Raw genomic sequence first — 72,089 nt, 5'->3', positions numbered from 1 at the left:
ACCGATCACCTGACCAGTTCCCAGTTTTTCCAGTCAGACCACCTGGTCCAGTCCAGTTTTGAAAACCATGATGGAAAGCCATGAAGTCATGTTTGCTGAAAATCCTAAAAATCCAGAAATAGGCTTACATGAACTGCAAAATCAACTTTCTGATGAAGCATTTTTGGTAGCTTCTCGGAAACAGATCAGTCAGCATAGCTCAATCAATGAAGCCCTCCCAAATGGGCTCCAAGGCATCTTCTTCAAAGCAGCTGACCCAAAGCTTTTATTTAGCTCATCCCTCCCAAACGAGCCCTAGGTTAACCTTCAATTTCTTAAAACGTGGTCATACATTACAGGCCCAACCAGACATGGGTTGGACTGCATGAGGATTCAAGCCCATCCTCCACTTGCTTGCCTGTTTTGATACATAGAAAACTACCAACTATCGAGGTCAAGTTATCTCTCAAGAGAACCCATTTTGGCTGGTCCATATAGGTCCATTTGGTCTACTACATCATTTTATGTGGCAAGTTTCTATTCATGGGCGGTACACCAGAGAGCAAAAAGACCCCTTTTTTTGTTATATTTTGATTATTTTAAAATGTGAAGTGTATTTAGGCAAAAAGGGTTCACAGTGAGATAAAGGGATAGAATATTATCCACATAGGTCATTCAAACTTCAATGGTTCCTTCATCAGATGGATCATGGATGAGTTTAGTTTACCACATCAGCGGCCATATGTGGCGGAAACTGGAAAGTCATTTTCCTGCGCCTCTAGAAAGAGAACAAGATTATTCTTGGCTAACTTCATGCATAATAATAATATATCTATTATTTTTTTATCTACGTATAGCGTGTAATCGTGCAGGAATAAACGCTATAGAGGTCGTCTAGGGGAAGTACCTAGGAATCTTTCACGTTGATTTGGCATTCCTTAAACAAACTCCCAGAACTCAACAATGGTTTATGAGTATATAGGCCGTTGATGGGTTCCTGTACCTTTAAACAAACTCCCACAACTCAACAATGTCGTACCCCATGCAGATCCAGTGACAAGATCAAACATCATGGAAGGGTAAAGGTGTGCTTTAGTTTTCACCGATCTGATGATATCTATACAACAACAGTACAACTTATACACACGCCATTCCTTGAATCTACCCGACCTGACCAACCCATTAACCATCTTCTATTCCTCGTTAGATGTTAGCTTTGGAAAACGACTCCAGATCTCCTACCCACAAAATAACATACAATCAGAGGAGGTGCTCTCCATGTGTGCCTGCCATGTCATGTGGGCAAGCGTGGGTAGGAAACCCGAGCTGTTGGAAAACAGATTTGCCTTTCATAGTTGATAGTAAATCCCAAGATTCTGCATCTGCAAGGCGCCAGCGTAAAATGTTCAGTCAAAGGAAGAGTGAAAGAATAGAAAAATCAAGGTTTCCTCGTTTGAAATGAAGAAAACACAATTCAACCTATGAGGTGTCACACCCATGGGGAATTGTGGAGTCAAATAGATTTTCCAGATGTCAGATCGGCCTGATCAAATATGTACCATCAAATGCCTTAGATTAATTGACAAATAATCAACTGGTCAAACTAAAATATGTACCATCAAATTCCACATCCACAGCATATTCTCCACAAAAAGTCATCTACTCATCTTCACATCCATACACCAATTGAATAAAACAAGGTGCTGCACACATCAGAGACTAGGCATCTTTTTCTTTTGTTAACAGTACTTTACAGTATGCATGATTATGCTGAGACTGACAATGTCTCGATTGCCCCTTTGTCTTAGACCAGAGCTATCGATACCGGTCTGGCCTGACGGACAGACTAGTATATCTAGCACCTGTAACCCACTTGTAGCAATAAGTGAATCAATGGTTACAGTTTGGATGGTCAAACCACAGCCACAGGACTACAGACCATGAAACCTATTTACCCGAGAGATTTATGAGACGTCCAATCTATAGGCCTCCAAACTCCTTGAAATTTGAAACTATCTTTCTGTTTATGTGTCCCCAACTCTGTGATACCAAAAATGCAAACCAGGATTCATTAATGTCCAGTAAAAAGGGAGCTCTATATATATATAAGGTAATAACTTACAAATGATTTACACTATACCACACAGACTGCTGCAACAAGTCCTTGCAAATGCGGGAAGATTACATTTCTTTTTCTCAGAACGAAAAGAAAAGAAACTGGTTCTTCTTTGCTTTTTTAAATTAGCTAAGTTATCAAGAAACTCACGATTGGACTGCTATGTCTACATTCCTCTGCTCAGCAATATTGGGAGGAGCAGACTTGGTCGCTTCTCTCACCTGTTTGGGCCCATCTTTAACTTTAGAAGTGTTAGCATTTTTACAGCTGATCTGGTATTTGTTGTTAGTAGTTGTAGTGGTGGTATCCTCTTTGCGACTACCCAGACTATGACGGGTAACCCGGCCACAAGCACTTTCTCCCTGAGATGAGTTGATAGCATCACTGCAACTCTTCCGTCTACCCAGCTTTGGTGATCTTGCTCGAGTTGGAGGTGGCTGGCATCCAAACATGAAAACAAAGGTAGATTAAGCTTTTGGCTTAAGAAACATCTCTAAAACTGGGCTCCTGAAATACACAGAATGCAGAAGGGCAACTTGCGACATACCTTTTTAAGTTCAACCTTGGGTGGAGGTCCCTCATGATAAAAGCTTGGCATAGGGTTTGCTTTGAACATTAAACTCTTCCTCAGTTGCTTTATAGCTGCCTCTCGTTCCTCCTGTAAAGTTTACACATAATAGATAAAATAGCAGAACCTCCTCGGGAAGAAACCAATAAATGATTCTAAACCACGTGACACGTGTAACCACGTCAATATTGTGTTAAATGGAGAGTGTCAATTCCATGTGTAACCACGTGACACATGCAACATAAACATTTCAAGGCTTCCATTTTGCACATAAGGACATAGCGCCCTAAACCTAAAGACCTTCAACAAATACATGCCAATTCCATGTTTCTGAATAACATGTTTTTTCTATCTTTTGGATGGGTTAAGACCTGCATCAGCTAACGCCTTTGCCAACTCTATGGCCAGAGAAAGGGTTGGCCACCAGAGCAGGTTTGGAGGGCCCCAGATCCAGGGAGTCGATAATTAGTTTTACTTCATCACCAACATGCTTCTTTCTCTCTCTTCTGATCAACTTCTTGCTGTTTTGTCTCATGGGGGGTCCTTTGCGTAATCTCATAAATAAAATCAGCTTCTGGTTAGAGATAAAAGTAAATGCTATCTAGAAATTTCCCCAGAAACAATGGATATTAACACATCTCCTCTGTTAAATAAATCCATGTCTTCTATCTACATGTTAACTAGCGCTTTAAGGAAAACTAAAGAAAGTAATGTACCTTAGTCCTAGCTTCAACTTGGGTTCTTTCTGCCTCCAGGGCCTGGTGTTTCTCCTCCAACTTTGAGTAAAACTGGAAGAGAAAAGAAATGAGAATGGAGGGAGTGAGCATATAATTTAAATATGGGTTGCAACTAAGAACCGTTAATCATGAATGTCACTGAAGCAGGGCAATCCATATTCAGAAGTCTAAAAACTGAAGTACCTCCTTCCGTTTCTCAGCACGCTCAGTGCATCGGAATTTAGGAGCTGATGCAATGGTTGCCCTGGATTTTAATGCCCGAACAGATGCTGCAGTACTAAGTATAGCTAAGGATAAACCAGATCCAGAAAAAAAGAAAAAAGAAAAAACAGATAACTAAAAAAGGAATTATTTAGACTTTGGACTGTGAAGGGTCAAAGGATACGAGGAAGCAACAGAACAAGCATCTTCTTCATCGATATGCTTTTTATTATCAGGTTGCAGTGGCTTCCTTGATATCAAAGATGTACTAGGCTGCACAAGATACAAAACTCTCAGCTACAGAAATGGAAAAAAAAATCCCCCATTTAGTCAGTAGTAACTATTAAATAATTTCTAACTAATCCAATACTTTTACATCCAATGACCTATGAATCAGGGCAGACATGCCACTGAATGAACTACCATGAGTTCCTTTTGAATTTCAAAACCCCAAGTAATTCATTGCCCCTCCTCCACAAACCGAAGTAGATTCAGTACATTAATATATCAAGCCAAGCTTAGAAAATGCTCAAATGTTTTATGGAGAAAAATATGTTACTTCCAACAGCAAAGAACAATCAAACGCTATAACACAATACAGGTTCCTCTACCTTAAAATAGAAGATGCATGCTACCGTGGTTCAAACAAATGCATATTATGCTATGTAATTGTAGCAAACCAGAATTTCTCGACAGAAAAAACAAACACAACAAGCAATGCAAAGTCATTGTATTAAAGATTGAAGAACCCATTCAGAAACCATTAAATGTCCATCACTTTTATGGTTCTTCATGTTACATTAGATGCATTGAAAATAGCATGAAATTAACAAAAAAAATAGATTTCAAAATAAACATCATCACCTGAGGCTTCTTTGAAGTACTGGAAGAATGTATACTGTTAGCATTTAATGGTTTATTTATACCAACAGAGGCAGCAGCAGTTTCAGCCCCAACAGGACGAGTTCCACTTGAAGCACGTTTATCAGTTGCCAGAGAAAATGGCTGAGGAACAGTACAGTTTATTCGAGTATTCCCAGCAGCAGCAGATTTTGATCCTGGCTTCACAGGAGAAGACAACTTTTTGGCATCGGTTGCCTTCTGGGATTCAGATTCAACTGTTCCCTCATCAGACAAGCCAGCCTCAACGTTTGTGCTTTTATCGCAAAGTACATCTTGCTCCTCCTTGTGACCATTTTCAACTTGATAAAGCTCAGTGATTTCAATTGGGCTTTCTGTTGTGCACTCCTTAACTTCATAGTCTTTCAATTCAATCTTCTCTGGAATTGAAGGTTTGGCATCCCCATTAATATGCTCATCAGGCTCTGTAAAACCATTGTGCTTAGGAGTAGTTGCATCATATGTATTATGTGCATCACCATTTGAATAAACTATGGCACAATCAGACTCCTTATCCATACAAAGTTCTTCAACTTCTCTCCCCATTAAACTGCCAAAAAATAAAATAACACAATAAAATTCAGTTTATGTTAACCTAATCATTCAGTGGTTCAAGTAGTAGCATATCCAAAAAGCATACAACAGAATTCAGCTAGAACTCCTAAATTGAGCTAAGGCATAAATAAGCATCATACAAAGCAAAATAGAAACCAATTCACTTTGGCCAGAGAAGCCATTAGCATGACGTAATGCAAGATCATTTAATAAAAAAAAAAGAAAGTATGGTGATTCGCGTTGAAATGTAGAGATGAAATGAAACAGCAGATAGTACCAATCATATACATAAAATAAGCAAATAAATTCAATACTGAAATTCAAAGCATAAAAACATACGACCATACTAGATTCAAATTCCACTTTTTAAGTCAAAAACTGACTTAACCAGCATAAGCCATACTGCAAAAAAAATAAAATAAAATAAAATAAAGACTGAACAAGAAGAGGATAAATCATTAAAACAGACAAAATTGTAGCTTACCTGGAGAGAGAGAGAGAGAGAGAGAGATGAGATGCAACGGAAAGATCAATTGACTTGAATCAACTGCCTAATGAGTACGAGTATATTTTTATTGTGCGTGTGTGTTGGGTGGTGGGAAGTGGGTTGGTTGAGACTTGATGGTTTCGGAAATAACTTCTGATGAATTAACATGAACAACCACTTGGAATTGAAACGGATTCAGTGTTGCCTCCCAATAGATTTGAGAGCACAATCAACCATCTATATTGGAACCATCTTGGTTGGTAAGTCGAAAGATGGAAACAGGATCATTTCAGGACTTACATAAATAAATTGATTGCAGTTTTTCTTAACAACTAGTAACAGTTGATGTTGTATTATATTTTGAGTTCCAACGCAGTACCAACTAAACTAAAACGCTTGGCATTCAGAAACACCATGAAACTTTATAACCTGCTTCAAATAAGTAGTTTCTGAGAGATCACGATATAAAACAGGAAAAGATCTAACAAATCAAAGAGCAGTTAAAAAAACCACTCCTTCCAGTTTTGTTTCATGAAACAACGAGAGACAGGCATAAAATGCTTAGAAGGATTAAGACAAATAATAAAGTAAAAAAACAGTAACAAAACCACCCGCTTTCAAACTGATTAACAGGAACGAGTAAAAGAGAAGCGAACATGAGAAAAATAATGGATTTTCCACTGATTTTATGCGATAGAAAAAAGATAAAGAAAAGGAAGCCAAGATGGGAGAACAGAAAGCAAAAAACCATCAGTCTTAATTCCATTTTCAGCATTAACAAAAGAAATCCAAAGAAGCAGAAAATGCCCTGCCATTTCCGGCCGATTCATTGGAAACTACCCAAAAAAAAGCAAAACAACCAAATAACAAAAATCACGCATTGAATGAAGCAGATGAAATGTACACAAGAACCCTAAAAAAAGTAAAATACAAGCAAAGATCACTCGGCGTACAGAAAGAGAGGGAACAAAACAATAGGGGGAAAAACAAAAAGCACTCCTTTCCCCTCAATATTCACACAAAAACAAGTAAAGACATCAAAAGAAGCTACAACAGCAACTACTTCACAGATCAATCATGAAAAAACCTCTGAAACCAACCAAATCGATTCCCACCCCCTCCACTGATCACTTCACATTCCTCGCATCTACGAAAGTAAAAACAGTCAGCAAAAGAAAGACATCAAGAGAAAAATATAAAAAATGTGGGAGATTTCTTACAGTGGTTCTCCGATCTGAGAAGATCTCTCGTCTCTCTGGAGCTTCTCTGAGCGATAAAGCGACGTAAAAACAGACCCCCTTTCAACGTTCTGGTTTTCCTTCGTCTCTCTTGGGTGCGTGCAGTGGGCTTGTCTGGTATTTAAATACCTACCAGTGTCAGGTATTAACGGCGTCAGTAACGGCGTAATTCGAAAACCCTAAAACCCCGATTTCTCCGTTAAAATTTCAAGTTTCTTTCCGCCATGTCGTCGGTTCGAATCTGGTCTGAATCGCCTTTTCCGCCAAATTAAGACCTCACGTCCTCGAAGCAATTTGTCGGAGCCCGAATAAGCGACAAACTTATGTGAAATGTCAATAGTACCCTTTCAGGGCAGAAATTCCTTTTTTTCTTTTTCTTTTTTTCAACCATATGTTCAAATACCATTCCAAGGACATTCCTTTGAGATTTTACATGGAATGTCTCGTCCTCATGTGCACTCAAGCTTTTAGATTTCACCTCCAATCCTGTAATGCATGGGAACTGCGAGAGGATATCCGGACCAATCATAATACGCCACATCAACCTTACAGTGGGATCCACATACACGGAGATGACGGCCAATCTTACGAGTAACATGGTAGACGATTCGGACATGCAGCCAGTTTGATTCGAATCAGTTCAACCGGTTGTTCCGTTGTTTGTGGATAATGATCATGTAAACGTGGCGTGGGGCCTTCACATGAGAGGACAATCCTCTATCGTCGGATTTAATTATACTAAACACTCATGCACAACCTTTACTGGAATGATTCCAATCAACTTGTTAAAACTAAAATGGGACCCTTTGGATAGTACGTAACATTATCGAGGTTTGAATGCAAAGAGGAGCTCTTGCTCTTACCCAAGGGTGACTACAATATTGCACCAACGCAGATGCATGACTGGTCATTGAGTTGAGAGGGGTGAAATGTTCGATTTATTCCCTTAAAAACTGAACAGAATAAATTCAAATCTAATTAGACGAAATTGTAAGAGAGAAGATTGAACTGAAATTGAATTAAAAATATTAAAATAATCAAATTAAATTTTCGTATTCAGTTATTTTGGATGAAAATGGAATTTTAATATATAATCCCACAATAACATTTCATTGATTCAGGCCCCGGTTGGTTTACAGGAATAGGAATCTTAAATTGGAATTGGAATTGGAATTGGCTATTCTGATTCCAACTGTTTGGTTGGATGAATCAGAATCCCAATTACATTCTTCTAGAATGGCATTCTCCCATTTGAGGGAATGGCTATTCTCTGCCTTTCCTTTGGAAATGAAATCTCATTTCTGTTGATTTTAATTTTTATTCTCATTCATATCTAACTAAACATGTAATGGGAATGGACCATTCCCATTCCGATTCTGATTAATACAAACCAAACGAAGCCTCATTATTTTTCAATTAACTGAATTCCAAATTTGAGAACCAAAATACTCATAATCAGTTTTTTATTTGATCGATGATTTAGGTTCCACTATGATACGGGAAAAACATTATATCCAAAAAGTTTCTGACGAATCAGCTGTTATCATAAATGTGTCTATCAATTAGCTGGTATTTATCAAAATTCAAGGGTGGGTTTTAATTGATCAAAGCTGTTCCCATACCTTATCTATAAGGAAAATGAGTTAAATGGTCCATACTAGCATTTTGTGCTATTTAAGTGATCCATCCACATAGAAATAAATGTTGATGTTTTATAGTATGGCTTCATTCGTTTTTCGGCAAATCATTTATTCAAATAAGTGTTTCCTAGTGAATATTTATTCAAAGAAGGGCACCAATTAGTGTTTTTTATTTATACAATGACCATTTTATACTAGAAACAATCATATTAAAAGGATAATGTTGTCTCGTCACCCTTTAGCAATTAGAAGAAAAGTTATTTACCCATGTTTCAAGATAGTATTTGATGAGGGCGGATTTGGCCCTCCAATGACATTGTGACTTCTGGCACCTCATGCCAAATAAGTGCAGCCCCTTGACAACTAGACAACTCGATTTCGCCACAGACAGCTCGCCACTAGGCAGTTTGCCATCGTGCAGTTTGGAACCGAGCAGTTTGCCAGTAGGTAGTTTGCCACCAGGCAACTCGGCACTAGGCAATTCACCACTAGGTAGTTCGCCACCAGGCAGCTCTCCACTAGGGAGCTCCACTTCAGCCTCTGAGTCACATGCCACTTGGGAGTAGACGAGATAACAAGGTACTCAGCCAAAAAAATGGCACATCATGAAAAAATGATATGTGATCGGAAACGGTTACATCATTTGGCGCCATCTGTGGGAAAATGCTACAAAAGCCAAGTTCTCATCCTACAAAAGTTAAGTTCTTATCTTACAAAAAGCTAAATCATCTTCTACCAGAAAGCTAAGTCCTAACCTTTTTAGAAACTGAAGTTCTCGCTTTATAGTTTCCATTTTTTATGAACTCAAAGACTAAGACGCCCATTTGACGGCCTGGTGTGGCCTGCGGCCTGGCACATAAGCCGACCTAGCGCTACCTAGCACGGGCGCCGACCTGGCGGCCTGGCCCAGGCGCGAACTGACGAACTAATAAAAGACTCCCTCACCCCCAGAAGACCAAAGGACAAGCTAACAATTGACCTAGGCAACTGCTTAAGACCCATTCGCCTCTTCGGCATGGGCAAAGTTCAGGAGTGGACTACGAGTCGCTCCCCGAAGCCTAAGGGCCACACTACTGCTTAAGACCCATTCGCCTCTTCGGCATGGGCAAAGTTCAAGAGTGGACTATGATTCGCTCCCCGAAGCCTAAGGGCGACACTACTGCTTAAGACTCATTCGCCTCTTCAGCATGGGCAAAGTTCAGGAGTGGACTACGAGTCGCTCCCCAAAGCCTAAGGGCCACATTGCTGCTTAAGACCCAATCGCCTCTACAGCATGGGCAACACTACTACTTAAGACCCAGTCGCCTCTACAACATGGGCAACGTTACTGCTTAAGACTCAGCCGCTTCGTCGGCATGGGCGAAGTCCAGGAGTGGACCATAAGTCGCTCCCAAAGCCTAAGGGCCAATATTGCACAAGACCCAGCCACCTCGTCGGCATGGGAAAAATCAACAAAAGTGGACTATAAATTGCCCCTAGAGCCTAAGGGCTACAGTACTAAACAGGCAACCTGACACCTCACAGGCAGCTCGGCACCTGGTCAGCCTATTACCTCACAGGCAGCCCAGCACCTGGTCAGCCCAGCACCTCACAGGCAGCTCGGCACCAGTCAGCCTAGCATCTCACAGGTAGCTTGGAACCTCACAGGCAGCTCGGCACCTGATCAATACTACTCAAGACCCAGTTGCCTCTTCGGCATGGGCAAAGTTCAGGAGTGGACTATAAGTCGTTCCCAAAGCCTAAGGGCCACAATATAGCATAAGACCCAATCGCCTCTTCGACATGGGCAAAGTCCAGGAGTGAACCACAAGTCACTCCTAGAGCCTAAGGTCTACAATACCGAACTGGAAGAGACCTCAGCACCTTACGGGCAACTCACTTCCAAGCAGCTCCCAGAGCCTAAGAAACTGAATCAGCGCTTACGAGCTCATCGAATTATGGGCCAAAAGGAGAAATCTACTCCCTTCACCGAATTACTTTCAGCTCGGGAGTGGGGAGCAAATGATGAGGGAGGATTTGGCCCTCTAATGACATTGTGACACCTAGCACCTTATGACAATTAAGTGCAGTCTCTTGACAACTAGACAGCTCGAGCTCGCCACTTACAAGCAGCTCACCCTCATGTAGCCCGGCACCGCAGAACAACTAGGTGACACCCGGGACCACTTTGGCAACAACTTGCCTTTGCTAAGTTGATGGTGTCCCACTAGGTGTAGCTTGGCACAGGCACAACCTGGTGGTCTGGCCCTGGCACGACTTGGCCCTGACACGAGTTGGCAGTCTAGCCCTGGCACGAGCTGGCATCTTGGCCCTGGCACGACATGGCCCCGGCACGAGCTGGTGGCCTGGCCCAGGCACCGACCTGACAACCCCGAGGAGCTCACCACCGTACCCCGCATTTTACGGGATTGTGACTTGTAATGGCTATATTAGCTCACCCACTCCCCGAGTCAGGCAGAAATGGGCAACCTTACCAGTTGGTGGCTTTATCCCCACCTAACACAAAAGCAAATCCCATCACAGTGGGAATCTAGGAACTGCTCCACCTAACCCATGAGGACTCCAATATATAAAGACCTCACCCCCCATGGGCGAAGGTATGATTGTGATGATGATGATGATGCAAAACAAGAGGATGGGTAACCTCTGCTCTCTAGCTCTCTCATTCTCTAATATCATTCTCAGCTCTCCACTAAGTGTTAACTTAGGCATCGGAGTGACCTCGCCAGGTTAGCCACCCTGGGTCCTCTAACATTTGGTTCATTTCAGGCCTCTAAGAGAGCAACAAAGCTCATCAAGGTAGCTCACCTCCAAGCAACTCATCAAGGTAGTTCACCACCATGCAGCGCTCACCAAGTAACTCATCACCAAGCAGCTCATCAAGGTAGCTCACCTCCAAGCAGTTCATCAAGGTAGTTCACCACCAGGCAGTTTGCCACCAGGTAGCTCACAACCAAGTAACTCACCACCAGGCAGCTAATCAAGGTAGCTCACCTCCAAGCAGCTCATCAAGGTAGTTCACCACCAGGCTGTTCGCCACCAGGTAGCTCACCACCAGGTAGCTCACCACCAGGCAGCTCATTAAGGTAGTTCACCTCCAAGCAGCTCATCAAGGTAGTTCACCACCAGGTAGTTCACCACCAAGCAACTCGACACCAGGCAGCTCGCCACCAGGCAGCTCCACTTCAGCCTCTAAGTCACATGCCACTTGGGAGCAGACAAGATAACGAGGTACTCAGCCAAAAAATTGACACCACAAAAAAATGATACGTGACCAGAAACGGTTACATCAGTATTAATTACCCATGTAAATGATTTGCCCAAGAATCATTATTTTCCATGAAACCCATTAATACCGAGATACGAACATGTGTTTCTTTCTTTTTCATGAGACCCACCAACTTACTTGCCCTCACTTACTAGAAAACAAACGGCCCCCTGAGTACAACGGATTCCTTTCCCAAATTTAAGACGAGTATTTCAACAATTATTTTCACCACTTTTGTAGTAAAAATTTTATTTTCCAATTCCCCCATTTCTAACTTGTTTTTTAATGTAACTAATCACTATGCATTGTTTAAAATACAAAGGAGGGTGTATCTATATGGACATTTGCATAAGCATGTTAAGGATCAATCATTTTCAAAGCTTTTGATTTCCCCATTAAGTAGAGTTGCAGCCTGTAGGTTGGGTTGCTCTATTAGAAGAATTTCAACTACATCAAGATCGAGTTAGGATTTGAGCCCATTGAAAATTTAATAAACCCCTGGCTTAACCCGATCCAAGTAGTTCCCTACCATTAAGGGTTTGTTCATTTTTTAGATTTTGAGAGGGAAAATCATTGTTCTTTTTTTTTTAATTTATGTGGAATTCATGGAAATTTTATTTTCCTTGGGTATCACTTCCCCAGTAAGTGACCCATCTCCCAGGTGGATAAGTAACCTTTCTAGGGGGAAAGTTATCAACACTTGAATAAGACAAAATTACCCTTTCTAATATTAGCTTTTTATGAGAAAAATGGTCATCTTATTTACCTGAAAAGTAAAAGAACATGAATACCTAACATACCGAAAAACAAATAGGGCCTAAGAGATCTAAATATAAGGGGGCAAATTAGACCAATACGTTATATTTGGGTCAAAGTCCCTAACCCAACTCAAGTTGTTGAGCCCACGTAATCCTAACCTAGACTAATGACTTTTGGGTTGAGCATTTCTTCAGTTCTTGTTAAAAATGTTCCTTTTTCTTGTACTTAAGATTGGTATATTGAGGTTAACAATGGATTAACATTATTATATTTATATATCTGAAAGATATATTAGGTTAGGTTATTGAAAAGCCAAAACATTAGCCCTCTTTAAGGTTAAGCCAGGTTCGTATTTTTTGAACCCTAACCCGGTTCATGTTGCACCCCTACCTAGATGGTTGCGTATATGGATGGTTCCCATAAATGTTGTAGAAAAGAAAAGAAAAACAAGCTTGTATCGAATGCCACATGAAATGAAATAATTTTCATGCCATAAAATGTAATGTATCAAAATGAATCCAGGATGATTATTGAAGAGAGAGATGGCAAATTTATCAAAAAAAAAAAATGCAATGGAAAATCATAATGAAATCATTTCACTTTTTGTAGGTTTCTAGAAACCTAAAGTATGTACTTGTTTATTGGTGAAATGGATGTAAAACTTTTTCAGACTGGAAATTTTCAGCTATTATTTCCCCCTTTTACTGCACAAAAAAAAAAAAAAACAGTGTTTTCTACCCCTTTTAATTTGGTTTCTGCAAACCGTAAGGACAAAAGTTCTCATCATGGAAGAGGCAATAATATAGCTTAAAATAATTGTTTCAGCCTCTAAAATTTCCACTTGTTTCATGCTGAAACAAACACAACCCCAGTGGAAAAAGAAACAAATAATCAAAATATACAAATATTTGATCATAGAAATCTTATAGATGATAAAAGGGCAAATTACAGATACACACTACATTTTGCTCTTTATCATATTTATCAAAAAGAGATATGGACAATTCTCTCTACTTTGGTATCCAAAGAATAAAAAAGAGATGGACCAAAAAGTCTACAGTATGCTGCACTACATGGATATAGTTGTTAAATTGTTGTTGTACTACTCTCTACCTATACTTTTCACACATGATCTCTAAAAGTGGCAAAGCAAAACAATGCATGTATGTGCAACTTGGCTTCTTTGCCTGCTAATTTCAAAATAAACCCTCTTCCAGTGTCAAACTTTGTATTCCCTTCATTATTGCAAGGGGGTGTTTGCTAGTATATATGATTTTGTTTTGAAAACAAAAATAATTGTACCATCAATGAAGTTATATTATTTTCATTAATGGGACAGTTGTTTTTGTTTTTAAAAACAAAACCATATACATTGACAAACACCCCCTAAATTGTCCTACGAAATGGGATAGATTATTAGAGATTCAATCTTATATTCATCTTATTCTTCTGTACAAGAGGCTACATCATTTATTAGTACAGACTTTAAGGGAAATGCCCAATAAATGGCAAAAGTTGGAATTAACATAGATTGGGAAGTAGTTATCTGGCAATGAAACAGTTTTCATTGGCAAAATTAGTTTCATGGCTTCTTGCTGCAGCATGGGCCCCAATAATTCATCAATGTGTTGCATATTGGAACCAAATGCATTACACTACACTTTAAGAAATGTTTTGTTTAAATACCCAAAGGAAGTGATTCCATCAAGGATGCAACTTTATTAGACAATTTTATTTGCTTTGTTTTGTTTTTTATTAGAATATCCAAAATGCAGTAGGAAAAGCATTATTATGACCATTTTTCATGTTGGTTTAATCAAATTAATCCCATGTCAAAGCCCATCAAATAGGAAACCCTATTCAATCTAACAAGGAAGATTTAGAAAAGCTCCAAATCCAGGAGAACATATTTTGAATTTTATACCCAAAATCCCTAAATCTTTAAACCCTAACCTTAAACCTTAAATTTTGAATGAAAAATGCATTTGGCCAGACCCAAATCTAGAGTTATTGTGTTGCTACATTTAAAATTAAAATAAATAAATAAATAATGCATTCACTTACATTTAGAATATTTGTTCATGATCAATATCAATATCCATGGAACTAAACCTATTCACGGGATGGGCTAGGCTTTGTCTCTATATTAACATAAAACATTCAGGCCCAACCTCGAGCCTGACCTAAAACCTGGTTAGAAAATTAGAAAAATAAAAGATTTTTTTACTCAATAAAAACTGATTTATTTATATTGAAAGGCCTCAAAATCCAAACATAATGAAATATTTCACTACAACTTGAAAAAAGAGAAGAATAACAAAGAACATGACATATTATATATATTTTTATTATAAATTATAAAAAATATAAATTTTTGCTATATAATATATTATCAAGTTGGGCTTGGGCTTAGGCCTGGCTTTTGTTGAAAAAGACCGAGCTTTGCTTGAAAAATTGTCGGGCCTTGAGTTTTGGGCCTAAGCCCAAGCCCACAGGCCTAAATTCATGTCCAAGTTCGATTTAGAACAAGGTCGGACTGAGCCAACCCGTTGGGCTATCCAACCCATGAACAAGGTGTAAATGGAACCAAGGTATGATAATGTCTTCATGAAAATTTACCAAAATTTTGTGATTTTAATTCAAATATACCAGTTAAGGATATTGAGGGAAATTGTCTAAATTAATATCCTTGTATCAACACAAAAATTGCAAATTCAGCATTTTCAATGTTTGATACTCCTTTTTCTTGGAGTTTACTATATTTACAAATAAACCTAATGCCTTGAATATTATTGGTGGTGCACGATCTGGTTGCTCCTACCTAGGTGGCAGTTCGGACGATGGTGTATTTACATGGCCGGTCGAATTGCAAGGAAAGTATGCTCAGAGGACTTGGGGCGGCTTACCTGGTGTAGGCACTCCGAAGCTCAAGTTAGCTAATAGAGTTTGCGAGATAAAAAGCTTGTAAGCAAGAGAGCTAGTTAACTAATATCGTGCGTACCTTTTGATGTTGGGCTTGAAGCCCTTATATAGGCGAGATGTTGTAGGTACGAAACACATCCGAAATCCCCTGCCCACATTACCAGGAGTCCGTTCCACACTCGAAGATAAACTTCGTGTGAATTGATAGGCCTTATCAAATTCATTCAATCCGAGCGGGATGGGGATGAGGATGAGATAGCTGGCTAACTTCTAGAAGTTGGCTATGTGTCACCTCAGTAGGTCGGGCCATCACAAGCTGCTCGGACCTCGGTCTTGGCCGAGATGCCTGAGGTACCCGAGCTGACCTGGCTGGCTGAGGTGGTAGGAAATGCCAAATCATCGTCCAGTCATCGGGTTGTTCCATGTGTTCACGTGCTAACAAGTTGAGATAAATTGCCCCTCATCAATTATCATTTAAACATGTTAAACCATTAAAAGCGTAGGGTGATCCTTGATACTTTTAACCTTGACTCTAGCATTTTGTTCAATATATTGCCAATTAAGAACAAGAAGATGTCTATGTGAATCATCTCTTCATGTAATTACGATTAAAATGTCCTTTAGAACCATATTATGAAAAAAAATCATAGCTGATGAGGCATTTTTTTTTTCTAAACCCGAAATCATACACATTGACAAACACCTTCTATGTAAAAAATGGAAAAATGGAAATAAAAGAACAAAGAGAAATATACTTTATTTTTTATAAAAATAAAACAAATAAAAAAGGATCATTTACTAGTACAACCACCACAATTTAATGGATTTATTCTTAAACATACCTTTTATTTTATTAAACCACCCCCTATAGTTTGCAACCTATTTACTTAGTTGACCTTCAACTAAGAAGTGTTTGTTTTGTCATCTAAAAATAGTAACATGATCACCTAAACTGAATGGAAAACATTCAAGGGCAAGGGCCATGATTATTTATTTCAAAATTACTCATAACACTTATTTATACATAAAACAAAATTGACCAAATAAAGACAAATAGAGTGGTTATTTATGTTTTATATTAAGGGCAAAAATGATATTTTCATTCTTATTTTCTGTTGATTAAATTTATTCAAATGGGCATTGGGGATTGAAACTGTCATTTTCCACTATTAAATAATGAAAGGTGGATTAAGCAAATTGATGATAAACTATAAGGGGTGTTTTAGTAAATGATCCATAAAAAACTACAACGTTGATGTAAGTCTCCTCACCAACATTATTTACCAATCTACCATCAATAAGAAAAGCCATTTGGTGCCTAAAAGCCGCTTTAAACGCGGCCAGACAATGTTTGAATGCAAAGAGGACAGAATTGGCACAAGAAGGAAAGCTTTTGTATAAATAAAAGAAAAGGCGAAGTGCCCATTTCAGTAATTTCCCCTATCAATATCCATATGAAAATGAAGGGTATGCTCACACTGAAAACGTCCAACGAGCTACCCAATAAAAGCTAGATTCTTTTTGTTCTCTTGTTTGAATTCAAACAATTCTTATCTCAAACTTTTCTCTTCCTAGCACAATCAAAAGCGCCCAGCCGCATGCTCTTCATTCCTGTTTCTCTCCCTCTTTTATCTTCCGCTCGTTTACATTCAAAATGGACCACTCGAGTGGCCATTTTAGTAATTTTCTTTGGGCAGAGAGTGGACGGGAGATTCCACCTTTTATGGTTCCGTCGTCAAATCCCGTGACTCGACGCTTGATCCGTTTTATGACGCTCCAACGACGTTTTTGATTTCACGACAGCGTCAGTGCTTCCCTTGGACGTACGGAGTACAGACAAGGACATGGACCCTTTCTCCCCTTTTGGAAAACAAATATTCCAATCCAAGAGCATCTAACACAACCATTTCTGCATATCAAGGGCCCACTGCAATAACTTCACCTCATCCCAAGCTCCTCAACTGCTAAACGGTCCTGATCTGATTATATCTTGCCAACTTCCTTTTGATAAAGCCACAAGACCTCTTTATTTAGGGACGTCAGTGAGTCGGGTTTGGTATACCCGCACTAACCCAACTTTAAAAATGCTTGTATCATTATCATATATTCATATATATAGAACGAACGGGTCGGGTCGGTTTAGACCGATCCGAGCTTATATCAAAACCCATCATTTTGACCTACCCTTCTGTACTTTTGGATATGACGATTGGACGTCCAACCTTTTTCCTTATATTTTGGTTTCTGGAGTAAAGAGGTGGGCTGGCTATTTGGCCAGCCAGTCATGGGAGCTGAGTTGGCCAATTGTGTGATTTTATGCAGTCAACATTGGCCATCTTTTCAACAGAGTTATTTTGATCGAAAACAACGGAATAGACTTATATAGAGACCGCACCAACACAGTTCGATTGGAATCTTCTTTGAGACTTTGAGACGGATCAAGGACTTAAGGTAGGAAGGCTCCCAAGTTCTAACCCTAATAAGTCCAGCAAAGCACAAAAGGACAAAGAACAAAACAAGGTTATCTTGTTCAGTACAGGGGGATTAGGTAGTACTTAGCAGATTCTTTGAATTGATTGTGGAGATCATGTATAGAAACCACTAGATTAGAATAGATCATCATTATTTATATCAATAATCATGAAAAAGAAAGATTCCGATTTGATGATTATGGTGGTAGGTCCCAATCGTGTTGTCCCTTTACACAATTTATTCCGCGAAAGCTTTTGTGCTTTATGTATCATCATATCATCAGAATAATTACGAATTGCTCTCTCTAAATTAATGGACCATTCCCCACCTCAAGCCTAGAAGTTTCAGCTAACAAATCCACTCCCCACGTGTGATTGGGGCCTTACATGAGCCCTTTCAGACACCATCTAGAGGCACCGAGGATGAGGCCAGCCTCATTGACTTGGCTATTCTTTCTTTGATCAAATAGGAATGAAGGCGAAGATGAGGAGGATGAGAATGAGAATGATGAAATGGTTTAAACAAGTTTATGTATAAACTTGGGCTTGCGACTTTATGTATAAAATTGAATTGTTTAAACAAGTTTTAATTAATAACATGGTGTTGCAAAACGGAAACAGATTTTTAGTTGAATTCAGACTCATCATCTGAATATAAATCTATTTTATGTTGGTGCAGCTGTAGCTTTGTTAGGGGACAACAAATCCTGTTGCTTTGGATTAGGTCTTAGTATGCAAGGACATGTAATAACTGGTCCTACAAAGTAAAATCTGTTTTTTTTTTTTCTTTTAAACAATTCAATTGCATTTCCATTTCTTCCATGGAAAAAGAAATGAGAGAAACAGAAAGCTGAAAGAAAGTTCTTAACAAATTCTGTAAAATTCCTTATGAACTTTTCTCAATTTTTTTTCTTTTCTTTTAATCAAACCAAACATAACCTTTCCAGTTGTCTTTTTTTAATGATTGTTATTGTTGTTGAAGAGAACCACAGCAAGGATGTAGTAGTTTTTCTTTGTTTGTTTCTTTTGCTTTTGTTTTTTGTTTTTTGTTTTTTAATTTTTTACAAGGTCAAAATATGTGTTCATTTTGCTTTAATGTTTATTCTATTTAACTAACCATCTTTGGGTTGGGGTTTTAGACAAGAAAGCTATGTTTTTATCATAATAATAACGTGAAAAAAAAAGATTCCAAAGTTTCCAAACATTCTTTTTGTTATTCAATTTTAATTGATAAAATATTAAAACAACAAAAATATGGTTTACGTGGTAGACTTGACTATTAAGGATGTGGTGGACATAGCTTTTAAAATAAGGGAAAACAAGTGTAAAGAGTTTCTTGAACTATCATGGGGAATTAAAATCATACCTTTTTTGGATTTTTCATTATTTATTAAGAAATAGTGGCCATGCAAGTTCAATCAAACCCCAAAGAAAAAACGAAGAAACCGATGAAAAGTCAAACCAAATAAAGCTGGTATTGGGCCGTATAAGAATCCAGATCAGATGCAATTAACCAGATTAAGAATTCTGCCTTGAGGAAAGAATAACGATTCATGCCAACAACCATCTTTATATATATATATATATATAATGCTAACACTTGCTTTACCCTCATATTTAGACCACTATTATTTAGATCCATTATGACATCCAATTCGTTAGGTAATGTTTGGCATTTTGAGAAAACGGTATCGCATAGATGTTACATCAGAGAAAGTGGTATTTCAAACAACGCCTTTTTGTTTAGTATCGTTTTTTTAGAAAAAACGTTGATTTAGATCATACTTGGAAATCAGGAAAGTGTGGTTTAAAATAACACCAAACTCAATGTTTTCGGAGAAAACGGTGTATTGCTGCTAGCGGTACAATGATGTAACATCATCTCGGACATTAGATAATATAAATCAATATTGAAAATGTTGGCAGCACTGATACCAAACAAAACCAGTATTTTCTCAGAAAATGCTTATATGGCAATTAACACCAGTTCCAAACAAAAAATAAACAATGTTTTATGAGAAAACGGTGTGACATTCCCAACACTGATGCCAAACACCTACTTAATTTATTCTATTTCTATATACTTAAAATCATGTTTCAAAGTATCAATACGTATCGCAACATATCGTATCGTATGATATGTATCAGTTTTTAAGGGGTTGATATACAGCAAATAATGAGATTTGAATGAAGTGTAAATGTTCAAGTGTTAAAATTGTAGGGTAGTATCAATTATTAGGCAAGACCAATTATTTGTTGATATTTAGCGTGTCGATATGTATGGATTTTACTTAAAATATAGTTGTTCATGTCTTTTTTTTAAGGCTTAAAGCATATTTCGTTCATTCAAGAAATTGATACAAGTATAGAGAATTGCCAACAAGGCCAAGCAGAACTTAGATACAATTTCTCAAGAATAACAAAATATATAAATGGATGAAGGATGACATAATGAATTTACGAAATCAAACAAAGGTGAATTTAAAGTCACCAACAGAAGTAGATAAACACAACTCCAATCCACCACAAACGGCGAGAGAAACAGAACTAGTTGGGGTAGATATGCAAAAGACGGTAGAGCCCAAACATTACAACCGCCACCAGAGACTATAATTGCCTTCCATAACTGCATCCATCAAAGAACTGCAAATGGAACTAACCATGAAGTGCATCTGTCGAAGAACTGCAAATGGACTAAACCATGGACGGCGAAACATAAAGCAATATCCACTGGTATCAAATGCCCAATACAAGATCCAAGAGAAAGTAACCCCCTTGTCAAAACGCCTACAAAAAGAACAAAAAAAAGTACAAAAAGCACGAAAAGAGGTGAATAATAGAGAGAACTAGATGGGAAAGGTGGGGGAAATAGATAGGAGGAAAAACAGTGGGAAGAAAGGAGAACCATATGGAAATAGATGGGAGGAAGAATGAAGAATGAAAGCAGGGGAGGAGGGAAGAAAAGAAACGACAAAAAGAGAAAAAAAAAAACAACAAGAAAAGAGAAGAGAGGATAATGGAAAGGGGGACTCCCTGAAGGGAGCCACCCCAAAAGAAATTTCTAGGATGAAAAGCGGATGACAAACAGACAGATTGAGAAAACCTTGGGAAACTCGAGAGGGAAGCTCTCTCTAAACAAAGAGAGGGAACATTTAATACAATTGTTGAAGTCAATTTATTTTCTCTCTTATTCTTTACATAACATTTAAAATATTATTAAATTTAATATATAATACATAAATTTATATCAAGGTTTTTAAAATCCAATTTGGGACTGGAACTATTTTGGCCACCGGTTTTTGAGCCGACGGTTCGACAATCCAATTCAAACGGGCAGTTCATTCCAATAAAAAATAATTAAAAACTATTGAATGGGTCAAATGGATCCACGATCTAACCACCAGGATCAATAAATTATTAACCAATTCAACAATTTTTGACCAGGGATTAAATTTGGGGTAAAACGAAATTAGTTGCATAGATAATTCCCAGGCCAAAAGGTCTGACCATCTGGGTCGACGAAGGCTCAAAAACTTTCATTTATATGCCTTACAACAATAAAATATGGGTCACAAAAGATCGGATTTAACGTAATATGGATTGGGAAGGGTCGGATTTTGGTTCCTATACTTTTTTGATATCTGGATAGGGCAATCATGAGCAGTTGTTATAAGGGGAAGATTACTTGATTAGAGCTTCAAAGAGCTGGACGAGTATGAGGTGGGGAATGGAGATGAGGGTAGTGGTGAGTGGAGTGAAAGTAAGGGGTTATAGCTACCCTAGACTTGTAGTATTGTAGTTTTACTAGTAGTAGTGTTAAGGTGGGCCGTGGGGCTACATCTCCTCCTCTTTTTTAGCCTTCAATCTTGGATTGGATGCGAAGGGAATGAATGTGAACACCACAAAATTGAGATTCTTCCTTCTTACGTGATGGTGTTGATAACAATCACCCCTCCCCTCTCCACCTCTTTTTCGTCTCTCTCGGACAGTGACTACTGCATTTTCTCGGCCTGACCCTACTACTTGATTGACTTTAAGTAATAAACCCCATTTGTCACGTGTCACTTTAATCCAGTCTTAACGCGTGGCAAAATGACCCTACTACTTGATTGACTTTAAGTCTTTAGCCTCCGACCGACAAACTTGTTAGTTCTTAGCTTCTCAGTTGAGTCGAGTTTCCGAGTTGTGAATTTGTGATCCAGCTCAGAGAAGCATTTATCAAGCTAAGATCCCATGAGTCAAACAACCGACTTATTGGGCGCAAGATGGGCCCAAACATGTCTGTTCTGTTGGTTGGTTTCTGGCTTTGTCTTGTGCACGTGCACGAAGTGCATTCGTACTTGTCCCAAGTGTTTGTCTGTGTCGGCGCGTACTAATGTGGGTAGGTTATCTAAATCCTAATGCTTATCCACCACGGTTCATGGATTGTGTTTTTGTGTTTATTGAGAAAGCAAGTTGTCTATTGCTTCTCCACCAATATTAATTGATTTGTATTTAATGAGAAAGCAAATGATTCACCTAAAAACGGAGGAGCATCACTAAAAGCATTTTGAATTTTGGTCCAGAGGGCCCTTTACAGTCAAAAAGTATGGTTGAAATCGGGTCGGGTTCAGTCACATCTGAATTCAATCCTATTTTAAAAAGTTTAAATCCATATTTAATCTCAGGCTCAGTCCGGTTTTTTTTCTTTTTGAAATAGAGAAATAATAAAGATCAAAATTATTTACTTTGAACTCGTGCCTATTATAAGATAAATTTATATAAACTAAAGACTCAAGTGAAATTCACATCCGATCCAGATCATCTGAATGAGTCGAATTTTAAGTAGGGTTGTGAATGGATTGAACCATAATTTAATTGGTCCAACAATTTGAATTAAAAAGCCTCTGGTCGAGATTGGATCTGTATAAATATGAGTGCAACTTGGGTATGTTCAAGACTGGACTGGTTCTGTCTGATATGGAATAGGCTTGGATTCTTGGCTCAAGAATAACATTTAGGTATCCTGAGCTTAGTCCAACCCTTGCCTAGCAGCTTGGGTTGACCTTAAACCCGGCCCAGCTCACCCAAGTTGCACCTTAATGGCTAAAATTGCATGTTTGGATGGATAATTGGATATGCTTTCCTTCTTCGTCGACATATAAAATCATCTTAACAATATTTAACACTTTAGAAAGGATACTTATTTGCCAATACACCTTTTGTCATTTCTATTATTCTCTTCAGCCCCGTTCGCTTTCAGGTAAATCACTTACCCGAATAAGTGCACTTAACGGGCAATTGTTTAGATAAGTTTTTTCTGTTTCCATTTTTATCCTTATACATTTTTGTTTTTAGTGCTTGTTTAAGAGACTTTTTATCCCATTGAACTTTAAAAATTTTTCCTTTTTGGGGGATTTTGAGCGGGGGAAAGTTGGTCAATGGGATTTTGATTTTCATTGACCAAAAATCTCATATTCTTTTTCAAATATATGTGGGGACCGGGGAAAGTTGGTCAATGGGATTTTGATTCTCATTGACAAAAAATCCCATGTTCTTTTTCATATTTAAGTGAGGATTAGGGAAAGTTTATTTTCCTAGGTATCACTTATCCACCTATCCCCAGGTGGATAAATAACTTTCCCACCTTGGGGTCTAAATAATTTACCAAAAAACGAATGAGGCCTAAATGAAAAAATAACTTAACCAATGATGGGAAGAAGGGGAAGGGGGGGGGGGTGTTAAACCCTCCCCAGGTTTACCTGAGTCCCATATTTATTAATACAAGAACATAGAAAATTTGGTCAATTTCCCCATTTCGATGCACACAAAAAAACAGTACTTGCTCTAACCTATAAATAAATGAAATGAACATACATACAAACATGTGATACTTTTTCCCACATTCAATTCAATACCCATACATAGATGCTTGAAGCCTAGAATCGTGCAAACTTCAAATTTCAAAAACGTAGATAGTTACTCTTTACTTCTTTAGTTGGGGAGTAGCCTCGTTGAAGTATTAACAACATTAATAGGTACCGTCTTATTGGATTTACAAGTATTACCAAGGGTCAAGTGGGTCCCACCACTTATTGTGAGAAACGAAATTAAGAGATTTTTGTGGTGGAGAGTAGACCTGTTCATGGGCCGGGTAGTCTGACAGGGTAGCCCGTTATAAGTTGGGTTTGATCATAATTTTGGGCCCGTAGGTTTGGGTTTGGGCTTAAAGTACCGGGTTTGACTTTTTTTGGGCCGGGTTCGGGCTGAATAATAATATATTTTATTTAATAAAATATATATAATATTTTTTCTTTGTTCTTCTATTTTTTCTAAGTAATAGTGAAATGTTTATTATTTTTGAGTTTTGAAAGTTTTTAATATAAATAAAATACATTTTTATTGAATAAAAAAAGAAAAAAAATTATGTTTTCAAATTTCTGGCCGAGCTCAAGACCTAGGCCCGATAGTTAGACTCGACTCGGACTCAGCCCATGAACAGGTCTAATGGAGAATGGGGTAAAGGAGACCCTTAAGTTTGGAGACAACATTGCTTTGTTTTCATTAAGCAATTACTATAATTGAAAAATGAAAAGACACTTTATCTTGGCAATCAACCTTTGCTTAAAGGTTTATCTCATCCTATCCTAATGGTGACTACCCTCTTAACAATAGGGTATCAGATTCGTGTATTTGTACATAAAAAATGGTGGACATCTAAAGGAATGGTGATTCATTTATAGTCTACTCTTACTAATTAAGTTAGGGACAAGAATTATAAACTACTAGTAAAATGGTTTCCTGAAAAGTGTAATCCCCATTTAACACGTTCAAGTAATTGTACAATTTTCTCTCTATTTGCCACTTGAAAATTCATGTAACCCAGGCTTTTCAAGAATGGGCCTTCGGTTATGACTTTTAGGGTTTGACAAGTGAAGTGACTGACTGAATGACCTGTTCATATGTCTTTTGGTGATAAAATAAAATTAATTAGGATATAATAACCAATCTAACTTGTCACTCAGTCATCAAGGAAGTCATTCAGTCCAGCCATTTCAGCTTATAATCAAATGGCCCATTGATGATAGTTTTTATAGTTAACTCAACAGAACAATTCATCAAGGAAAAAAAAAATGATGAAATAACACCCTACCAACAAGAAAAAGAAAAAAATAATAAAAAAAAAAAGAGAAGATCCAAAGATTAAAAATCAAGTAAACCCTCTCCAAAGCTCTAAAAAATATGTATCAAGAACCAAAAGATAAACAATACATTTTGAAGGACTACCAACTAAGGGTGTCAATAGACTGGTTTTGGATTGGATAGACCAATAAGATGTATTAGATTGGACCAATTCGGTCCAAAATATTTATTGGATTGGATTAGATTAAGCCAATATTTAATTCATTGATATAAGATAAGAATATATGTATCAATGGACCGAATTTGAATTAAAACCAATCTAAAACAAAATGAATTTGAACAGATTAGACGATCCAAATATTGAATTGGGCAGATCCAAATTAATCCAAAACATTCATTAGATTGGATTAGATCTGATCCATTTATAATAGATTCACATTGAACTGGATCGGATTAGACTAAATCCAATTCAATTGACTCCCCTACCACCAACGGATAAAACACAGCCTTATATACCCTGCAATGAACCACCTTATACTTTGCCTTATACTTTGGGTGTCAACGGCATCCGAAAAAATCTAAAAAATTGAATTCAAATACAATAATCTGTCAAATTCGGGATATTATTCTATATGTAATATTTAAACTCAAATAATTTATATAATTATATATTTCATACAAACAAAATATTTTAAATATATATTATTTAAAATAATTAATTGATCAAATTCAAACCGAATTAAAGTATTGATTGATACGATTCGAATCGATCCATTTAACACCCCTAATCATTGCTTGATGCGCAACAAATGAGTTGTCTAAGAAGATAGGCAGCTAACATCATAATGTAATTATTGATTAGAACAAGGTGCCATGGATGGTCTGTCGGTTAGTGTTATTTAAGAACTTCAAACTACCATAATTAATTATGTGAAAATGATTCAGCAAAAAGGCCAAAGGCTTGCAAACTGTCAATGATGAAGAGGAAGAGTACTTAATTTTGTTTATTGTTGTCTTTTTAGTGCTTAGCAAGCCCGTTGGCTGTAACTGCACCTGGCGCTGGCAAACCCTTTTAAAATAATAAAACCTGGCGCTGGCAATGAAGATTGGGGCAATGAATAAAACAAGGATGGTAGAGTTGGATTGGGGCTAATCCTAACCTAAGATGTATTAAGCAACCCAATCCAATTTCAACTCAATTAGGGCCCATTTGGAGGGCTTCAGCGTTGCTTGAGCTGTATTGAGTGAACAGCTTAGGAGAAAATTGATGTCATGGCTCATGAACATGTATTATTTTTGGTTTTTCAGTTTTTCACCAAACATGGCTTGAGTACTCTCCATGTGGGGTTTAATTTGCATCGCCAAAGCTCTGCTCAGTGAAAATTCTCTTAAATGGGCACTTAGGCCTTATTTGCCATTCCTTATTTTAATGATTTATTTTTTTTTTCAGTTAAAATGCCCCTATAAACTGAAATTTTTAACTGTAAAAAAGAGATAAACCCTTAAAATAAGGAATGCCATATGCAGCCTAAATGCTTGTTTGTTCCTATGTACACGCACTGATTTTGTAATTATGTTTATATGAAAGGGGAAGAGGGAGGATGATGATGGTGTTTCTGTGAAAGGGAAGGATGCCCATGCCACAAGATTCCAACTCAAACCCAACCTCTCATCAAGGCCATTTCTTGCTTTTAGGGTTTAGAACTTTAATTCAAATCAGAAAGGGCTACGGTTTGAATACATCAAGTTTTGGGCTAGAATTAACCTCAAATTGAGCCAACCAGGTCCAACTTGCACTTTAAACCCTAAATCAAACCCTATTTTTAACATGCTTCTCGTTAGATAGTGTATGCCCTTAACTCCAAGTAGAATGATGTACCTTATGATATTTAATGTAAATAAATAAAGTACATATTTGATTTATGTTATTATGGTGTATTTCTGTGTAATATCCTTAAATTGGACACATATGAGACTCATGTTAGTTTAGAATCTTCACAACCGTTTGATAGATTTTGGGAGATTTATCCTGCCAAGTCTAACACTGATGTGCCGCAAAGTTGGTTGGGGTGGCTTGTCTCAGCTGCCAGGGTGAGACCTGAGGTACATGCAGTGTGGGTTTTCTTGAAACCCTAAATCGGATTAGAGTTCCAGTATTGCCCTGGACCTTGGAGATAGATAGGCAAAACTGGAATGTTACACCTGACCCCTAGACTCGATTATGATACTGCACTAGGTGTCGGATTGGGCTGTCTTTGATATGCCAATCAGTGAGATCCTTAGAGGGGGTTAAAACCTGGATATGTTAGGACAGTCCAATAATTCATCTGAGTGGGTGATCATAGTGACGGATCAGCCCCTTTATCGGACAAAATGAATGATCGGAGATGCACTATCTCTGATGGAAACCAAAACCGTCGGCAGTCAATTTCAACCGTTGAAATTTGGTTTTGCAAAATATATTTACACACACACACACACACACACACACACACACACACACACACACATATATATATATATATATATATATATATATATATATATATATATATTATGGTTTCAAAATGTTTGCAAAAGGTTTTAATTCCCGGGATTCATGTGAGTAGAGAGTGCAGCACTGTACCTTGCAGCTGAGAGAGAGATCCTCTCTTGTCGGACAGTGTTTGATCATTATGGGCTAAGAGGTTAAGTGTAAGACCATTAAGGGTAATGCCTGATGGGCTAATCTTGCATCTGCCCACAATCCTTGGGTTTTTATAAAGTGGCTTGACCTAGGGACCATTTAGTGTAAATGTTGAGCCCATCAAGAGCCCATGGTGATGGACTCAGGGGTTCACTGTTTCCTACAGTGAATTCAACCAGGCCTTGTAACAGAGGCTGGGTTGAACCCATGTGACTAATGTGTAGATCAATGTTTGGGTCCCACGCCATACAAATATCCAATTGGGCAGTAGTTTGGAGGATAAGAGAACACATGGACTTAATGGGCCTAAAGCCCAATTCGAACTGGTTTAATATGATTAATTAAAGAAGGGGCGGTTCTGGGATTTAGATCAGACGATATGATAAGGAGTTATCCCTATCCACTCAGAGAGTCCAGATCCAAATAAAGGTTTGGATTAGGAAACTCCTAATAAGATTAAGAGGGTTGATCTTTATTTGCAGATAAGATAAGGGATTATCCTTATCTCTTAAAGAGAGTCTAAATCCAAATACAAGATTTGGATTAGGAAACTTCTAATGGAATTAGGAGAATCTCTCTTTAAGGTTATAAATAGAGCAATAAGGGGCGAACCGAAGACACACAGAAAAGAAGAGAGATTTTCTGGATTGCAGATCACAAGAAAGAAATCTTGCAATTCGACTACTTCAGATTTTTACCCTTTCCTGCTCTTGCCACCTCTGCTAGTTTGATTTCCACCTGTAGGAGCGATCAAGAAGAGTTCTTGATATTATCTTTTGGGAGAAAAGATAATCAGAAGTCGTGCTCACCTGCCCTCCATCGAGTTCTTGCTGAAGAATTCGGTTCTTGCTGAAGAACCATCCTGTTGATTCTACTCCACCCTACGCTGTGTCATCTTCAATGGGAACAGTCTTTGGTATTCTCCTTAGGCATGAACACGTTCGTTGGAGGTTACCACTGCTCCGTATCAAGTATATCCCTCTCATACCTTTTGGTTTCAGATCTAGTTCAGTTTGAGTTCAAGATTGATCATTGAAAATGTAATTTTCTAAAATAGGGAATGTGATTCCCACATGAAAGAGAGATAAATTTTTGAAATTTCGCCCAACTTACCTGCAAGGTTCGGCCATCCATATGATGGACCTCTCATCCCTTCAGCTTCCATGGTGCCTTCTACAGGTGTAACCGAAGCTTTAAGTAACAATAAAAATACTGTGGAAATCAAATTTCTACACTAAGGGGTTGTTCGCCAATTCGCATGATTATGTTCTTTTAAAACAAAAGTGCCATGTATGATGTTTTTATTGATGCAGTAGTTGTTTTCTTTTGAAAAAAAAAAATAATAAAATCATACATATGTTGATGAACACATTGTCATGGACGCTATTTCTGCAAGCAAACAACCCTATTGGAATAGTATTTTAAAACCGTCATTGACCCAGATGGTCGGACAGCTTGACCCGAAAACTGTCCAGGCAATTGGTTCCACTTCCATTTTACCCTTAACCCGTTCCTTGGCTAAAAAAACTGTTGATTTGATCAATGACCCACTAACCCAGGTGGTCAAGTTGTTGACCTTTTCGACCCAGACAATGGCTTTGGCCTTTTTATTTTAATCCATTCAAACCGGAGGGTCGAACCGTTAATCTAGAAAGTAATGGCCAAAGCAGTTTCAGTTCCAGGTTAATTTTTAAAACATTGTGTTGGGGTGTGCACCATTAACTTTGGGAGCCCAGATCTTCTGCTAGCCACACTGTATATAACAGGCTATGTAGCCAATCACGTCTAGAAAACTGACATGTTCATTTAAGATTGGTTAAGTAGACTATTATACACAGCAGGGCGAGCAGCAGAATAGCAGATCTCCCAATAAAACTTTTTCCTTCGTTTTCCTACTTTTCCCTTTAAACCAAACACAGCCTAAATGGTTAAATTTTGTTTTTCAGTGGTTTTGATTTTTGAACCAAGAAAGACCTTACTTATCAAAAAAAAAAAAAGGAAAGACATTTTATACATTAATAAGAGGTACAATAGAATGCATGAATCATAGTTTTCTCAACCACAAAGGGTGTATTTAATTCATGGTTGTGTTTTTGCTTTGTCTGGTTCCACAACCAGCACAATGAGCATTTTTTCAAAAAACTTTTTATAATTCATGGTTGACTTGAAGAAGGGTTATCCCTAATAATAATAATAATAATAATAATAATAATAATAATAATAATAATAATAATAATAATAATAAACCACAAACAGAGCAGCCCCTCGTACATATGGTACCAATAACTGAATAACATCAAAATAGTTCTGAATTCTTGCCGAGTTAAGCATGATGTTGCCATTCTTCTGTCATGATTTCTTTCCCTTTTTACCATTTCTTTCAAATTTAAAATGTGAATTGGAGCCATTTAATTGTACTTAAATTGTGCATGAACGTTTATACATGATAAGCTATTACAAAAAATTGCCTTCACTTAACCACCACTATGTCAAAAGCCAAAACACGTCTATGAACCAAGCCATACCTACATGAGCATGAGCATGAGATCTCACAAACCCCTTCAAAATATTTGGTTTGATAGAAAACTAGTGAATGACCCCATACTAAGTACGTGGAACTTAATCATATATATATGAATAAATATTAATGATTTTTATTATCATTTTTTATTACTGTTTATAAACTGTCATTTTTTAAGACACTCGTACAGTCTATGGGTCCACATAAATTGACCCTGATATGTCAAACCCGTAAAATTATATCGGTCATTAAATTCAACTTGAAACGTTTATTAATTTAATTTAACCATTATTAATTTATTTTAGTATTTAATTTAAAATTTTTGTTATTTAGTAATAATATTAACTAATTTTGTAATTATTTAAATATTTACTTAAAATACTTTTTTCCAACCAAGTATAATTATTATATAATAGATTTGTTAATTCATATTTTCCATTTAAGAATAAACATTAACGGTTTTAATGACTATTAATAAATATTGATTCTTATTTAAGGTTTAATTACTGTATTTGGTAATTATTATGGGGCATGCTTTGAATAAACATTAATGATAATTGATGATTGTTATTTCATTTTTTTTATTATTTACTTAAATAAGTACTTGATGATTGTTATTATTATTAATTATTTCTATAAATAATTGATTGTTATTATTATTTACTTAATTCAGTAATTTTGAGTACCTAGCTATTTGATTTAATCTGAATTATTTCATTTTTTTAATTATTTATAATAGACATTTAGGGTAGGCTCTTTATTTGATTTAAGAGACTTACCATGTTTTTATCTTGACAATGACCCCATACTAAGGGGCAACTACAGTATCATTTAATTTGAAATCTACTATTTAACAATAAAAAATCAATGTCCTATTGAGCAACCCACCCCCAAAAAAGTATCAATAACTTTGAAATTATTAATCTATTTATAAAATAATAAACTTAGATGGATGTTTACAACAATATCACCAATACTGTTTAATATTTAGGAACATATGAATGGATATAAAGCATTTATGATATCCATTCAATGAGGCAAAGAAGGAAAAAAAATCATTCAAAGAGCTGCTAAGAAAAACAATCCATGCCAAACAACATTTGCAAATACATCCATCCTCTAAAGTAAGAGATGGAAAATATATGATTACAATCAAATCATCATCATGTATGGCTAAAATCAACTGATAATATAATTAGGACTTCAAACTCCATCCAACAGAGGAAACAAGAAAGAAATGAGAATAATGGGACCATCCTAAGTATGGAAGTCACCTCCAAGTTAGGTGGCAACGCTTCTTTTGGTCGATCATGGTTATGGATTTTAAGTCTAACCTCCCCACAATGCACATAGACTGGCTAGAATTTATCTTTAGAAAAAGATAGGGAACCTATACATAACCTAATGGTATATTTAAATTATGGGAATTGGGAGATAGAAATACAAAGTGTATGTTGAAATTATAATTTTGGGCATGTTGATGTGTCAAATTCAAGTCAATTAGAATACTCATAGATTTTTAGTTCATTCATTTAGTGGTAATTTGAATACTTTTTTATTCCATGCCTTTATTGAGTAATATAGATTAAAAATATATTAATAGTTATGAAATCAATATAAGTATATTATTATTACTATTATTTACAAATAATATATTCTTATTATGTGTGTATTAATTTTGGAATCAGTAATACTAAATTATTATTATTATTATTATTATTATTATTATTATTATTATTATTATTATTATTATTATTATTATGAAATGATTAATTTGTTATAATTATGATTTTCAGTTAATTCCTGAAATAATAATTGCTTTAATAATTCTTTTAGTTTAACAATAATGAATAATTGAAAGTTTATAATTTATCTTTCACAAAATGAAATATTTATTGGAGAATAATAATAGTATTTATTATAATTACTTATAATAATAATAATGTAAATAATTAACACTAATTATACATTTATAAAAAAATTAATATGAACTAATATAAATATAAAATGGTTATTTCCCACTTAATAAGTAACATTATTAAAATACTTATTAATTATCATTAATTAATTAACACACTAAAGTAATAATTATCAGTAAGTAATTATAATCAGTAATTATTTTTTATCAGAAATCGTTATTATTAGTAATAATTAATTATAATTATTGTTGATAATAATAATATAATGATATTAATTAATATAAGCATTAATTGTAATTATTGATAATAATAATAATAATAATAATATAATTAATTATTTCATATAAATATAAATAATTAACATTCGATATTTATTTTCAAAATAATTAATATGAGTTAATATGAATATACAATTATTATTTCTGAATTTTTAATTATCACTATGAAAGTCGTTATTAATTATCATTCCGAATTATAATGAGAAATATTATCAGTAATTAGTTAATATCAGTAGTTAAGTATTAGTAGTAATTATTATAAGAATTTATAATCAGTAATTCATTATTATCGGTGAGTTATTATTATTAGTAATTAATAGCGGAAATTAATTAATTAGAAGTCATCAATTATTACTATTACCCCTCTCTTTCAAAAAGTTTACTCATCATCATCATCATCATCATCATCATCATCATCATCATCATCAATGACAACAACTTGACAAAAACATAATTTGATTAAAATAGGTAAATATCGTTCATTTTTTTTTTTACCATTTGGAAAACTAAATAAGAGAAAAATAAATGGTTAGCATTGCAAATGAAAAGTTATTTGGATTTTTTCCAAAAACAATTATTGAACATAAAAAACCAATTACTCAAAAATAAGGTCGTTAATGAAGGAGTAATTAAAATTATTCTTTAAATAATAATTTTAAGAAATAAAAAATTAATAATTGTCCAAATTAAAACGGGTAATTTGAACAAATAATTTTAAGCAATTAAATTTTTCTATTAACATTTTTAATAATAATTATTATTATTTTTATTAGATTAATAATATATTAATAATTGTGAAATCAATAATAATAATAAGTTTATTATTATTATTATTATTATTAACTAATAATTATTCTTATTCTGTGTGTATTGATTTTGAAATCAGTAATAATAAAGTATTACTATTATTACTACTATTATTATTATTTTATTTTATTTTTGTTAAGTAATTAATTTGCTATAATTACAATTTTTAGTTAATTCATAAAATAATATTTGCTTTTATAATTCTTTAAATTTAACAATATTGAATAATTGAAAGTTTTATAATTTAACTTTTACTAAATGAAATATTTATTGGAGAATAATAATAGTATTAATTATAATTACTAGCAATAATTATAATGTAAGTAAGTAACACTAACTATATATTTATAAAATAATTAATATTAATATAAAATGATTATATCCCAAATAATAATTAACATTAATAAAATACTTATTAATTATCATTAATTAATTAACATTCCGAAGTAATAATTATCAACATTAGTATTAGTAATAATTAATTATAATTATTGATAATAATAATAATATAATTATATTCATTAATATAATATTATTAATTATAGATAATTATAATAATATAATTAATTATTCCACATAAATGTATGAATTATAATTTATGATAATAATTATAATATAAATAATTACCATTAAATATTTATTGTCAAAATAATTAATATGAGTTAATATAAATATAAAATGATTATTTCTAAATTATTAATTACCATTTTGAAAATATTTGTTATTAATTATAAATACTTATAATAATATAGTTAATTATTTCATATAAATGTATGAATTATAATTTCTGATAATAATTTTAGTATAAATAATTACCATTAAATATTTATTTTCAAAATAATTAATATGTGTTAATAGAAATATAAAATGATTATTTCTGAATCATTAATTACCATTATGAAATTATTTATTAATTATCATTTCGATTTAATAATGAGCAATATTGTCATTAATAAATTATCAGTAATTAAGTATTAGCAGAAATTATTATAAGAAATTATTTTTTCGAATTAATAATGAGAAATATTATCACTAATTAATTATTATCAGCAATTAAGTAATAGCTGTAATTAGTATAAGAAATTGTTTTCAGTAATTAATTATTATCAGTGGGTAATTATTATTAGTAATTAATAGCTGGAATTAATTAATTATTAGTAGGTAACAATAATTAATAGTTGTAATTAATTCATTGAAAGTAGTTAATAGTAATTATTATTAGTAATTAGTAGCTGAAATTAATTAATTAATTTAGTAGTTAACAGTAATTAATAGCACAACTTCCTTTTTTTTAGGAATGGTTGAAAGTGGGAGCTTCCCGCTTCTCACAACTCTGCATGGGGGTGGGATCCACTCTGCATGTTAGTCGGTTGTTTTCTTTAACTACCACTAATCAAAATTTGACACATGTTTAGTGGGCTCTATTTTTAAACTACCACTATTCAGATTTTGACATGTGTCCACTTTGTTTAAATGTTTGAAATGATAGGTGTCTAAATGTAAGTGGGCCACATGTCTGAATTGGGATGTGGAGTCCCACCATTTTGGTGGGAAACAAGTGAAAATTTAGGGGGAAACATATTTAACTAAAAAGAAAACACCTTGTAGTATTTTTAAGAGTTAATCCGAGATCCATAATCCATAAATAAATTATTAATTATTAAATAATATATTTATAAAACAACTTAACTAAAAAATAAAAAAATAATCAATAATAATTTCATATTTAATTATTTTTTCAGAAATAAAATATTAAAATTATTAATTAAGTCATAAGTATTCATAAAATAAAATATAAACTAATAAAATTAAAATATTAATTAATATTAATAATTAATGTCAAATTAATACTTAACAATAAAATAATAAATCGTAAAAATATTATTAGTTAATTAAGAATTAGCAATAAAATGTTTAAAATTTACTAATTAATTAATTATTTTATAATTAATAATTTAATTAAAAGAAATAATTTATCAATAAAAATAATTTAATAATTTATGTGTAACTAATATTAAAATATTAAAATTACTAATTAAGTCATTAGTATTAATGAAATATAATATTAATAATAACATAAACTAATAAAATATAAATATTAATTAATTAATTAAAATAATTAATTAAATAATTATGGATTTTAAATAATTAATATCTAATTAATAATAAAATACTAAATAATATAAAAAGTATTATTAACTAATTAATGATTAATAGAAAATAGTTAATAATTAATTAAGTAAGTAAGTAATTAATGAATAAATAAATAAGGATTTTATTATTAATCTAATTAATGATTTAATAAAAATAATTAAATATTTAAAATGTTGAAAATTTAAAAATAATTATTAATTATTTCATAATAAATATTAATATAATAAATTTTAAAATATTAATTCTTAATAATTAGTTAGATATTTATTAATATTATTTAATTACAAAATTATTTCATTAATATACAAATAATTAATAAATAATGATAATATTTAAAATAATAAAAATATTAGTAAATAATTAACTTATAATTGTTATTAAGGTTGATTTTCCCACTATTTTCCTTTTACAACCAAACAATAGAAACATGAAAATTTTCCCATACTTTTCTATCCCACCAAAATCTCCCCACAAATCAAACAAAACTTAAGGCTCCGTTTGGTTTGTGAGATGGGAATGAGAAAAAGGGATCTCTCATTTATTTCAATGGAAATAGGGGGATGGGATGAAAAAAAAGTGGGGTGCGAGATCCAAAAATTGTGCAATTGGGGTTGCACCAAAACAGTGTGACCCTGGTGGAAAAAGTTGAGAAAACTCGAGTTTCTTCATCCTCATCTTCTGTCTCGCTGTTGCTGCACCACCACTATTGGGTTTGTCCTTCTACCTTTTACTGCCACCACCTTCACTTTCTCCTTCCCTTTTGGTAACCGTCGCTGCTGCTAGTAACCATCGCCGTTGTTGCACCACCGCTTCCCTTCCAAGCATCCAACTCAACAAAGAAGAAAAGTGAGAAATGAGGAGAAATTATATCAGTCACGTGTGCTTGATCATCGGTGCTTGGTGGGGTGCCAAATGAAATTTGATTCCTAACAACAAGCAACAACAGAAGAAGAAGATAAAAGTGCATCGTTCAAATCAGACCCAGATACGAAATGAGCAACCATCAAAAGATGGATCCCAGGGCGTTGGCAGGCTTTGTGTCCTTTGTCATCTCTCAGGCCTTACTTTCCATCTTCCTCTTCCCCTCTGCAACCACCACCAATGCTTTTTTGCTCTCCCGCTTCTTCCTCTGCTACCCTCTCATTTTCCACCTCCTCAGCTCCTCCCATATCCTCACTTCCATCTCCCTCCTCCCGTAAACGAAAAAGACTAGAGCATCCGAGTGGATCGTCATCGTCAAAGTTAGAAGAGTGTCGTTGCTCAGATTGTGGTTGATTCCTCATCGAGGATTTTTAGCATTATCGCCGGTTATCATGGCGACAAAGGGGATTCCAGGATTCTCAAGCCCTCGTCGCTGTATAAGGATGTTGAAGGTGGGTGTTAGAGGGTGCCACTCTATTTCTTCTCTTTCTCTTCCATGGCAGTAGGTTGCAGTTTCTGCTTTCTAATTGCAATATAAGCGACAGGTGGAGTGGCGATGGATGTCTGCGTTTTGTTTGATCTCTGCAGATTGAACCTCCAAGCAAAACTAGCTCTAAAATTGAACCTCCAAGGACTCTACAAATTGGTGTTTAGAAGAAATCTCTAGCACCAACAAGTAATCCGCCGATTCCAATTTCGCAAGAGGTAGGTCCTTCGAGATTGGCAGGGTGGACTTTGTTTTGTGTTGGGTAATTTTCCTACTATTTTCTCATATAAAACTAAATAATGAAAAGTTAAATTTTTACACTTTCTCATCCCACCCAAATTTTCCCACAAACCAAACGGAGCCCAAGGAAAACAGAAAGTTGAGGGAAAGTTCTCAACTGTGAAATTCCTTCGGAACTTTCTATCAACTTTCCCTCATTTTCTTTCTATTAGTTTTGTGATTCTGATTACTGGTAGTTTGAATCTGTGGATCACCAAAATGGGGAACCATGCAAATGGTCTTGTGATTCCGGATCCATAATATCACCTTCAGTTACCAACCAAACCCGTTTTTCAACCACGATTCATGCTGCGAAAGGTGGTTATTTTCCCTTTGCGAGGTCTACGTTTCAATTTTCAATGTTTTTAGTAAAATAAACCTGTTGAGAGTAGAGACGTTTTTCAGCATGTCAAGAGTCGCAACTTTCCCTCGTTTTGAGTTTTTTTTCTGAGGTTTTTGGTTTGTAAGTTCGTACTTCAACATTTCTAGTTTTTATGCGACGCTCAAATAAAGTAAAACAGTCTAACGTATGGCTTAAACACTTGAATGTGGAAATAGATTTCCTATAAGGACCCAAGCACTGAAATCAGTTCCTCTTTTTCAAAATTTTGAATATTTGACACGGAAGACCACATGTTCATACAATTACCTGAATATCTCGTAAATACCCAACTACGTAATTAGCAGAGGGCCTCTCAGCCTTTTATTTGGGTGGTTCAAACGGGGTGGAATTTCATACAGGGTATCAATCCAGGGATAACTTGGCCAGAGTCAGCGCTAACACTTTTACCCCATTTTCAATATCTTTGATGGAGGCATATTCTTCAGGTTTATGGCTATAACCTGCAAAAGAGAGGCATATATACATGATGGTTAGTTCCAAAACTTGGCTTCATGAATAAGGCTGCATTTGAAAATTGAAATTCCTTATTTTAAGGACTTATTTCCTTTTTGCACTTAAAATGCCCCTATAAACACTAAGCTTTTTAACAGCAAAAATGAGATAAGTCCTTAAAATAAGGAATGCCAAATGCAGCCTAAATACCCTAGCTGACTATGCTTTCCCTATTATTAATTATTAATTATTTTTATATTTACATCCTTCCCACACTACTGATGGTGTTCACTGTCTAGAATGTCTGTATCCATAATGCCTGGTCATCTATGTATTTTCTAGGTGCAGAGGAATATCTGCATTTATCAAAGTTTACTTGCATGAATATGGACAAGTACAAAAACAGTCCCTAGAATAGTATCGTTTTTTTAAGGGAAAATATAAGGCCTGAGCCTTATGTGCAAAGAGGCATATTCCCCACACCCATAAAAAAAGACAAAAAAAAAAAAAGATAAGAGGCATATTCCCCACCTAATTGAATATGCACGAATTCAGGAAAAATAACTGGTGCCTCATTAAAAAAAAAAAAAAAGAAAAAAGATCTGTTTGAATCCATTTTGGGCAGAACCACAGAATAATATTAATAATATGACTCCACAAGTCTCAGACCAGGCATTTTCATTAGGACAATATTAGTATAAGTGCTCTTTTGTGCAGAATATATAAGTAATTCCAATACATGAAAACCACTATTGAAATATTGCTTGAATGAAAAATAATAATCTAAAATAGAAAAGAGTTGCATACGCATATGAATGCCAAATATCCATTTAATCCACAACACTAGCCTGTAGCCAGATGCATAATTAGGCAACCATGGTAAATCAGTTTTATTTCTCAAAAGAGAAAAACAAAAGAACTTTTCCAACTGACATTTTTTTCCTTCACCATGCATAATTTTATAGAAATAAATACAGTACTCTGTTTGCTGAGAATAAAATAAATATAGAAGTATAAGGGGGAGGATCAACCTTTGTAACAAGGAATAAAGATCATGCCCATTGGAGATATTCTGCAATGCATACATCATCACAAAATTAGAAGCAAAGTTGTGGTATCCAAAGCCTAAGAGAAAGCAATTTCATTCTCCTGAACTACAGGTTCCAAAGAGAAATGATTTCATAATTTTATAAAAGTCTTAATGGTCTTTAGGAGGTATATAAAACCCTCCTAACATAGCTTCGGCATCTAAAAAATAAGATTTTGTTCCTTTTGGAAAAAGAACGAGGTGATGACACTAGGGGTGACTGCTTCGCTTAATGGTAAAATCTACAGTTGATAAGCATGAGAATGCAGGTTCAAGTCTGAAAGCCAGATAGCATTAGTGGGGAAAAAATCTCAAGGATAGATAGCTGGGACCGAATTTGTGAGAAAAAGGCCATAGGTGGGTCCATATCCAGTTTACTCCTTCCAGGAGCACAGACAACTGGGAGACACATTGGGTAATGTTATGAGGTGATGACATCGTAAAGGAGTTTAGCAAGCATGGTAAGATTGAAAATCAACGACTCTTTTGTCCACTTCTGTTATGTCTTACCTGGCCATGAACAATGAATCATGGTAGGCCCTGCTAATCATCAACTTATGAGTGAGGTTCAGTTCTCGAGATGAATCTTCCATTGCCTTAATTACTGACTCTGCTGACAGGGCTGGAGGATCCTGATTGACAATTTTAAATTCTGACAATTCGACCTTACGGTTCTTAGCTATTGCAATAGCAGATTGATGAATTTTCTCAATTACAATGTTCCTCCGCTTCTCATCAATATCTCGAGTATCTGCCAAGAGGAGTGAAAGATATTACCCTTTAATAATTTGACATTTGCCACCCAATTTTTTTAGGTAAGGGATAGCACTCACTATATTTGATATATAACTAGTTTCTAATCAGCTTCAGACACACAAACAAAAAATCCATCATAAAGTAAAATCATGTAAGCAATCCCTGTCATATTTAACACAAACAAGCAATCATCTGATGCAACTTTTCTGGGAAAAATCCTTTCATCAAGAAGTATACCAATTTCTAGGTGTGACTTGCTTGGGATGCTATTGATTGCTCCTGGATGCAGCTCCAATATACCTGACAGAATTAAGGAATACATTAATAAGAATAGAAAAAAAATCCCTCAAACTTGTCTCAACATAATCCACATATGGACCCTTTAGGAGTGTGTTTCAGTGTGAATACCAGTAAACACCCGTAAAGATAAACAAGCATCATTAGCAAAGAAAGCAGAGAGTAAAAATAACTGGTCAACTGAAAAAAATGTAGCTCTATGTAAAATACGCCCCACAATTTGAGAACCGGGTCTAAATATGCTCCAGAGAATGGAAGGTATGCAATCTTACCAACAGTACCAACAGTGTCAATTGATCTTGATTCTAAAACAAGTTTCTCAACGGATAGTGCTAACTCCGCTGCTGCTAATCCTGCATCATTTCTGCACAGGTTGATGGATAAGAAAAATTATTTTGTTCAAAAAACATAAGCATAAAATTAATTAAAAGCAATGATACTACTACTAGGAAGGATGAATGAGACTTTTAGCTTTAATGTCTATGGAACAAAATTCAGTAAACCAAGCAAAGTAAAGTTTAAATGTACTAAAGAAAAAAGACCTAGTTGGAATAGCACAGCAAATTACCATTACTATAATAAAGAAAGCAGTTTCTTCCTGAGTAATAAGCAACCAAGGGGATAGCTGGAACAAGGTGTACAGAAACAAGTGATAGAACTAAGAAAAATGTTAGTATGAATCACCTATTTGGCATTAGGACTGCTCCTGCATGGCCTCCATTGCCTTCAAAATCCACCTTGATACTTGCAGGGGCAGCAATGGCTGTTACAATACCAACAGAAATACCTGGGCAACAGATAATTCCAGTCAATGTGTTTGAAATTGTGACTTGCAGAAAGGCATTATGAACTTTAAAAGAACCCTACCTTCTTCTTCCAGAATGGGACCCTGCTCTATGTGCAACTCCACAAAAGCAGAATAACTTCCTTTCTTCAAAAAAACACTGGATAAGTCCTCTTGATCATTTGCATACCCAGCATATCTTGCCGCATCATAAAAAGATATATTTTGACCATCAAATGTCTCTTTAAGAGCCTTTGCAAGTTCCTCACTTCCGGCCAATAAGCGGCTGGACATTTAAACATATGCAAACTATGAGACGCTTTAGTCTAAATAATGAACTGTGGACATAATCAGTAAATGGTAATATAAGTATTGAAAATTTTGTAGCTAAGATATCAAATCAAGATTTCCATCTGATCAGCCCCATTTCTAGTACCTTGAAGATTACTGAGAAGGTGCAGTCCAGAAAGACTTAAAGTATTTGTTATAAGATTGTGGTTGGTCCTGCTCAAAATCAAATGGCATTTGTTGTTGAAGAGAGACATAATTGGATGGAGTATGAGTTTGTAGGATTATAGATTAAGAAGGGGATAACTAGGATTTGTACAAATATTGGCCTTGATAAGGCTAATGATTGTGTTGAGTAGGAATTTCTTTAAGTTCTTAGTCATGGAATTTGAGGAGAGGCAGAGGAGTGGATTTTTTTTCTTGTACATCTTTGTTTTCTCTTCAGCATTGGTAAAAAATAAAATAAAATGGTCTTCTATATTCTTTCAAGCTACCAGAGGCATTTGGAAATGGCATCCACTATTTCCTTTGCTTTTCATTTTGGTGGTTTATCTTCTTGTTAGAATGAAGGAAATTGTGAAAATTGGAGTTTATGGAAGGCTTTCAGGAAGGGTGAATGAACCCATTATTTATGGTCTTCAATATATAGATGATAGTTTTGTATTTTAAAGTATAGATTATGCAAGCCTTTAGTTTAAGAGCTAACCTTGAAACCTTTCAGATTTTTTCTGGTCTCAAGGTGAATTTAAACATCAGTGTGGTGACAGATGTAGGAGATACTAAAGTTGAGTTGCTTGAAGAATGTGAAGAGGATACATTCTCAAGTATTAAGATATCATCGAGATAACAGAAAATAAACATCACCACTCCTTAACCCTTTCATAAATGTCATCTCCAACTACATCAAAATTACCAAAAGGAAACCTAATAAGAACCGATATATACCCCTTTCCTATCAAATTCCACAAGTCATCTCCACATGGATTCATACTTCTCAAACAAGGAGCATAAAAACTTCTTAAATCTTAGTCCTCTCCTTAGATATCTCCCCAAAAGAGATCCAATCAGCAATCCTTTCTTCTATTAAACCAATAACTCATCACTATCATCCCTTCAAAACATCCCTTTACCACCTCTTACACATCCACCTTCATAGTGGTTCTCTACTCTGCACACTTGATACACTTAAAAGATGACTTTTGAACATGTGGATTTAGTGATTTTCATTCTCTCTTCTTCTAATTCCATAATCACTTTTCAACATGTAGATTTAATATATTTCATTCTCTCCTCTTAAATCTTAGTCCTCTCCTTAGATATCTCCCCAAAGGAGCTCCAATCTTAGTCCTCTCCTCTTAAATCTTAGTCCTCATTCTCATCCCTTCAAAGCATCCTTTTACCATCTCCAACACATCCACCTTCATGGTGGTTCTCTATTCTGCACACTTGATGCACTACAAGATGACTTGTGAACATGTGGATTTAGTATTTCTCATTCTCTCCTCTTCTAACTCCATAAACACTTTCTTGGCATTTTCCTCACCTCCTCGGATGAATGACCAACCCCCATGTTCTTATCAACCTCTGTTTCTTCATCAACCACCTCGTTGATATCCATTTTCTTACCCACCCTAACAACTACACCTCACAATCCCCTGCATTTTTTTTTCTTTGTGTGTGTGTGTGTTGAAAGGTATCATGAAAATTCATGGCATGTTTACTGGTTATACTAAATTTTTAGTGGGTGACGGATCTAGGGGGAGGTTATGGGAGGATAAATGATGTGAAAAAATGAGGAGCAGATCAACTAAATTTAATCCCAATGCATGGGCTCTTTTTAGATGTCTTTTGTTGGATAATGAGTTGGAAGAATGTACCAATCTTCTTCGCAGGCTGGAATTGGCTAAAATTAATCCCAGTGCAGTTGATACTAAATGATGGAAAGAGTGTATTGATGGGTGTTTTATGAGTTGATGTGCAACAGATATGATGTTTGGCACTTGTTCACAATATTTTAAAAGCACAAGGGCCTTTTGGCACCCAAGGCACAAGGCACAAGGTGGGATTTGTATTTTCTCAAAGAAGGCTTTGATTTTTTGTGAAAAAAATAAAAACAAAAACATATGTACAAATACAATCCTGAAATTTAGAAGAAATTAGATGTTACAAAAATGCCTATTGGTTCAAATTTAAATACAGAAGTATAACAAACAAAACATATTCAAAATGAAAAAGTGGAAGTGAGAGCAACATATGTAGATCGGACCTAAGAACTTGTAGCACTCAACAAGTCAAGCATGTAAAACTTTCAATGTTTATCTATATCCTAATTACATTACTTCAAGCAACTAGTGTGATGTTAAACAGCCTGCATTCCTAATGAGGCAAGCCCAAATAAGTCCATGCAGGGGGTTTGGGGTTGCAGCACCACCCTAACTTTTTGGCCAACATATATTGCAGAAACTAGGGTTTCAAGAGAAAGGAAGAAGAGAAGAGAAGAGAAGAAAGGGAAGAAGAGAGCTGTCGAGATGTGTGTGTGTGTGTATCACTGTTCACACCCTCAAAAGAATACATTATAATCTAAGAAAATAATAATTACAAGAAGGCCCCTATACGGGTGCCCAAATACTGAGAGAGTATAAGAAAGGAGAAAAAACCAAAAATACCCCTGTTAGCCATTATCAACACTCCCCCTCAAGCTGAGCATATATGTCAATCATGCCTAGCTTGGCAAGGTTCTTAGCAAACTTTGGATGGTGAACACCTTTAGTGAGGCAATCAGCTAGTTGGTCTTCTGACCTTACAAAAGGAAGGCAAATCTCTCTGCTAGCAATTCTTTCTCAAATAAAGTGTCTATCCACCTCAATATACTTTGTACGATCATGTTGGACAGGATTGTGAACAATATTTGTGGATGCTTGATTGTCACAATATAGTCTCATTGGAACATCTGCTTGAATGCCCATCTCAGTCAATAAGGTCTTCAACCAGAGTAATTCAGACACTCCATGAGCCATTGCCCTGTACTCTACCTCAACACTAGAACGAGCAACCACAAGTTGTTTCTTACTTCTCTAGGAAACCACATTGCCTCCAATTGAGGCACAACAACCAGATGTAGATCTTCTATCATCGATGGACCCTACCCAATCAGCATCTGTGTAAGCCTCAATCTTTAGATGGTCGTGGTTGGAATACAACATCCCTTTGCCAGGGCATCCTTTCAGGTAAGCTAAAATTCTGTTAACTGCCTGCATATGAGATGCCTTGGGTTCATGCATATATTGGCTAACCACTCCACCAGGATAGGAAATGTCAGATCTAGTCAAACAAAGATACAGAAAGCGTCCCACCAATCTCTGATATACCCCCCTGTCTAGAAGAACTTCTCCTTCAGTAGAGTTCAACTTGTGGTTGGGATCAAATTGAGTTTCTACAGGCTTACACCCTAATTTCCCAACCTTATGAAGCAAATTAAGTACATATTTCCTTTGTGATAGAAAAATCCCTTTCTTGGATCTTGCAACTTCAATACTAAGAAAGTATCAGAAATCACCAAGGTCCTTAATCTCAAATTCAGAAGCAATGAATGACTTTAACTGAGAGATACCTATGATATCATCACCTGTCATAACAATGTCATCAACATATACTATCAACATTGTTACTCTACCATCAATTCTTCTAATAAATAAGGTGTGGTTAGCCTGAGATTGAGAAAAACCAATCTTTAAGATGGCATTCCTGAACCTGTCAAACCATGCTCTTGGAGATTGTTTTAGCCCATACAAAGATTTCTTCAAGCAACACACTTTTCCATCACTGTTAGGAAAACTTACCCCAGGTGGTACGTCCATATACACTTCCGCTTGTAAGTCCCCATTAAGGAAGGCATTCTTTACATCCATTTGATATAAAGGCCATGAGTAATGGGCAGCAAGAGACATGATCACACAAATTGAGTTCATTTTAGCAACTGGAGCAAATGTTTCTAGATAATCAATGCCATAAGTCTGAGTGTATCCATTGGCTACAAGCCGAGTTTTGTATCTTTCAATTGAGCCATCTGCCTTGTGCTTAATAGTATAAACCCACTTACACCTAACAGGAATCTTATCTTTGGAGCAAGGAACAACCTCCCAAGTCTGGTTCTTTATTAGGACCTCCATTTCTTGGTTCATATCTTCCTTCCAATAGGGGCACTACATTGCCTCTGTAACACTGCAAGGGATGGAAACATAAGAAATAGCAGAAATATGGGCACAATAGGAAGGTGAAAGAGCATCATAAGACACATAGTTAGTGATAGGATACTTTCTACATGTCATCTTCCCTTTTCGAATGGCAATAGGAAGATCAATGTTAGAATCAATAATAGAATTGTCAGAAGGTTCAAGATTACCCGAGTCCGGAGAATCAGATTGTGATGGGCATTCTACTTCAGGAGCCACCCTCTTACTGCACCTGATGAAAAACCGCTGCCATAACTGAGGTCAATACAAAGGAGGAGGAGGAGGGGGAGGAGGAGGAGGAGGAGAAGGAATAGAGGTAGGAAGAGAGGAAGGAATAGAGGTAGAAACAGGAAGGCAAAAGGGAGTTTGATCTTCACTAGAATTCTCCCCTTGAAGAGAATGATGGGGTGACTAGAAAAAGGAAGAGGATTCCAAAAAGGTAACATCCTTAGAGACATCTCTTGCCAGAGAGAGCATCAAAGCATCTATAGCCTTTTTGGACTGGAGAGTAACCAAGGAATACACACTTAACTGATTTAAGATCAAACTTGCGCTGAGAAGGACTCGTATCATGAACAAAACAAACACAACCAAAGACCTTAAGGGGTAGATTAAAAGGAGATTCATCAGGGAAGAGTAGTTGACGAGGAGAATGAAGGTTAAGGACCCTTGATGGAAGTCTATTAATGAGATATACAACTGTCTGAACAGCATCACCCCAGAAATGAGTTGGAACATGAGTTTGGAACAATAAGCCTCGAGCAACTTCAACTACATGCCTATTTTTTCTTTCAACCACCCCATTTTGTTGTGGTGTATAACTACATGAACTTTGGTGAATAGTGCCCCTATCTTCAAGAAATCTATGCAAGTGATGTTCAAAGTATTCCTTGGCATTGTCAGATCTTATTATCTCAACTCTTTTCTCAAATTGTGTCTCGACCATATTCATGAAGTTTTGAACAATCATAGGAACTTCATCTCTACTTTTCATCGAATAAAGCCATGTATACCGACTGTAGTCATCAATGAAAAGAATGCAATATCTGTACCCCCCCCCCCATACGGGGGATAGCATATGAGCCCCAAACATCAGTATGGATCAAGTGGAAAACGACATTACTTCTTTCACTGCATGCAAAATATGTATTTTTACATTGCTTGGATAAATGACAAACTCCACATTCAAAATTCAATTTGGACACAGAATCAAACAAGTTTGGAAACAAAATCTTGACAGAATTGACAGACATATGACCAAGGTGGCAATGCCATAATTTCAAAAGACTCATTTTCTCATTGGAACAAGACTCAATCTGGCTTAACAGTCCATGCTCTGAAGGTCCATCCAGGAAGTAGACTCCATCCACTTCATGCCCACTTCCAATCGTCTCCCTTGTGCTCAAGTACTAAAAAACACAATGGTTGGAAAAAAAGGCCACTGAGCAATTGTGGGATTTTGTTAAAGAACTAACAGACAATAATTTTTTTTGTAACTGGGGCACATGTAAAACAGAGTCAAGAGAAAGGTTATTAGTGATTCTAACTTCACCCTGACCCGATATTAGGGTTTGAGATCCATCAGCAACAGTAATCTTGCCCTTCCTCGGGGTTAACCTATATGAGGTAAAATGTGAAGGCATACCAGTCATATGGGCACTGGCCCCAGAGTCTACAATCCATGGGCTAATGGAGGTGGAACAAGAAAGTGCAGTACCTGTCTTGGCATATGAACTAGATAGATTAATAAGTCCAAAACTAGATGAGAAGGATGTACCACCCTTCTCTAGATGCAACAATATATTCCTAATTTTGTCCATCACATCAGAGGAGTTAAGCACATCCAAGGGCTGAGCATCATTACCAACTGTAACCAAGTGAGCATTGCCCTTCTTCCCGGTTTTGTACTTCTCCGGCTTTAGATGAGGATTGAGCTTCCAACACCTTTCTTTAGTGTGTCTTGGCTTCTTGCAGTACTCACAAATAGCATCCTCGACCTTCTTTGCAATGCGATGTTTGCTAGTATTTTGCTTGGGTCGTGATGACATAAAGGTAGAATGACCACTCATAGAGGATTGCATCATAGCGGTTCTTCAACTTTCTTCCCCTTGTACAAGAGAGTAAGCAGTAGCAAGAGAGACAACGCCTGCACTAAGAATGTGTTGCCTGGTGAAATCAAACTCTGAGTTTAAGCCTGCCAAAAAATCAAAGACTCTATTCTCCTCTATGTACTTCCGATACTGCTCACCATCTTCAAGGTCCTTCCAAACTAGAGATTTCAAGTGATCCATTTCTTCCCAGATAGACTGTAGAAAAGAGAAATACATAGCAACAAATCTCTCCCCTTGATGCATACTGCAAGCTTCCCTCCGAAGCTGATACACTCTAGCAATATTGCTAACTTAGGAATAAGTAGCAACCACCCTATCCTATATATCCTTGGCAGATGGAAGAAACATGTAATTTCGGGAAATATGAGGTTGCATTGAGCAAATCAACCATGACATAACAAGGGAGTTGTCATGTTCTCACCTTGCAAATTTCAAGTCTTCAGGACTCGGCTTCACTTCCCTTCCTGTGATGAATCCTAGTTTACCCCTCCCAGTAATGGTAAGTTTAGCAGACTAAGACCACTCTAAAAAAATAGTTCCATCCAATTTAACAGTAGTTATCATATCACTGATATCTTCAGTTCCCAAGAGCATGCCGGGAACCATCTGAAAATCCTTAGATGATTCCATATTCTAACAAGACACCTTTTCACCAACCAAAAAGGACCCCCAACATTTTAACCAAGGTTCCAGACCCAAAAACCAGGTTACCACACGGTTAAGAGCCAAAGGAAGCCCGAGAAAACTAGGTTGGTGACAAAATAAAAGGAGAAAAAAATCTCCCAAAAATCACACAGTACTCAAAAAAATACGAGACCACTTCCCGTCAATCCCAAATTGAAAAATGACTTGAATGGTCTAAGTTTTACAGCAAAAAAATATCATTAAAGCTATTGTACATGGCTCGACATCAGATATGGAATTTTTACAATTTTCCTTAAAAAATCCACCAAAAATCATTGAAGCTTCATATGATGACAAGAGTCATACCAAAATTTTTCTAAAATCAGGGCAAATCGAATTGTGTTGGTTTCATAAACTTCCGCCAGCACCTATACAGATTGCTAACGTCATCTACCGGTGGTATGACGTCAGCAGTTCGCCTCTGGGTAGGAGATCAGCAGAGAACAACTCCCAGATGCTCTACCCACTCTGATATCAAGTTGCAGAAACTAGGGTTTCAAGAGAAGAAGAAGAGAAGAGAAGAAGAAGAAAGGGAAGAAGAGAGATGTCGAGAGGTGTGTGTATCACTGTTCACACCCTCAAAAGAATACATTATAATCTGAGAAAATAATAATTACAAGAAGGCCCCTATATGGGTGCCCAAATACTAAGAGAGTATAAGAAAGGAGAAAAAAACAAAAACACCCCTGTCTATCCATTCTCAACAAAGAGGTTGGCTCTATGGTTTTAGTTATAACTTATTCTACTTAGAATCATGGATCAGATATTAGTTGTGCTTTTGTTGCATTTGAGTGGAAATTTCACTATTCCTATTTGCATGAACGAAGGCTTCGGTTATTTAAAAGGTCTTTATTTTTGTTAATAAAAATTAATAGACCATTACTAGTGTACAAGCAGCAATAAAGGTAATATATAAGTTGATAAACCATTGCAGAGGTGCAAAACACATAAAATCTACAAAAGATAACCAAAAAAAGGTGTGCACCTGGGCTGAGGTGGAAGGTGCACTAGGCATACACCTTTTGAAAGGGGTTACACCTGGATTCAGGCAAGATGCATACCTTAAAATGCACCTCGGAGGTACACCTTCTAAAATAGTGTTTGCTCATTAATTGGTGTGTGGTGGGGTTTACTTTGAATTATTTTGTTACATTGTATCATCAGTCAACATTCAGTCATAATCAGTCACACAAGATATTTTCTTCATGGCCTTCTTTTGTTGGTAGTAAGAAAGAAAAAATAGCTTGAGCATGTAGTCCTTTGCAGTATGTAGGGGCATTATGAATAGAGGAACAAACATATATTTGAAGAAAATAAAATATCAAATTGAAGAATTTGGCTGATATTTGTTTGTTAGTGGTGGATCAGTTGTTGGTTCATCCCCAATTTGAATGTGACAATAAAGGGGTACTAGGGTTTATTGTTGGTTAATTTTGTATATTACTGGGGACAATACGTAAAGGAAGATTCACTTGTTTATTTTATGTATTTTATGAGGGTGAAACCTCTTCACCTGTTTCTAACTCCTTTTTTCTTTTACTGAAATTTTACTTTACAATCAAAATATACAAAATGAAGAAAAAATAGACAAAACCTCAACATTAAACAAATAAAAAAAGGCAAATCATGAGAAGATCTTGGCCCTGACCTTCCCAAACAGCTGATCCCAAAACGCGTAGGCTCCTCTGATGTGAACAAAATCACCTCCAATGATTTTTTAGGCTTGAATCCAGACCTGTGAAATTCTTATTCACTCAATTAAAATTAGCTGTATGGAATTATTTGCTTTAGAAGAGGCTAAACCAAAGGAGAAACTACATATACTTTCAACATCATGATGCTTTCAATTACAACGAGTGCTCCAAACAAAATTCTTAATTGACATAAAACAGAGAAAATGAAGAAGGCAAAGCTACTAATCTCAAGAATAGTTTACAACAAATAACCCTGGTCCAGGTTGACCTCAAGTAGCCTGCTCCCTATTAACCTCTGACTTGGAAACAGAATCAGCCATAATATTTGCATACCTAGGAAGCTGCCACAACATTTTTGTTAATTTTTAACCAAGGACAACAAGAACAAAGTTCCATGTAAATATGGAAGTTAACTGTTCTTCTGGGATTTGGGCTATAATAGGGCAACATCTAGGAGCCTGCCTAGGCAGAAAAGTTCTAAACTAGTGTGCTAAGCTTTTCTGCCTTGAGAGACTTGCTTCCTCATCATAGAACCAAGCCAATATTGGGCAGTACTGTGATTTTTTTGAGATCTGCCTCAATTGACCTACTTTTCTCATTTTCTGTGTTTTTTTTTCCTTCAGATTTGGTTCATGGTGGAAGGTGACCCTGTTAGACAGTTTTGTATGCCCTTAGCTTCAATCAAAATTGATGTACTTTATGAGTTTATTGTAAATGAATAAAAGTACATATTTGATTCATGTTCCCTTGGTATGTTTCTGTGTAATACCCTTAAACTGGACACTTATTGAGACTCGTGTTAGTTTAGAATGTTCACAGCCAGTGGGTCGGTCTGGGGAGACCTATCCTGACAAGGCTGACACTGTGGTACCACCAAGTCGGTTGGGGTGGCTTGTCTCAGCTACCGGGGTGAGACCCTAGGCACATACAGTGTGGGATTAATTGAATCTTTGAACTGGACCAGATTTCCAGTATTGCCCTGGATCTTGGAGATTGATGGGCAAAACTGGAAAGTTACACCCGACCCCTAGACTCGATTATGATACTACACTAGGTGTCGGATCGGGCTGTCTTTGATGTATCAATCAGTGAGATCCTTAGCGGGGGTCAAAACCTGGGTATGTTGGGACAATCCGAGAATTCATCTGAGTGGGTGATCATAGTGACAGGATCAGCCCCTTTGTCGGACAAAGGTAATGATCGGGGATGCACTCTCACTGTTGGAAACCAAGACTGTCGGCAGCCGATTTCAACCGTTGAGATTTGTTTTGCAAAGTATATTTTATATGAGATATAAAAGTATATATATTATGGTTTCTAAAATGTTTGCAAAAGGGTTTTAATTCCCGGGATCCATATAAGTGGAGAGTGCAACACTGTTCCTTGCAGCCGAGGGAGAGGTCCTCTCTTGTCGGGCAGTGTATGATCATTATGGGCTGAGAGGTTAAGTGTAAGACCATTGAGGATAATACCTGATGGGCTAATCTTGCATCTGCCCACAGTCCCTGGGTGTTACAAGGTGGCTTGGCCCAGGGACCACTTAGAGTAAGTGTTGGGCCCATAGAGCCCATTCGATGGGTTTCAGGGGGTGCACTATCTTAACAGTGTATTCGACCAGGCCTTGTAACAAAGGCTGGGCCGAACCCATGTGGCTGATGTGTAGATCAATGCTTGGGTCCCACGCCATACAAGGAAGCCCAACTAGGCAGCAGTTAGGAAGGTTTAAGTGAGCACATAAGCTTAATGGGCCTAAAGCCCATTTCGAACTGGGCTATTAATTTAGTTAATCAAAGGGGCGAATTCTGAGATGGATTAGTAGTTAGGATAGGGTCTTGATCCTATCCACTCAGAGAGTCCAGAACTAAATGTGATTCAGATCTAGAAACCTCCTAATAAGATTAGGATAAAGCTAATCTAATCTGCAGATAAGATAAGGGTTTATCCTTATCACTAGAAGAGAATGCTGATCCAAATATGATTTGGATAAGCACCTCCTAATGGGATTAGGAGCTGATCTTTTCAAGTTAACAAAAGGAAGGAGGGAGCGGCAGCCTTGAAAGAACAAGAAATACATCAGATCCTCTTTAGTGCTGAAATCAAGAAGAGAGAATTCTGCACCCTGCGAATACTCTCTTGCCGCCTCCCTGCTCTTGCCGCCCTGTTTGCCAGTTCGATCTCCAACTGTGGGAGAAGTCAAGATTGGATCTTGACATCAATTCTTTGAGAAAGGATTGAAAAGGAAGCTGTGCTCACGTTCCATCCTGCTGTTTCTTGCGAATGACAGAGTTCTTGGGGAAGAACACTGCTGATTCTGTTCCATCCTGCACTGCGCCATCTTCAGTGGGAGCAGTCTTTGGATCCTTCCTTGGACGTGAACACCTTCGTTGGGAGATATTGCTTCTCCGTATCAGGTATTATTCTCTCCCATTCCTTTTGGTTCAGATCTGGTTCAGTTTAAGATTCAAGATTTATTCTTGAAAATGTGATTTTCTAAATAGGGAATGTGATTCCCAGTTGAAGGGAGAGAAAAATTTTTGAAATTCGCCCCTTATTCCGCAATCTTTGGGCGTCCATGTGATGGATCTCTCAACCCTTCAGACCCAGCTTATGCCCAACCTAATTATGACAGTAAAAGGGATTAAGGCACAACAAACAGCATCTGATATGCAGTTGATGTCTCTGGAAAAAAAATGTCTAATATTACATGTCTCCACAATTTTGAGATATGTCTATTAAAAGATATGGAAGAACAATGCTAAATAGTCCAAAAACCTTTTTTTTTTTGCTAGAATTCTTAAAAAATATCCATATTTTACGAATTTAACAATACCAAGAAGATTTAGTCATAGGCACAAATGTTATTCTCCCTTGAGTTAACACTACCTTCATATTACCCCATAAAACCTCTTTATTGTACTTAGGAGACATACACACCTTCTTAGCACATTAATTGCCTCAATTGCACCCAAAACACCAACAACTCCATCATACTTTCCAGAGTATGGAATAGCATCAATGTGAGAACCTGTTGCTACTGCTGGAAGCTCTGGTTCATAGCCTTCCCTGCATTAGAGTAGAAAAGAAAACAAGGGGATACACAGGGCATTCAGACAATATGAAAGTAACACATAGAAATAATCCGACTCAAGAAATAGCATGGGTAATGCTAGAAAATTATTCCATGACCTAAATAGCTGACTAGAACAAGGAGATTCATTTGTAACTAAAAAACGTGAGAAAATATAAACTGAATCTTAGAAATAATTAACAGAAGGAATTCAAATTCAGGAGCTATGAAGAGCTACATAAAACATGAATGTCTAACACAAAGAAAAGGTACAGTTTAACTAAATGATCACTTGTAGGTTGTTAAGTCCTTAATTTTGCTGGACTGGGAGCAGGTTATTAAGGTGCTCCCAATCACATCTTAAAAAAAGGAAAAGGGGCTTTCTTCCCAGCTTGATCTTTTAAGCTCAATCAGTCCTATGGGTGGGCTGAAATAATTTAGAAAAAAGGGGGCATGCAGTCCATTTTAGTGAACAGCAGGCCCTAAATTAATTAGGCCTTATTTATAATGCAGTAAGCATTTAATAGGCCTGCAGTAAAGCCCATTTAATGGGACAGTAGGCCCTAAAAGAATTATATTTTATACTAATTAATAATCTACTGAGGTGTCCTACCAAGAGGGCTATTTTCCCTCCTTTAGCCACTTAAAGTGGGGTGGTGACACATGTCACCCTCAGAAAAGATGGCTCTTTTCCCTTTTTCCCTTCTCTAGCCACTTTAAGTGGGGTGACACATGTCACCCTAGGAAGAGGGAGTTATTTTCCCTCCTTTAACCACTTTTAAATGGGGTGACACATGTCACCCTAGGAAGGAAGAGTTTTCTTTTCCCTCCTCTAAGAAGAGGGAGTTATTTTCCCTCTAACCACTTTAAATGGGGTGAAACATGTCACCCTGGGAAGGAAGAGTTTTCTTTTCCCTCCTTAACCCATTTTAAGTGGGGTGACACTTGGCATCGCAAGAAAAGAGGAGTGGGGAGTTCCTAACCACCTCCTTCCTCTATATAAACCCTTCTCCTTAACTCCTTGTAGGAGAGAGGGCTAATGCCATTTTATTAGCTAATGCTACTCTATCAACAGAATTTCTAGCTACAAGAGACAAACAAGAGGAGAAAGGAAAAGATTGTGGTGTAAAGAAAAAGAAGAAAAAGAGAAAGAGGAAGGTAGGGATTGAAGTATTCCTCCACCTCTTCATTATGATACTCCCACAACTTCGTTTATGGGAACTATGTCTTTCCTTCTACTTTCACCCTTTTTTCTATATTGTTATTTCTTCTCTCTCCTTGTCTCACATTTAATCATATGTGAGGGAGACAACCATCTATAGCCTTGTTTGATGAAACTTGGCTGGTTATAGTTCATCACACCATATTAACCTATAAAATCATTACTTTATGTGAGGGATCTACAACCTTGTTAATGAAACTTGGCTAATAATGGTTCCTTACACCATATTAACCTATAAAACCAAGGGAGAAAACCATCTAGCCTAGTACTTAAAAACTTGGCTGATTATGGCTTCTCACACCATGATAATGTACATAACCATTATTTAAAGGCCATCTACAATCTTATCTATGAAGTATGGCTACTTATGATCCCTATTTGCTCATTATGCATTAAAAAAATTATTTATTTATATATGCTGGTTTTCTCTCAAATAAAGAGGGAATATATACAAGAATTTTTAAAGGAAAAATCCATAGGAAATTTCTACTTGGTTTAGTTTATCCATTTGTACTTCTAAATAAGAATAAAGAGGCTTTCTCTGCCCCTAGCAAAGATGTAATTAAGAGAACATCTATGTGTTTTCCTGAATGGGACTTACCCAAATATCTAAAGCCTAGTTACGAGTCTAATTGGGTGAATTATATTATGTGTGAAGTTATACTAAACATTTTCCACTAACACATGTGTAATATCTGGTTTCAAGGTACAAGCAAAATGAGTTTTACCACTAACTGAAAATAAAATTTCTGGCAAAAAAATCCTCTCAGTAATACCAAAATCTCAGGAGTTTAAACCTAAAATCGAAGAGCTTGCTGAAGGCAACTTAACAAATTAAAATGTTGAATCAAGATACCTGTGCAGGTATAGTAAGCTTTGAAGAGAGATCAACTCTATCTAATGCAGCTCACACATGGCCATGATGTCATGCATTGCAGTGAACATAAAAACTAAAGATCTTTTTGTTGAATATCTTTTCTTTTTCTTTTTGATTGGAATCTTGTTGTTGAATATCAGCAATTTAATCTCATGTGCTCTTTGCTTGTAAATCCTTTTGTTTCATTTGAAAGTGGGCAGGTGGCAGTGGCACCTCATCACCTTTTTCTTGTATCTTCACTCCTCGTTAATAAATTCCTTTCTTACCTTCTGGCAAAAAAAAATCCCATCTTTGGGAAAACACAACATTCTAATGGATTTGAAACACTAATATGAACTCCACTTTTTTCTTTTTAATTTGGAACTAGGGAAGTAGATTTTTTCCTATAAGAAAGCAAATCAAAGATAGAGAAAGTCAAAATGAGGATACCTTCATGAGCTTATCTATTTATAGAACCAAAGAAAAGTCCAAAACCATGTTGGCACAAGCAGTCAAATATTACATGACAAAAGATATATACCAAGCACTCACCATCTACCAAATATGTTACCAACTGCATCCTCTCTAACAGAAAGACCAGAGAGTCCCATTAGATTCTTAATATACCTGCAATTACAACCCAGCGAATACATTTTAGTGAACTCAGAAGCTGACTGCCCTTAAAACAAGACATATACATGTATGCAGATATAAACACAAGATATGTACATTGTGGAATCTGTGACTACTTTAAACATAATAGAGTCCAGAATTTCATTTACTTAAATTTTTTTTTGAACTCCAGAATTTTCATTTACTTAAACATTGGACAGTAAGAGTCGCAAAATAGGAAAATGACCATCCATTCAAAATTGTTATTCAATAGGCCTATTTGGGTTTCTTCCATTTTGTTCATTTGTTGATTGTACAGGAAAGTGAAATACTATTGTGGTTCTGCACTGTCAACAGGGAAAAAAAAAAAAAGATCATATCCCCGGAGGCATCACCTTCTCTACAAACCCATCCTACTTCCCACTCATTGGGTAACTTTGTATAATTTTTTTTCATCCATGCCCTCTTCCTCTTCCTCTTATATCCAATGATCCTACTCATTCCATTAAGGACAAACTACTGAGGAGCAGTTAGGTTTATACTAAAAAGAAGTGAAAGGATATATTCCTTCAAAAGGAAATTGACTCATCTCAACCGTCAGCTTGTTTAAGTATTTTATTTCCCATTTAATCAACTACACGTAATTTACTTACCTTAAGAAAAGATAGCATGTATTAGTTCATATATTAATAGCTTTAGTCCTTATTAACCTCTATCTCCTTTTGGAGAAGACTTCAATTGATCAACTTCCTCTTTATCAGTTACTATGGAAGATGCAAATCTCAGGCTCATTCAAAAGTGAAAGAAGTCAAGATTTAAGAGCCGATTGCCTTGGAGAGAAAATCTAGGATTTGATCAACTAACCAAATAGACAAAAACAGGATGCAGACCTTGTTGCCTAGGGTTTTAAGATTTTTTATTTTTTTAAAGATCAATAAAGAAAAAAAAAATTCCTGAATGCGGCTGCAAATCCTTCATAATTTAAACATGAGGAATGCAGCTCTTCAAGGATTTCTTAAGGTAACTTTTAACCTTAGCACATGGAGAAACTGATTTATGGTTTGAAATTGACCCATTGAGCTTAATTTGATTTGTTCCATACACATTGGATTTGAGAGTAATACATCAGAATTTAAAGGCAAGTGTCAATAGTTGCTTGGATGTGTCTCAGGTTCAGGTCAAACGTCCAATACTTGCATGTTTATAGAGAAGCTAACTCTTCTGCGGATTGGCTGGAGAATGCTGGGCACAAGGATCCAAACCTTGCTGATATTTGATCTAACTGGGATTTTTCTTATATCTGTGGTGTAATTTGTGGTGTCAGGCTACCCAAAGGCTTAGCCCCTCCTAGTTCTTCTTTCTTCTTAGCCAAAAAAAAAGAGTACTACATCAGAATCATCAGATGACTCAGATTTCATATTTCATTGAATATGATCAACTCTCCACCACTACCTCTATGAGGTTAAGAGTTAAAACATCCTTTAAGCAACACTTTCAGCATCAAAGAACTTAGCCTTCTAAAGTACTTCTTTGTAATTGTAGCTACAGGTCAAAGAGGAGACATATTTATTTCTCAATGAAAGTCTATTCTAGGTATTTTAAGTAATGTTGCTTTACACAGAGCTGAACTTGAAGAGTCATCAATAGAGAATAATCAGTGTCTATGCAATCAGAAGTCCATTATTCTTAGTCATCCAGACATAGAGATTGGTTTTAAAACTCATATGATTGACTATCAGTCATCTGGAGTCTGGACATAGCATATGCTATCAATAGGACAAATCAATCTATGTAAGCTCCATGATCTTGCAATCCTGATAAAGTATATAATGTTCTGTGCCATTTAAAGTCAGCTTTAGATAAAGTTCTATTGTATTGTAGAGTGTAGACATGATCATTTGGGTATTGTAGGGAATTCTCGTGCCAACAGGCCAAATCTTCAAATAAAATCTATAAGTGGATTTTTCACTACTTTGCTGGATTCTAGTGATAAACCTTTTGAATTCCATTTTTCTTTCACTTAATACTTGCACAACTTAAATGAATATCTAGAGATTTTAGTATATACTAAAAAAAAGTGCCCATGGAGGCATGACAAGTGGCAACAGGATTTTTCGATGTATGAGAAAGTATGAAAAAAAAAGACAAATATGGGATCAGCTACATGAATCTTGTTTTTCCATTTTGTTGGGTTCAGTGCCATGAAAAGGCAAAACAGGATCCATGAGAATTTGGCAAAAGTTTTAGTGCCAGCTGCCAACCTGATGTAACCCTCCTCCTTTATCCAGGCTTGGGAGTTGGGACCGAAGTTTAAGACAAGCTCACAAAGTACAAATCGCTACTGTTAACCTTATTATCTTTTACTGCAATTTCACAGGTTGTAATGAAGTCAGATAAGCTTAAATACTATCACATGCAAGCATGAATACGAATGTTACATATAAAATATATGGATATATGATAAAATCAATGACGGGTGATGTCTTTTGCACTGCTTTATTTCCCAAGTTAAATTACCAAGGCCCCAAGGCCCGGCTAGATCGACAGAATCACCAAAATAGATAATGCCAGTAGTACCTACGAGCATGAACATCCTTCTCACTATATAGGATCCTGGTTACTGACGGAGCAGGCGTATCAGAGAAAGTTGACAGTTCCTCAATCTACCAAACAAAAATAATTAAACCTGCGTCATATATTCCATTGCAATAAATTCAAATAAAGGATAATCAATGAAATGAAACACCCACTTCACGAAATCTTCGAGGCATCACCCCAATTGCCCAAAACCCCGGAAAAAAACCCAATCAAACAGTATTATCTGCAAAGCATTAATGATTATAACTTTTCTTTTGCAAAATACCCATCTTAAAATGGAAATCAATATCATAAACCAACTTCATATAAGCTATCGTAATTACTAGAAAGGCAAAAAGGATGCAACTATATCCTCAATTCAGAAACAGTAGGAACTTCAAACCGCTGACAAAATTAAAACGTAATAAACCCTCAGAGAAGTGTAAAAAACAATATATAATAAAACAAAAAAAAAAGAACTCTGAACTCGAAATAGAAACAAAATAACGAAGAAACGAATAAGCAAACCATTACCTGTCGCTGTAAGCTTTCCTTGTCAACTGACAATGAAGATAAAGAGTTCGAAGTGCATGACTGGGATTCATGGCTCCCATATCCTGAGAATCCTTCCATAATTTTCGTTGTTGGGTCTTCATCACTGTGAACTACGACCGAAGAGAAGACGAAAGAGACGATGAGCAGAAGGCGAAGAACGTTGGGGAATCTCATACTCCGAGCCACCTGTTCCAATTTGGATGCTTCTGTCTGTTCTATTCAGCTTTTAAGTAATCTGAGGAGCACTAGGGGCGCCAATAATTAACAATCTCTATAATTACTAATCTACCCCTACATTAGTGGTTAACACGTGGTCTCCTTTTTGGGCCATCACTTAGCAGAATGATCACATCCGTTGGATTTGATTAAATTAGGTAGATTTATCAGACGGTTGCCATCTGATACGACTCGAGTTCTGGACCATTAGATCTTATGCTGCGGGCCCAATAAATTTGTGGAAAGGCGGGAACACTTGTAAGTTGTAAGTTGTAACGACTACTAGGCTCCGCTGCGAGCTGCTTACAGCTTCTCCTGGAAGCAGTCATGAAGGAAGCCAGGCACACCTGCTTGAGACTTGAGATCAAAGGGGGAGCAGAAAACGAGCGAACGGACGTGATCTTCGTCAAAGGCACCTGGTTCGAGTCTCACTTCGACCTTGCCATTACTAATGGACTCCATACTTGGATTTGCAACGGTAGCCCCTCTTTCTCGTGCTCACCCTTTTCTTTTCTAGGAGGAAGATTAAAGAAATGAAAATTGAAGGTTAATTCTCTGATTCATTCTGTAATTTGTATAGCGCCGGAAGGTGAGGTTCGGGAGAGAGCGAGCCAATGGGACCAACCGGTCTCCGAATACATTGAGACCGCCGAGAGGTATCTAGGGTTTCAACAGCCAGGCTCCACTTACAGTTTCGTGGATGCTGGAAATGGACAGAAGAGAGTTAGTAGTCAATACTTTTATCCGAATAATTTATATATTCCGCAGTTGGTATTCTATGACACGAAAAAGGATTCTAATAGAACTGATAAAAAAAAAGGATTCTAATAGAAGCATGTTTTACCTTATTTTATATTTTTAGATGTAAAGAATAAAAATATTAGAACAAGAGTAAGCGTTTCGGGGAAAAACATCAAATTCTCCGTCCTAATACTTGCCATTAGGTGCTTATGATACATTCAAGGTACTGCATGTTGTTCTAAATATTGGATGAAAGCACCTGACAGAAATTGCTTTTGATTCCCACACAAGCTGATGGTCAATAAAAGTTATATAGTAATTGGTAAAGACACATTTAATGAAAGAGCCAATTGTTTAATTCCACGAAGCAATGGAAGATTGATATCCTGACTACGACATCTGGTTTCTTCCAATTATTACTGAGGTTGATGAAAAAAAAAGACAAAAATTAACAACAAAACAGAAAACTGTTATCTGCAACCTGTATCCATTTTAGTAAAATATTCAATTTCTTTCCTCGTCTATATTAAGTGATGGTCAAGTTTAATATGTTACTATCCTTGGGTGTACTGTCAATGTTTGGCCTTTGAATTACTTCAGTATTCCACTAGGTGCAAACCCAAAGTTGATAGGATTTTAGAACCCAATTGTAGAAAATCTTGCTAGGAAATTCGAAGTCTAGAGGAATTATATCTCTATGGGAAGTAGAATTACTTTGATTAAGTACACACTTTCCAACCTTCCAGTTTATTTCTTTTCTATCCTTAGAATCCCCCATAAGGTGGTGAGTAGGCTAGAAAAATTGATGAGGGACTTTTGTGGGAGCCGGGAGAGGGAAGAAAGGATCACTTGGTAAAATGGGATGTGGTGTCTAAAAGTAAGAAGGAGGGTGGTGTAGGAATAGGGAATCTTGTTCGGGAAGTGGTTATGGAGATGGCCGGTTGAAAAAGATAGGTTGTGGGCTAGAACGGTGGCAAGCATACACGGGGTGTCACGTAATGGCTGGGATGCTGGTATATCTGCAAGGGCAATGTTGGCTTCACCGTGGAGAGCTATTGGTAGCCTACTTCCTCTCTTCTTAAGTCATACCAGGTATGATGTATGTTTTAGGAGCTGTCTTATTTTGGGAAGATGTTTGGATTGGTAATTCTGCACTGAAAGATTTATTTCCTTTGTTATACTCTGTCTCTTTGTTTTGTTTTAAAAGGAACCTATTTCTAGATTCCTCTCTCAGCCTTTGATTCCCGTGTCTCCCAATTGGAATTTCAGTTTTGGAAGGGGTTTGAGAGAGAGTGAGGTTGGGGAATTGGTTCAGCTGCTTGAAGTCCCGAGGAAAGCTTCTTTTGACTTATTTGTGCCCGATAAACACATTTTTTTATGAATGAAGATAATTTATTAATCCAGAAATTAAGGCAATACAGGAAACCCATGAAGGGGCACAAGCTGTTACCTCTTCTAACAAAGTTTTACATCAAATTAAAACAGGAATAAACAGAAATAAAATTACATAGCAGCCCAAAATAAATGATCCCTTGAAGCCCCTTGCTTAGCTAGCCCATTCGCTAAGGTATTGGTGATCTTCCCACCCAAAGAGAGGTAACTGTCATATTTCTTGTGAGCCAGTTGACTTTCCTCAATAAGTCTGTGTATCGCCACATAGCTGAAGTTGGCTCTGTCAGCCATCCCACAACAATTTTGGGGTCTCCTTCAACTACCAAGTGTTAATTGTTCTGCAATCTGAATACCTTGTACAGCCGCTAAAGTCTGATCTCTATTAGAGTCTCCTATTCCCACAGGGCCTGAAAATAAGGCCCCAATAAACACATTTGGATACCACACCCAAGAGATTTCTTCATTTGTGCATCCTTTTCCAGCTCTCTTTGTACTCCATCCCAGGCTCTTCCTATTCCCTTCAAGTTGGTTTGGTGCAATCCCATCCCCCCTAAGATTCGTGCCTTTTGTTGGGAAGTTTTTCAGGGGAAAATTAATACTTTGGATGTTCTGCAAAAAGAAGGCCTTATCTTTGTTTGTTCCCTAATTGGTGCAACTTGTGCAAGACTAACGGAGAGAATTCTTACCATCTTATAGTGTCTTGTCCTTTTGTTAGAGAAATTTGGGATTGTTTCTTTTCTTTCTTTGGGAGCAGGTGGACTATGCCAATTGAAGTCAGAACCTTGTTTGATGGACCAGCAGAGGTGGGGGACTTCAACAAGGGCTGAATTGTTAGCAGTTTCCAAGGATTACAGTTAGCAAGGGAGCTGAATTTTAACAGATTAATTGTGGAAGGGGACTCCAAGATAGTAGTGGGCTGGCTATAACATCCAGAGATTGTCACTTGACAATTTAGGAATGAGCTCAAGAAGGTTAAATAGCTTGTCACTGGTGCTTCAGTGGTGTTTCAATGGCAAAGGAGATCTGCCAATCGAATGGCTGATTCGTTAGCCAAGCAGGGGGTTATTCAGAATCACTTATTCTGGGCTCAATTGTAATTTGTTTCTTCTGTTTTATCTTTATTGATATAGGATGAGGTGAATCTCACACCTCTCCCTGGGTGCTTGTAATATTGATCCTTGTTAATAAAATTCTCTTTACCTATCAAAAAAAATCAAGTTTAATTTGTTTTCCATCAGCATGAAGCACTCGTCTAACAGTAAGTTTGACATCAAGGCATCACTTTTGTTGTGGCAATAAATTGCATAATTAGAGATGGAAAATTCTATCTCATGTGGTCTCAGCATAGCTGCAAAGACACATTACTCTTATTTGCATTACAAAAATAAAATGATGCATGAGCAAGGAGAGACACATAAGCCTGTTCTCGAGTTTTTGGGGTCAGATTATTTGACTAGGTTGCATCAAAATATTCATGGATAACAGAAATGTTTCTTGATCAGTATGTTATGGATACTGGCAATGTTCCCTTTGGGTTCAATTAGAGTCATCTTGAGGGTACAAAAATGGATTTTAGAGAGCACAAAGAAGATAAAAGATTATATGGACTGCTGCAAGTGTCAGATGAAGTGAAAATAAAGTATTGTATTGTATCATGTAGAGCTCCACCTGTGCTGCATTATTAAAGATCATAAAGAACATTACCATCATAAACATTTTTTCATAAGCCCAATCCTGGGGTTAGCATTATCAAAGTGTCAACTAGTCAATTAGTCATCGATTGATCAACTAACTACTTAGTTAAATGGCAGAGGCAGACTGACTGCATCACTAACTAGTTGGTCAATACTCGTGAATTGTGATGTGGCCAGATAGGACAACTAACTAATTAATTAACAACCAGTCAACCACAAAATTATTTTGAAGTCTTATTTGTTTGCTTGTATTTCTGATTATTTGAAATAATATAGGATTTGTTTGTATTCTGTTATTATCAGTGCTGTTGTTTTAAATATTTGTGATGGAACATGATTGGATGATGGTATATAAAATAGAAAGAAAAAAAAAAGGTAGAGAATAAAATGAGGTAGTGGAGGATTCTTTTAAGTTTTCCTTCAATCAGTGATGGGCTGGTATGGAGTTGCCACAAATAAAGGACACATAAAATAGTCAAGGTTGCATTCCCCACCCTATCCTATCCAGCCTAACCTTTTTATATTGACAATACAGAGACTGTAAATCAAATGTTCAATATTGCTCTTTTCTCTTCTAAAAATTCAGCCACAGTAAAGAAAGTAGTTCCCTTTCCCTTTATGGGCTTCTGTATATATTCCTTACTAGATGGACCCAAGTCAAGATCACTTTCACCCCATCCTTCTTAATGTGGAGGTAACAAAACCCTATTGCATGCGATTATACGCCCTCTCCAAATCGAGTTTACATTTTACCCGATTTTGTCCTTAGCACTTTCTTGAACTGATTCTCCGGTGGAAATTAAAGACATGTTGAGGAATTTCAGATTATGTCAAAGCAATTTGTGATGGCAACATGTTCTTCCCAAGAACACATCTCAGCCTATTTGTTGGTACCTTTCGCAGTTTGTTTTTAATTAAATTTGGTAAATTAATTTTAGAATATTTTTTTTTAATTCAGGCAGGGCTTAAGTATCACTACGGAGGATCTATACCTTAGAAGAAATTTTCCATTTATTATGGATAAAGGATTAGCTTTTGTTTTTCTGGTATGGGGACCATGGCATAAGCACTTAAGCGGTCAGATGATCAAGTTCATCATGTTGTCAAATAATATCATAGATTCCTTCCAAATTTTCTTACCACTCCTGCAGTTTTGATCATTCTTTTATCTTAAAGAGCCATGAAAGATTTTTGTCCTTGTCATCTGTCTCTGTCACAATAAAATTATAGTAAGTGGTTCAGTGATTAGAGTGAGAATGTCGTTAATTGGTTATTTATACTTGCATGTTCCATCTGGTTGGATTGTCCTGGTGTGGTGCGCAGGCCCAGGTTTTTATATAGTTGATGTCATTTTACTATAATTGAACTGGACATGGATAGTAAAGGGGCTTGTCCCAGGTCAGTAGTTTGACCAATGTATCGAGACTAGGACTGTGAATGAGCCATGCCAGTTTGGTTTGGATAAGTTGAGCATGAGCCTGATTCCCTGAATACGAGCTCATTTGGCTAAATGAGCCTAAGCTAATGGGTGGGTTCAGCTAGGTTTAACCTTGGTTGACTTACTAGTATAATATAAATGATGTATAACTAATATAGATATTATAATTTCTGTTATTTTCTTTTTATAATGTATATTAGTTACGGGCATTCGAGCATGGCTACTAAATTTGGGATTTGGTGAACCTAATATCAAAACATTATGTTCGGTAAGAAGAGCCAAATGAACCCAAGACAAGCCTGAGTTCATGGATTAGTTCAAATGAACCCACTACAGGTTGAGGTTAGGTCAGGTTGAGGTCAACCCTAACCCAACCTGAGCTGTTGAACCCCAACCCTATCCCTAAAACTTTGGGTTGGTTTGGGTTAGCCCAACTTCACTACTTCCTTTTGCGAAATGTTCTCATTTCATAGACTTGGGGATTCGGGTTAATTTAATTTAAGCATTTCAATGTGTAAAATAGCATAGTTATCAGGTTGGATTGGGTTGGTCAATGTGTCTGCTCTAACCCAACCTGAGGTTAAGGTTCATACTTTTCGACCCTAACCCAAACTTCAATCCAACCTGACTTTTTCAGGTTTTGTTCAGGCTAAGCCCAAGTTGCAACCCTACTCCATTGCTAATTGTGGAACACAAGATTACTATATATTGAGAGGGCTTTGCATCGATGTTGTCAGAACTGGACCAGACACAACGGTCTTAGTGGCAGGGTCACAGAGTCACAGGTCAAACAGTCTGCTCATCCAGCCAACCATGTGACCCATTTAAATAAAATTTCAATAAATAAATAAATAAAAACTCCAGAATGTCTTTTAAAGTTGCTTTATGTCAAAAATAACAATAAGTATTATGGGGTATGATTGTATGAGAGACATTTATTTTATACATGTGTTTGTGCTAAGTTTGACCAAATCAACATTTTTGAGAACTGGCAGCCAAAAAATCATTCTGGCTGCCAGTTCCCTACGCTGACAGTTTGACTGTCCAGTCTGGTCCAAGTCCAACAGAATTGAACCATATTAAAGGTTGGAGGACAAACCTTAAGTTTCATTGATCTACCTGGGTGCAAATTTGAAGGGAAAAGTAGGGAGAGTAAAAGGTCTGATGGCTATTACTAAGGATTGCTAGGCTGGGCAAAAATTTGAACTTGAGCAACTTGATAACCAAAGGGGATTCTAAGGTAGTAATAAGCTGGCTGAGAAATGACAGGCAAGGAACATGGCATTACCCGCATGTTTTAAGAGAAATCAAGTGCCTAACAGGGGAAATGGTTCTATGGGTACATCAGTCTGTAAACAGCATAGCCGATTCACTGACTAAGCAGAGGGTTAATAGAGAAGAGCTTTTTATGGGGGTGATCTAGTTGCACTGAAAGTAAACTTGGGCATAGGTGGCATATGCTAGCCTATAAAAACACCAACTAAGATCATTGTACATATTATTCTCTTTATCACAGTCAATAAAGTTTAAGGTTTTTTATGATAAATCAGTTAAGTTCAAGTTACCAATAAAAAAAAGGATTGCTAGGGGCAAAAACCCTGATTTATTTCAAACTAAGGCTCAGTTTGAAAAGAATACAAATACAAATATGTAGAGTGCAAAACCTTGTTTTTGTTTTATTTTGCATGTATTTGCACTGTACATATTTTTATTTGTATTCTTTCCAAACTGAACCTGAGAGTTTAATCTCTTAGTTAGAGTCTAGGGTGATTTAGGCTGAAATTCCAAATGTCATGATTAAGGTGAGGGAGAAAAAAATTACCCCCTTGAATATCCACCAAAATTTGGTCTTATTTAATGGTTTTTTTTTTTTTTTGATGATCAAATGCTTTATTTATCTGGTACATCAACATTAGTTGATCTTGTTAGAAAAATCTTGATATAAGTATTTATGTATAAAAGAAAATAAGCTCTCAGATTAGGGAAAATACAATTACCTTACCAACTAGTTCACTTCATCAGTTAGTGACCTATTGGCATGGCTTAGTTGCATGATAACTTGGTTGTTTATATAAGAGGATAAGAGGCTAATTTATCTATTATTTGATATAATGTTTTGCAGTTGTCATGGACATTTGAGAAGCAAGGAACAAAATTAGAATGGAGATGGAAATGTCAACCATCACCTGATGATAAGAAGACTACAATTGGAACATTGGATTTTCTTATGGATGCAAATATACGGTTAAGCGTAAGATTGCATATTCTGGTTTGGTTGATTTGGATGAAAATTTTTAGCTTTTGATGATTCCATCTGTTACTGTATTCATCTTTTATCTTACCTTTTTTCTTATGATTGTGTTTGACTGATCTAGATATGTTCCCACGACTATTATCAAAATAGGAAGTTTCTAGTTGTTATTTGTATTACTCCAAACTCCTTGAAAAAAGAGGTTATGAACCTCTCATTTTACTGCATTTATCTGCAAATGGGAAGATCTTTACTATGTTAAAAGGTAGATCTGTAAATAATGAATAAATCAAATGTTCAAAATTCATATAATAGCTGATTTTTGGCATATCCAATGTTTTACTTGGACCCATCCAACAGGATTCCTATTCTTCAAAGATGCCAAGATGGTAATGTAAACTGAGATTCCAAAATTATGGGTGCTCTTTTATCTTTGCACCCCAGACACTTCTGCATCGTAATTGCAGATAGATCTTATTTGGCATTTGCTTCAAGCAGAAAATCTCTTAAATGAAATCATGTCAGAAAACCTAATAAGAGATGCCATTTTCTTCAGTCACTATGAGGTGGTTAATATTGCCCCTCTGGGGGAGGGGGTGGATAATCAGGTATGCACTATGCATTTTGTCGTTCCCATATGTTTATCACGGTGTGGACACGGAGAAATCATGATTTTAGTAATGATAAATAGAAACTAGTATTTTAACTTTTTGAAATTATAACAATAAAATAATAAATGGAGAAATAATAATGTCTATCATCTTTATCACAGGGTGGCTTGTTTCTATTGTCAGTGTTTGAAATTTGAACGGGGTTACCTTTCTCCACATGGTGTTCCTTCACCTTCCTGACTCTTTTACTGCTCTTACCAAGTTAGTCGGCCCTCTTTCTATTACTTTTTCTTGAAGGAAAAGAATAAGTCGCTTCTTTTTCTTGTGCCTCATGGAACTTACCCGAAGAGGAATGATGCATCTCCTTCCTGCCCCTGCATGTGTCTTCGAACCATAGAACAAGTTAGCTGATCTGGTTGATCAAGTAACTCATTTGTCTTCTCCACCCCCACAAACAGAAAGAACCAGACATTTCTTTTGTGAATAGGGATTGAACAAGGAACTAAATGCACCCCTCAGCACCACACCTTGATTCTAGCATAACGCTACTGCAAACTTCTTCAAGACCTCCATAGAGATTCCCTATCAGACCAAACACCTCCTCGGTCTAGAGATGATATGGCAATCCGTGGATCAATACCCAACTGTCAAAGGTTAAGTTGTTGTACTCATTTTGTGGACATGTTATTTCCTAATTGTTCAAAATTTTGCTCTATTGAGTATTGTTGATCTTATGGCCATTCCAAGGGCACCAAACCCGATATGACCCCTCGGGTCCCATTATAGGCTGAGGTCTTTTTTCACCTGTACTTACGGTTCCTTGGAGCATCATGTGACCGTGGCTGTAAACCTGTGATATTTTTTGTTTTGTTGAGTCATATGGCCATTACTCAATGATGGTCCTGCTACGTGGGATCTTGGGAGGGGTGGACTGGATATGGAACTAATTTTTGGCATATTTTGCACCAAGTGGCTGCTCCCAGACTCAAACTCACTTCTCACACTTGTCAGGCTGAGATTTTACCATTGCACCAAGCAATGGTCCTAGGTTGATTTGCACTATCTTAATTATTTTATGTTTGCTCTATTGACAACTACATAATCGAAGCTTTACTTTGCTTGCTTTTCAGAGATTTACTCCATGGATTTTTACCTTTGAGTTGTACATATTTGAGTTAACTACACCAACTGGAGTTGTATGTAACATATTTATTTGGCTAATACTGATAGGAAGAAGTTGTTAGAAAGACCCAGTTATTTGAGAGATTGAAAGTGGAAGCTGAAAAGTGCTTAGCACAAAGTGAGAAGTTCAGCATTGAGAAGGAAGAGTTTGAATCTGCAGTCTATGCAAAGGTAGGTTCTGAATAATGAAATGCCCTAAGATTTCTTCTTTTACATTTTGTTTCTAATCAATAACAATAGAATGATCTCTTAGAGAGCAAAAGGGAAAGTGTACAAGGGAATTTATGGTCAAACCTACTTAACTAAAAAAAAGGCATACTTTAGACAGAATTCCATAATAGAGAATCAAATGAATCTCCCCTTTAACAAGAGACAGCTAGGGAATTGACAGGCCTTGGAGGTCATAATGTCATATATAGGTAAACATATTCCTCACACACACTTTCTGGAAAGCTGGTACTGAAATGGATGACTCTGAACCTGTCTTCCTCACATTTTATGATGTTCATCCAATTAGATAAATACAAAAAAAAAAGTTGATAAAAAACAAAATATACCTTTCAATATTCTACCTTTTCATTGCACTGAAATGACCCCTTGAATATGTCTTCCCATTGGTATATTATTAGATTAAGTTGACAGTTGTACTTGGGCAAATGTTCAGAGCCTTATTGATTGGCTGTCCTGATGAACTTGAGATGCCAACACAATATGTAAGTCCAAATCTAGACCTTGTCTAATAATTCAGTTATCTATATGCACCCCATGCCAAACAAGTGCATATCAAAATGAAGAGTGCAAGATTGGACCACTATAATTCAACCATCTTTCATTTTTCTCTCACCCCAATTTTCTCCTATATCCTTTTTTCTCCTAATTAAGAAAACTGGTTGATATCTTCTTTTGTTCCCAATTCTAGTTTGTTTCAGTATTGAATTCAAAAAAAGCAAAACTGAGAGAGCTTCGAGATCAGCTTTCAAAGCAGGAGAATACCAGTAAATCGCCACAAGAAGAGGATGGGTCCACCGACAAAACTGAGAGCTATGACGAAGAAAGTGATGCTGACAAGAGTGATGAAGATCAGTCGAAAAATCTTGCTGGCACTTCCAAAAGTGTTGCATCTTCCAAGCCGAGCAGTCGAAAGAGATTAACACGCAAGTAGTTATATCTGTTGGCTATAAAATTTGGTGCTATCAACTTTTTTCTTTTCCTATTTTGCTTATCGAGAAAAAAAAAATCAACCTCTTTCTCTTCCTCTTCCCCTCTTATTCGCCTTTGGGTTATGTATATAAAATACAAATTTTAGGAAAATTGTCTAAAATTTACCATGACTTTTTGGCATTTCTCTTGAACTTTCCATAACTTTTCAAAACATCCAAGGAACCCCATGTCAATGAGTTTTTATTTTCCAAGATTCACCATTTGTTAGAGCGCCATTAGTATATTGACAGAAGTTGCCCATGTCAGCATAAATGCAATTTTTATGACCAAATTGCCCCTAAATGGCAAGTCAGCCTTATTAAACATATTTTATGACTAAAATGCCCTTAAGCACCCAATTGCCTGATAAGTTTCTACTCGTTTAGAGACCTTTTGCTCTAATTGTGCTGTTTGAAAGTATTCCAAGAAAGCTGAAAAATGGGTTTAGTCAAATGATAACAATGGTATTTCTGAAATATTAAAAAATGGGTCAAATATAACAAAGGGTAAAATGGTAATATACTAACACTTACTAGTTTGTTTAATGTCAAATTAATGATATGGGTTCCCTAGAATTTTGAAAAGTTATGGTGAGTTTAAGAGAAATGCTGACAAGTTGTGATGAGTTTTAACATTTAACTGAGTTGGCACAGCCATGGTAGCTCTGCATGTAATAGCATTGAGATCATCACCCCATTTTTTTTGTTAATAGTTCTTGCAGTGGGCCTCTAGAAAGCTTTTAAGGGATGATTAGGATATATCATCAAACTGGAACTCATCTCCCACAGATTCATGGCCTTTTTCTCGGCCAATAAGCATTCAATGCATTGCAGGTTCATCGGCAACTTCATATTCACCACCATTTGGTTTCAGTTCTTCTTTTATAACTAGAATCATAGAAGACTTCCATGTGCTATAAGACCACCAACTCACATTCACAACCGTGTGATTCCTCTTCTCGAAGTAAAAGAACAATGCAACGCTGAAGAAACAGAATGTTCTCCATGTATAACATGGATTTTGCTTACAAATGAATACGCCAAACCTACTATTTTGTTTGGTTACTTACTTTCATAGCCACATCTAACTTGCCTATCAATTCTGAGTTAGAAAAGTTGAAAATGGGTATTGATGCTGCGCGATCCGGGCACTCCTAGTTGGCGGATGCTTGGCCCCTAGTTGGCGACGGACGGTACCTGAGAAGAGGAAGGTGAAGGATTCTCGGGGAGCTCAGCCGGTGGGAATACTCCGATGCTTAAGTTAGAATACTTGAGAGAGCTGTAAGGGATGCAAAGAGAGCTAAGAGTGTAGATAGTGCTAGATCAGTAAAATTCAAGATTAACTCAAGATCCCCTTTGCCCCTTCGACCATGGGGCTTTTAAATACGGGTGTTCTTGTCAAATTGGGCGTAATCGCCACTGGACCTCTGTCGTAGCCGTTATTTGCCAGAGTTGCACATGTAACTATTGCAGAGTATTACCTAATCGGATGAGAGACACGACCCGGAAGTGTGATCTGGGCACTCCTAGTTGGCGGACGCTTGGCTCCTAGCTGGCGACGGACGGTACCTAAGAAGAGGAAGGTGAAAGATTCTCGAGGAGCTCAGCCGGTGGGAATACTCCGATGCTCAAGTTAGAATACTTGAGAGAGCTATAAGGATGCAAAGAGAGCTAAGAGTGTAGATAGCGCTAGATCAGTAAAATTCAATATTAACTCAAGATCCCCTTTGCCCCTTCGACCATGGGGCTTTTAAATCGGGTGTTCTTGTCAAATCGGGCGTAACCGCCACTGGACCTCTGTCGTAGCCGCTATTTGCCAGGGCTGCACAGGTAACCACTGTAGAGTACTACCCAATCGGATGAGAGACACGACCCGAAAATGACAGACACGCCACCACCTGTCGAGAGACGTGGGTGCAGTCTGCTGGGCTGGCAGGGACTGCACTGTCAGTCAGGAGACGTGATACAATCTGACAGGTACGGTCTCGTCAGATAAGAAGCTTCCTGAGAACATCGTGTCGCTTGACAGCGAGTTATCCCATAGCGAGTTGCCTTGCAGCGAGCTCCTAGATGTGTCCCGAGGTGATTCCGCCTAAGGTTGCCTTTGGGGCAGTCTTCTTGCCTAAGTATTGGAGTGAGATGATTCTCTCAGCTTGCAAACTGAGATAGACTTGACTTAGAGTATTCCCTTTCCACATATCAGCGTCCTTGAGCTCGTGTTGTAGCGAGCTCATTCTGTGGCGAGGTATAATGTAGCGAGTTGTCCTGCGAGGACCTTAACGAGCCCGTTACTTAGTTGTAGTCAGGCTATCATGCATAAGCTATTGCTTATGCTGAGTCGCGTCCACATGTCACCTTCTTAGGAGGTCGGGTCAAATCATCCTCCATTAGGTACGGAGGCCATAGGTGTTGTCACAAATTGTTCGACTTATGATCCAATCACCAAAATGGCTATTTGTTCGTTGTAAGTCTAACAACATTGTATCTACACTATTTTAACTAAAAAAATTTGGAATTTTAGTTGGGCAAAAATTTGCCCCTTAGTGTTAATGCTTTTAGATTTGAATTTGAGGACAAATTTGATATTTTGTCAATTGTTTTAAATGAATTGTAACTGAAATTTCATTGAGTATTTAGCTGGATGTATTTAACTCTTTTAATTAATAATGAATTATAACTAAAAGTTCATGGAG

At 36.4% G+C, this 72,089-nt stretch overlaps 3 protein-coding genes and 1 long non-coding RNA gene across 15 annotated transcripts; 2 read left to right on the top strand and 2 right to left on the bottom strand.

The window, feature by feature from the left end:
• Nucleotides 1-1,053: 1,053 nt before the first annotated feature.
• LOC148878973 (protein WVD2-like 3) lies at nucleotides 1,054-7,014 on the bottom strand. Of its 12 annotated transcripts, none has more exons than XR_016104070.1 (10): nucleotides 6,764-6,912; nucleotides 4,466-5,051; nucleotides 3,786-3,874; nucleotides 3,584-3,677; nucleotides 3,380-3,451; nucleotides 2,643-2,753; nucleotides 2,246-2,532; nucleotides 1,596-2,019; nucleotides 1,459-1,522; nucleotides 1,054-1,361 (listed from the first exon to the last, which is right to left on the bottom strand). XR_016104070.1 is itself a non-coding variant. In XM_088960320.1 (9 exons), exons 3-9 carry the CDS (start codon nucleotides 5,045-5,047, stop codon nucleotides 1,274-1,276), a joined length of 1,323 nt encoding a protein of 440 aa, XP_088816446.1. In that variant the 5' UTR covers nucleotides 5,048-5,051; nucleotides 6,631-6,690; nucleotides 6,764-6,887; the 3' UTR covers nucleotides 1,054-1,273. The 12 variants fall into 12 exon arrangements, 7 of the variants coding, with proteins under 7 accessions (XP_088816446.1, XP_088816445.1, XP_088816444.1 ...); XR_016104072.1 differs by having other exon boundaries at nucleotides 1,935-2,019; XR_016104068.1 differs by having other exon boundaries at nucleotides 1,459-2,019.
• Nucleotides 7,015-35,906: 28,892 nt separating this feature from the next.
• Nucleotides 35,907-37,056, top strand: LOC148878972 (uncharacterized). Its single transcript, XR_016104064.1, has 2 exons — nucleotides 35,907-36,701; nucleotides 36,795-37,056. It is a non-coding gene; the product is annotated as an uncharacterized LOC148878972 (long non-coding RNA).
• A 518-nt stretch (nucleotides 37,057-37,574) lies between these two features.
• UAH (ureidoglycolate amidohydrolase) lies at nucleotides 37,575-59,177 on the bottom strand. The gene is made up of 12 exons (XM_088960316.1): nucleotides 58,652-59,177; nucleotides 58,118-58,203; nucleotides 55,481-55,555; nucleotides 52,718-52,846; nucleotides 49,738-49,824; nucleotides 40,858-41,060; nucleotides 40,675-40,777; nucleotides 40,263-40,354; nucleotides 39,931-39,993; nucleotides 39,448-39,688; nucleotides 38,882-38,922; nucleotides 37,575-37,858 (listed from the first exon to the last, which is right to left on the bottom strand). The coding sequence occupies exons 1-12, from the start codon at nucleotides 58,844-58,846 to the stop codon at nucleotides 37,761-37,763; spliced, it is 1,413 nt and encodes a 470-aa protein (XP_088816442.1). The 5' UTR covers nucleotides 58,847-59,177; the 3' UTR covers nucleotides 37,575-37,760.
• Nucleotides 59,178-59,215: 38 nt separating this feature from the next.
• LOC148878970 (DNA repair protein XRCC4-like) lies at nucleotides 59,216-69,538 on the top strand. The gene is made up of 5 exons (XM_088960317.1): nucleotides 59,216-59,366; nucleotides 59,469-59,611; nucleotides 66,276-66,404; nucleotides 68,246-68,368; nucleotides 69,117-69,538. Exons 1-5 carry the CDS (start codon nucleotides 59,216-59,218, stop codon nucleotides 69,357-69,359), a joined length of 789 nt encoding a protein of 262 aa, XP_088816443.1. The 3' UTR covers nucleotides 69,360-69,538.
• The last annotated feature ends 2,551 nt before the right edge of the window (nucleotides 69,539-72,089 follow it).

Source organism: Nelumbo lutea, chromosome 1 (assembly GCF_056320005.1).
Source record: "Nelumbo lutea isolate HS-2025 chromosome 1, American lotus-T2T, whole genome shotgun sequence".
Classification (NCBI taxonomy): domain Eukaryota; kingdom Viridiplantae; phylum Streptophyta; class Magnoliopsida; order Proteales; family Nelumbonaceae; genus Nelumbo; species Nelumbo lutea.
This window is presented reverse-complemented; position numbering and strand designations above follow the sequence as displayed.

Bases quoted from the DNA above. Each gene is read 5' to 3' on its own strand.
- LOC148878973 (XM_088960318.1), bottom strand. From the start codon at position 5,047: ATGGGGAGAGAAGTTGAAGAACTTTGTATGGATAAGGAGTCTGATTGT. The intron at 3,678-3,785 runs GTATCCTTTGAC...AGCTATACTTAG, and splicing joins GCTTGTTCTGTTGCTTCCTC to TACTGCAGCATCTGTTCGGG. The intron at 3,452-3,583 runs GTACTTCAGTTT...TTTCTCTTCCAG, and splicing joins GTGCTGAGAAACGGAAGGAG to TTTTACTCAAAGTTGGAGGA.
- LOC148878970 (XM_088960317.1), top strand. From the start codon at position 59,216: ATGAAGGAAGCCAGGCACACCTGCTTGAGACTTGAGATCAAAGGGGGA. The intron at 59,367-59,468 runs GTAGCCCCTCTT...TAATTTGTATAG, and splicing joins CCATACTTGGATTTGCAACG to CGCCGGAAGGTGAGGTTCGG. The intron at 66,405-68,245 runs GTAAGATTGCAT...TAATACTGATAG, and splicing joins ATGCAAATATACGGTTAAGC to GAAGAAGTTGTTAGAAAGAC.
- UAH (XM_088960316.1), bottom strand. From the start codon at position 58,846: ATGAGATTCCCCAACGTTCTTCGCCTTCTGCTCATCGTCTCTTTCGTC. The intron at 52,847-55,480 runs GTGAGTGCTTGG...ACTCTAATGCAG, and splicing joins GGTAACATATTTGGTAGATG to GGAAGGCTATGAACCAGAGC. The intron at 49,825-52,717 runs GTGTGTATGTCT...AGAATTTCACAG, and splicing joins GCAATTAATGTGCTAAGAAG to GTCTGGATTCAAGCCTAAAA.